Source organism: Schistocerca serialis, chromosome 8 (genome assembly GCF_023864345.2).
Source record: "Schistocerca serialis cubense isolate TAMUIC-IGC-003099 chromosome 8, iqSchSeri2.2, whole genome shotgun sequence".
NCBI lineage: Eukaryota > Metazoa > Arthropoda > Insecta > Orthoptera > Acrididae > Schistocerca > Schistocerca serialis.
The window spans coordinates 632,654,182-632,726,270 of record NC_064645.1 but is presented as its reverse complement, the minus strand read 5'-3'; positions in this window follow the sequence as shown (position 1 = coordinate 632,726,270).

Here is a 72,089-nt window from a genome sequence, read left to right as displayed (position 1 = left end):
AACGCGTGCAAAAAATCTGTCATCGTCCCGTAATATCTCTTGTGCTCAGTGGCAGGACTGTACACGACGTTCAAAGTCGTCGTCATGCAATTCCTGGTGCATATGTGCGGATTAGCCGCGACAGCAGCTAAAACACCTACTTGGGCATCGTAATTTGTTGCAGGTGGTGGTTGACATTTCACATGCGGCTAAACACTTCCTGTTTCCTTAAATAACGTAACTATCCGGCGAACAGTCCGGACACTTGCATGATGTCGTCCAGGATACCAAGCAGCAGACACAGCACACGCCCGTTGGGCATTTTGATCACAGTAGCCATACATAAACGCGATATCGACCTTTTCTGCAATTGGTAAACGGTCCATTTTAACACGGTAATGTATCACGAAGCAAATACCGTCCGCACTGGCGGAATGTTACGTGATACCACGTACTTATACGTGACTATTACAGCGCCATCTATCACAAAGCGAAAAAAGTAGTCCAATTAAAACATTCATATTTCTTTACGTACTACACGAATATGTAATAAAAAATGGGGGTTCCTATTTTAAAAAGAAACGCAGTTGATGTCCGTTTGACCTATGGCAGCGCCATCTATGGGGACAACCATAGCGCCATCTGGTTTCCCCCTTCAAGCTGGACGAGTTTCGTTCTTTGTAGTTTTTCGTTTGATGCTTATTTCGGTGTATATATATATATATATATATATATATATATATATATATATATATATATATATATATATATATATTGTTATTTTGTTGTTATTCTACCGTGAATGACACTATGAAACACGGTAAAATATTTAAAGTCTTCATTTTTGTCCTGTTCTGGATGTTTGATAGGCGTAGCTCATGTTTCATACGTCAATGCGCGGACATTGGCTTCCCCTGTCCCGCCCATCGTGTTCATGTGGTCTTGTCGTTCGCATCCGCTGTGAAAATTTGAGAAGCTTTTTTGTGTTCTGTAGTGCAAAATAGACGCGGAAAATTGTTTCGAAGCAGCGAGTAACAGATTGTGTTTAATGCCTTCGGGAAGTTTTCGAGGGAAAAAAAATCACCGCTACTAAAACTGCAGACTTAAGAAATAACCTCTGAGTTTCTGTGTCGAGTCTATTTATTTATTTATTTATCTACTTTTATTTATTGATTCATTTAGCCTGGCAAGCTGAGGACCTCCAGGCCCTCTCTTACGTCTAACGAACAGTGTGCAAATCTTAAGGACGAAAATAACTTTCACACGATGCGTCACTGCCAAGTAACACAGCCCGGTGAAACTTGGACCATACACAGAGAGAACTGCTGTTGCATAGTGCGGTACAGTGCAGTGTAGTGTAGTGTAGAAAGTAACTGAAGGAAATACGCAGCAAGATGAACAGAAATGATACTTTTATCCAAAGACAATAATTACACTGAAGTCACAACGATCCATGATGGTCCCGCCGGACATTATAAAAGGCGGGGGGACATAGTGCTTAATATCATGAGCGATCATTATGGATGGCAATGCCTTGCAAGGGGCTCCCATGCTGATCAGATGGTTGGTAAGGAGTACTTGTGGTAGGGTCCACTCCTCCAACTGCTAGATGGTCGTTGTGAGCGTGCAGTTATACATCTTCTCAATGCATCCGACACGAACTCGATGGGATTCAAGTAGGGAGGGTGGGCAGGCCGGTCCATTCGCCGAATATCTTGTCGTTCCAACAGCTCCTCCACCTGCGCTATTCGATGCGGTCGCGCGTTGTGATCCACAGGAATAAAGTCAGGGCCGAATGCACCCCCGAAAAGACACATACGGGAAAGAAGTACGCTACCACAATAACCTTGACCAGTGAGTGTACCGTGTTCAGAGAGACGGAGGTTCGTACGTCAATGCGACATCCAGCCTCCCCACACTATAGAGCCTGGACCGCCAAACGAAAATGTTCGACATTGCTGCTGAGTGCATTATGTATTCCCACCTCTCGGCGTGTGAGGGTACTTCCAGCACTGTCGGTTTGATGGTGCAGGTGTTACGGTGTGGCGAGGCATAACGTTTCATGGACGCACTGGCTTCCAAATCTTCGAACACAGTACACTCACTGGTCGTTACTGTGACGCTCAACACCTCCCGAAAATGTGTGTCTTCAGTGGCACATCTAGCTCCTACTTCATTTTTATGGATAACAATGTGCAACCGCATCGAATAGTGCAGGCGGAAGAGTTTCTGGAACCAGAGGATATTCAGTGAGTGGACTGCCCCCCCTATTCTCCCCAACTTAAATCCCATCGAGAACGTGCTGCATGCATTGGTGAGAAGTATTACAGCACGTTCACTGGTGCCAGCGACCATCCAGCGCTTATAGGCCGCGCTGGTGTAGGAATGAAACGCCCTACCACAGGGATTCCTTACTAACCTTGTGCCATCATGGGTGAATGTTGCAGAGCATGTAATGCTGTATTTGGTGACCACACACTCTATTAAGAATCATGTTCCGTCTTCTGTAATGTGTATGGGGCCATCACAATGCTCGGTAACTTCGTTTAGGTTGGATAAAAGTATCATTTCTGCTCGTCCTGTTGCGTACATCTTCCAGTTAATTTTGTACTCTACTTTACTATACTGTGGCAGTTGTTTCTATAAATGTTTCAAGTTCCATCGAGCTGTTACTTGGCAGTGACAAACGATGTGGAATATACTCTCATCCTTATGTTTTTCTGGCAACGGCCTTGCCGCGGTGGATACACCGGTTCCCGTCAGATCACCGAAGTTAAGCGCAGTCGGACGTGGCCGGCACTTGGATGAATGACCATCTGGACTGCCATAGGCTGTTGCCATTTTTCGGGGTGCACTCTGCCTCGTGATGCCAATTGAGGAGCTACTCTAAAGAATAGTCGCTACTCCGGTCAAAGAAAACCATCATAACGACCGGGAGAGCAGTGTGCTGATATCATGCCCCTCCTATCCACATCCACATCTGAGGATGACACGGCGGTCGAACGCTCCCGATGGGCCACTTGTAGCCTGAAGACGGAGTGCTTACGTTTTGCCCATCAGTGCTTTTTACATTACATATATTTCAGCAAGCATATCATACTACACTCCTGGAAATTGAAATAAGAACACCGTGAATTCATTGTCCCAGGAAGGGGAAACTTTATTGACACATTCCTGGGGTCAGATACATCACATGATCACACTGACAGAACCACAGGCACATAGACACAGGCAACAGAGCATGCACAATGTCGGCACTAGTACAGTGTATATCCACCTTTCGCAGCAATGCAGGCTGCTATTCTCCCATGGAGACGATCGTAGAGATGCTGGATGTAGTCCTGTGGAACGGCTTGCCATGCCATTTCCACCTGGCGCCTCAGTTGGACCAGCGTTCGTGCTGGACGTGCAGACCGCGTGAGACGACACTTCATCCAGTCCCAAACATGCTCAATGGGGGACAGATCCGGAGATCTTGCTGGCCAGGGTAGTTGACTTACACCTTCTAGAGCACGTTGGGTGGCACGGGATACATGCGGACGTGCATTGTCCTGTTGGAACAGCAAGTTCCCTTGCCGGTCTAGGAATGGTAGAACGATGGGTTCGATGACGGTTTGGATGTACCGTGCACTATTCAGTGTCCCCTGGACGATCACCAGTGGTGTACGGCCAGTGTAGGAGATCGCTCCCCACACCATGATGCCGGGTGTTGGCCCTGTGTGCCTCGGTCGTATGCAGTCCTGATTGTGGCGCTCACCTGCACGGCGCCAAACACGCATACGACCATCATTGGCACCAAGGCAGAAGCGACTCTCATCACTGAAGACGACACGTCTCCATTCGTCCCTCCATTCACGCCTGTCGCGACACCACTGGAGGCGGGCTGCACGATGTTGGGGCGTGAGCGGAAGACGGCCTAACGGTGTGCGGGACCGTAGCCCAGCTTCATGGAGACGGTTGCGAATGGTCCTCGCCGATACCCCAGGAGCAACAGTGTCCCTAATTTGCTGGGAAGTGGCGGTGCGGTCCCCTACGGCACTGCGTAGGATCCTACGGTCTTGGCATGCATCCGTGCGTCGCTGCGGTCCGGTCCCAGGTCGACGAGCACGTGCACCTTCCGCCGACCACTGGCGACAACATCGATGTACTGTGGAGACCTCACGCCCCACGTGTTGAGCAATTCGGCGGTACGTCCACCCGGCCTCCCGCATGCCCACTATACGCCCTCGCTCAAAGTCCGTCAACTGCACATACGGTTCACGTCCACGCTGTCGCGGCATGCTACCAGTGTTAAAGACTGCGATGGAGCTCCGTATGCCACGGCAAACTGGCTGACACTGACGGCGGCGGTGCACAAATGCTGCGCAGCTAGCGCCATTCGACGGCCAACACCGCGGTTCCTGGTGTGTCCGCTGTGCCGTGCGTGTGATCAATGCTTGTACAGCCCTCTCGCAGTGTCCGGAGCAAGTATGGTGGGTCTGACACACCGGTGTCTATGTGTTCTTTTTTCCATTTCCAGGAGTGTATATTTAGAAATTAAAAATTATAATATTGCAGACAAAAAAACACATGCGCACAATTTCTATTCATACAGTATAAGCACAGCAATAATAGAAATTACGCAAAGGTGGGTTATTAACTACGAGCTCCAGGAGCAATGGACATTGCAATCTTACTCTCCCACACATCACTATTAAATTTTTTTTAGTGTCTTCACCAGTTTCAAAAGCTCCGAGAGGTGTAAGATTTGCAGAAGGAAGAACCATTTAACTTATCTTCATTGTCTCTTCTTGTTCTTGGGTCCAACTCTTGAATGTAGGAGTACATTCTTGCAGCTGAAACTTTGATTTAACGTTGTGGGTTCCTGATGACTAAATAACTTTGCCTGTATATTTCTTGAACTTTATTCTTTGTCACATTTTTGAATATCACACCGTTTGTAAAATTTCCACTTAATATTCCAAATTACATTGTTAGTGTCGATCACTTAAATACGTCTGTCTCTGTCAGAGGCATGTCCACTACTATCTACATTCTGCAGTACTCACAATATTCCAAAGAGTTTACAAAGCAAAAGAGTTTACGAACTTTCCTGACAAAAGTAGAATCATCGCTAAAATACATCAATATTCTGTGAATGAGCCAGAACTAAATTTAATAATTAGCGTTAGACTGTGCAATCAATAATATGAATTTTAAGTATGCCAGAATTTCTAATTTCAAACGTTTCTAAAAAAGTAATTTTAACCATAAGCACATATCGATTGTAACGAATTAGTTTCTTTTTATACGTTTCAGTGTGAAATATAATACATTGTGTACAAAATCAAATGAAATTCTTTCAGTGAAATAGCCGAGAATGTTCACCTGTGCAACAATCGACGCTATACGTGGTATCGGTTATTTCTATGTAAAAAAAAGGTAGTGTTAGAGGAGAGTGTCCCATTCCAGCATGAAAGAAAAGTATGCAGAAGGGCGTGAAAGAAGAACGTGATAACACATAAGTTAAAGTATAATTGCTCATGTTGCCAAGGTTGTTTCGAGCACAGTACACAAGTTTTGTTGAGAAGCCCTCCTCCATACAGTCCCAATCCCTCCCCATGCGATTCCCATATTTTTGGAGCCCTGAAGGAAGACATTCGTGGCCGTCGATTTGCTTCAGGCGAAGAAGTGCACTCCTGCTAGAATCATGGTTTAGTAGCCAACCCCAAACCTTTTTTCTAGCCGTCTTATCTCAGAGTGGGGTACATGTATTAACAGTTATAGCGATTAGTTTTGAAACAATAAACAGTTTCTTACTTCCTTTCATCTGCCTCGTTTTCATATGTCTGTCCCTGACACGATAAAGAAGATAATTGTCGTGTCCCGCCCACTCGTCTAACATAGGGCGCCTAGGAAGCTGTTTTCTCGGATAGCCAGACAACAACTCAAGAAAATCATATTAATGGAGTTTACTACAGTCAACTGAATTGACAATACTTAACTTAGCGTATTTGCAATGAGGTGTCGCAAGCAAATAGCGACATGCAAATAATCAATGTCCTTCGATAGATACAATTACACTGCAAGCAAATAATACTGTTCACAAGTCACAGCTCGTCTTCTAGACAGACCGCGGCTAGCGCGGAGCGGCGCTTATATTCTCTTCGTATAGGGGCCGCTCCTGCCGTGGTGCGGTCCCAGTCAGCATACTATTTGCTGACGTCATCTCACACACAGCCTTCTCGACTGTTACGTTCCAGGCCAACTTGCCGGCGCTTGATGTTACGCCAGAACAATAAAGGCAATAAAATGTGATTAATAAAATGTGCAACATACATGCCACTTGTCACACAGACTACTCCATAAAATCTGGTATATGCTCTACCTGATCAGAAGTATCTGGACATTAATATGAAGTGTGTCCACCTTTCGCCTTCATGATGATTTGAATTCTGCTCGGGACACTTTCAGTGATGTGTCTTAATGTGTGTGGAGGAATGGCAGCCCATCCTTCCTCAAGATCGGAAACCAGACAAGGAAATGGTGTAGGAACGAAGTCGACGCTCTAGCTCACCTCAAAGGTGTTCCATTGGTTTCAGGTCGGGACTGTGGGCAAGCCAGCCCATTTAGGGAATGTTATGGTCCTCAAACCATTGCCTCAACGATGCTCTTTTATGAGAGGGTGCTTTGTCCTGATGATACAAACAATCATCGGCTCCGAACCATGCCTCTAACGTACGCAATACATAATACTGTAATATATACTGATATTCTGGTACCGCGCGCTGCGGAATTTGAATCCGCGCCAGACGTCACGGACGTCGAAAGCCCATAGAGGTCGCTGCACCATAAGCTGTGGCGGCGCGCGCCTCCTGGCCCGCTTTTACTGTGAGGGCCCACAGTAGAACACGTGGTCCCAGCGGCCAATAGCGGCGCCCCCGATAGCGTACTTAAGCGCCTGTCTCGCGCTCTGCCAGCCAGGCGATCATTGTAGGCAAAACCACCCCTCCCTTCCGCCTCCTCGATTTCTATCTAACCATCTATGGCCGTCCTATCGCCCTCACCCCCACCCTTAAGTACCTTGGCGTCACCCTCGACCGTCGCCTTTCCTGGACCCCCAATCTCCGGTCAATCCAAGCCAAGACACGCTCCCGACTCCGTCTCCTCAAGCTCCTTTCTGGCCGTACATGGGGTCTAGACCCCTCCACCATACTCCACACCTATAAATCCCTCATCTGCCCTATCCTTTGTTACGCCCATCCGGCCTGGATCTCCGCCCCCCGTACCTTTTATAAATCCCTCCAAATCCTTGAACGCCATGCTCTGCGCCTTGCCTGTCGCATCCGTCTCCCCTCCCCCACGCGAATCCTGTACGACCTCATTCTGTTCCCCCACCTCCTCCTTTTCCTTGAAAGGGTACGGACCCTGTACAACTCCTGTAAACTCGATCCTCCTCACCTGCTTGTCTCACCCATCCTCTCCCACCCCCGCCCGCCTCTGCGCCTGCATTCCCACGTCCCACCTGGTCTCCATCTCTCCACCCTCCTCACCCTCACCCAAGGTGGCTTCCGCCAGCTCCCCCTCTCTGATGATGTCCTCCTCCCCTCCATCTACCCCTCCTATCAACTTTGATCTTCCCCTCCCATATCCTGTGTATTTTCCTTTGGGCACCCTCCCTCCCTTCTCTCTCCTTTCCCCCCCTTCCTCCACCCCTCTTCCCCTGAGCTTCCCCTCCCCATTCCTCCCTCCCCCCTATCTCCCCAGCCCTTGGCATCTTTGCTCTCCCCGCTCCCTCTCCCACCCCCCCTCCTCCTCCCTTGGCAGGTCCCCAGACTTGTACACGCTTAGTGAACATTCGCGCGCCAGAGATCAACGCCTCGTGTTCCTGTGTGTGCCGTCGTTTGTGCTTAAGTGGTTCAGTGTTATTCGTTTTGTGCACCTACGTTCACGTGTGGCAATTTTCGTCTATGTGTCTGTCCAAGTATCTGAACAAATTTTATCTTGGACTCTATGCCCGTGAACGGCTCCATGTATTTTAAAAAGTGTTTGTCTCCGTTTATATGTCCACCATGTTTTTTTCTCTAATTGTCTTCATTTGTATCTTTTGTATTCCTTTGTGGCCAAAGAGCGGCGTAGTATGCTGCTGCTGGCCTGCTGTAAACAGGTTTAAAAATAACAATAAAGAAAAAAAAAAGCTCTGCCAGCAGTCTAACATCGCGTGCGTCTCAGGACATATCGCCTCAGACAGCGTATAGACTTTCGATTTCGTGTTTCTATTCCAGTGGACGTGGTTGTCTTGTTTGGTTCGTTACTCTGTTGTCTGTTCTTGTTGTGTTGTAACGTCTTCCGTTGGTCGTGTCCGTCCTCTCCCGTTGTGTTGTTGTTCATGGGTCCCACCGCGTTTCCGTCACTACTGCCCTGGGACCGTTCCGGTCGCCGTTACAACACATATCCTTCCAGAATTAGGAGTTTTCTCATGTGCAGTAAAGGGACCACACCCTAACCACAAAAAAAACCCAAATGATCCACCACCTCTTCCGTGCTTCGCATTATACGTGATGGCCAGTAACGTTTTCTAGGCGTTAGCCAAATGTAAACTCTTCCATCGGATTGCCGCAGAGTATAGCGTGAGTCATCACTCCAAATCACCCCACTGCAGTCATCGACCGTCCAGAGGCGTCGCTCTTTGCACTACGTCAAGCCTCGTTTAGAATTGGCTACAGAAATGTGTGGTTTATGAGCAACTGATCGACCACTGCACACGGTTCTTTTTAACTCCCCAAGCACAGTCATTGTGCTAGATGGGCTGCTGGCAGCACTCTTGAACTCACCAGTTATTCATTTAGCTAATTCCACGCAATTTGTTTTAAAAAACCAGTCCTCAATCCTCGGCGGTCACTGTCCGCCAGTATACAAAGTCTGCATGGTATTCGTTTAACCGTGGTTGTTCCTATGCATTTTCACTTCAGAATCACTCTACCAGCAATCGATTTGTGCAGCTATAGAAGGGTTGAAATACCCCTGATGGAGCTGTTACTCAAATGACGCCCAATGACTTGTTTACGTCCGGATTCGCTAAGCTCTCCTGACCAACCCATTCTGCTGTTACTGCTTCTCTACTGACAACACAATACGCCCTGCCACCTTCCATACTGGAGGAGCTTCCTCTCGTAACACCTAGTGGTCAATTCTGTATTACATAGGGGTGTCTGGATACTTTTCATCAGATAGTGTACTTTGTTAGAGGGCAGATAGCATGATCCCAAGTGAACTATTTTTATTCGTCCTCACAAATGCCTAAAGCAACAGTGATGCATCAGCCATTTGATTACAACTGGTGTGACTGTAAGCACGAGAATAATCAGCTCGTTCATATATTTTTAGTGTACCCAGCATAATAGACACATGTTCGCATTTGTTTACTTTCAAGGAAATTTATTGTCTTTCCTTTTTAATAAAAAGAAATACAAAGCTTGTGCTTCTCACTCCATCCCCGCCTGATGCATCTAATAAATTCATGATCTATTTCTCATTCCAAGTTTAACCTTTGAGTTTTTGGGCAACTGTTCACATTTATTTTCTTTCGGATTTTGCGCTGTGGTTCAAATGGTTCAAATGGCTCTGAGCACCATGGGACTTAACTTCGGAGGTCATCAGTCCCCTAGAGCTTAGAACTACTTAAACCTAACTAACCTAAGGACATCTCACACACCCATGCCCGAGGCAGGATTCGAACCTGCGACCGTAGCGGTCGCGCGGTTCCAGACTACAGCGCCTAGAACCGCTCGGTCACCCCGGCCGGCTTTGCGCTGTTGATCTCCTGGGTCAGAAGGATCTACAATGTCTGTATTCAGGCAGAACAGGATAACATCATATTGAACTGAATGGAAGGGCTATAAACGATGATTCGCAAGTAGAAAATATATTTAATAACCATTTCTTAAATACAGTAGAAATCTACGGAAAAACAGTTCAATAGAATAACCATAGCAGCATGCTGTAAAAGTAATTCTCACAAAACTCATTCATAAGGATGCATTACCAACTTCTCCTGAAATTAAGAAGATTATACTTTTTCTCAAGAATAAATGCTTGTTTGGTTTTCATGCTGTCTCAAATAGAGTGGTAAACGTTTGTTTCCCAGTCGTATATGAGATATATGTTGTGTCACTAACCCAAAGCAGTTTTCCAGAGAGACTGAAATATGCCGTTGTTAAACCCCTCGGTGAAAAAGATGAGTCGAGAGATGTCAATAACTACTGACCTGTTTCACTGCTGACATCCTTTTTTAAAATTTTTGAGAAGGTTATTTATTCTAGAATCCTATCCCACCTTAGCAACAATAATACTTAAGTAAATCACTGTTTGAGTTTCATAAAAGTCTCTCCACTGAGAATGCCATTTACATGTTAACTAGCCAAATTTTACATGCATTAAATAGCAAAATAGCGCCCGTTGGTATTTTCTGTGCACTATCTAAGGCATTTGACTATTTGAATCACTGTAGTATCCTAGATAAATTGAAGTTGCATGGGATTTATGGTACATCCAACTAATGGGTAATGTCACATTTAACCACAAAATACAGGGAGTTGTACTTAGTAATTCAACGAATATAGTTTGAAGACGTCATTCTGACTGGGATGAAATCACATATAGCGGTTCCCCAAGGCTCAATCTTACGTACACCATTTTGCCTCATTCTCATACAGTTAAACGATATACCATCTAATATACAACAACAAGAATTAGTTCTTTTTGCAAATAATACTAGTATTGTAATCGATGCAAGCTTACATACAAAAACGGAGTAAATGGTAAGCAATATTCTTAAAACTATCACTCACTTGTTTTCTGAGAAAGTCTCACCCACAATTTTAAAAAGACACATAATATTCAGTTCTGCATTTCTATAGGTACTACACCAATTATAAGTGGTGAGGATATAATAAATAGAATAGAAACTTCAAAATTCTAGGGTATCCAAACTAATGACAATGGAAAATGGAAAAAGTACACTTTGGAAGTACAAAAATAACTTAGTTCAGTCACATTGGCGCTTAGAATCATTGCAAATCTTCAAATATTTTGCAGAAATTCATCAATGTCCTATGCATATATGCAGAACATTGCCCAGAACCGAGCGAGGTGGCGCAGTGGTTAGCACACTGGACTCGCATTCGGGAGGACGACGGTTCAATCCCGTCTCCGGCCATCCTGATTTAGGTTTTCCGTGATTTCTCTAAATCGCTTCAGGCAAATGCCGGGATGGTTCCTTTGAAAGGGCGCGGCCGATTTCCTTCCCCATCCTTCCCTCACCCGAGCTTGCGCTCCGTCTCTAATGACCTCGTTGTCGACGGGACGTTAAACACTAATCTCCTCCTCCTCCTCCATTGCCCAGCACGAACCGCTAGGGATATATACTTGAAATTTGGAGAGGGTGTTGATCTTGTATTGTAGGTGTCATTTAACAGGTGATTTTTAAAAATTCCATTCCGAAGTGGATTAAATAGGGGATGAAAGATTTTCCAAAATATGTCGGAAATAGAGCTGTGAGGACGGGACGTCAGTCGTGCTTGGGTAGCTCAGACGGTAGAGCACTTTCCCGCGAAAGGCAAAGGTCCCGACTTCGAGTCTCGATCCGGCACACAGTTTTAATCTGTCAGGATGTTTCATGTCAGCGCACTCCGTTGCAGAGTGAAAATTTCATACTGGAAAAAAATACGTGTTCCACTGTTTTTGGAAATTCAGCCCCTAAGGAGGTACAGTAGGTTTAGTCTGATTCACTGACTCCTCGTCGCCTAGCCATAACTGCTAAGGATAGGCATCGTTTAAGAAGGGATTGCTCTAAATTCCACTCCTAAGAGGGTGAAACAGGGGGTGAAAGGCTTTCTGAAAATATGTCGCTATTAAGGAATTTTTCAAGCTAGAACTACGAAAATTGGTATTTCGTTTGTCAGTCAGAAATAAAAAAATCTGTTTCAGCGTTTTTGGTTATTCAACTGATAACGGATAAAATAGGGAGTGAAAGTTTTTTTGAAAGTAAATCATTATTAAGGAACTACTAAACTATTCTTAAAGCTACTTCTTTAAAAATTGGCATTTGACTTCTCGATAAGAAATAAAAAAACACGTGTTTCACTGTTTTTGGAAATTCAACCCACACGGGTGTGAAACAGAGGATAAAAATTCTTAAGAAAATTTTCGTTATACTAAAAAATTTTTGAAGCTACATCTATGAAAACTGATGTTTCACTTCACGGTTAGCTATCAAGAAATATATGTTAGGGTATGAAAGTTTCTTTGGAAATATCGCCATGATTAACAAAAAAACTTGAGATTCTAGTGACCAGAATCGCTTTTTGATAGGATGTACATTTGGAAAAGACTGTCTGTGAAAAGTTTAGAAAGTGTTGCAACCTGTGAACTAAACTAAAGAAAACTATTTGTCACCACGACAAAGTGGCTTGGTCAGAAATGCGTAGAAAAAGAAACGGCTCTGTAATACATTATTTTATTTAGTAGACATAATTCATATTTATAAAATTATTTTTATTGTAATTATTACGCAAACGCGAGCGAAGCTGCGAGCGCGAAGTTAGTACAAATTAATATTATTTGCACAAATCACTGAGGTACTAGGAACCTATCTCTCAACACCTGAAGCGACTTCGAGCCACGAGTTCAGTCATAGTGAAGTAGGCTGCAACCCCAACCAACTTACAACATATACACTAACGGCATTTAATTACTTTTAACTATACACATATCGCCTTTGGATTTTTTTTTTTTATTTGTAAAGGACTTGTGGTCCGGGATGATATGTTACAAAACAGCATCACCGGTCTATTGCGGTCTACCTGTGTTGGTGAGGCAGTAAATTTCCACAGAGCAGTGATTGCATCACTGCAATTCACTTTGGAGGTGTGGCGGTGGGACTTATAGTCCCGTACCGCCCTCTGACGGTGATAGTGCTACATGAGTCAGGCAGAAGATTTTGATTAACATGGGCAGGTGAATGTGTGGCGGTGGGACTTGTAGTCGCGCATTTGGATCGGACGCAATCTTATAAAACTCCAAAAATTCATTTTTCGTCTGCGAGAAAACAGAAATTTGCCTTTCTTGCGGCGTAATAATAAATATAAATCTTGCACCTTTAGTCCTTAATATGTGAGCATGATACTGATTCCAGCAAATGACGAGTAAGTGAAAGATGTTTTTTCAGTTGTCACCTGAATAAAATTACTGAACATTATTTTATATCTGTAGTCGATGTAAATGTTGTGCATAATGTTAAAAATATTCCTTCGCATAATGCTAAATACTAGCTGCCATCCACACTGGACTCGCATTCGGGAGGACGACGGTTCAATCCCGTCTCTGGCCATCCTGATTTAGGTTTTCCGTGATTTCCCTAAATCGTTTCAGGCGAATGCCGAGATGGTTCCTTTGAAAGGGCACGGCCGATTTCCTTCCCAATCCTTCCCTAACCAGAGCTTGCGCTCCGTCTCTAATGACCTCGTTGTCGACGGGACGTTAAACACTAACCACCACCACCACTAGCTGCCATCCACTTTACAGAGTATGTATGTAGAGATGCTGATGATGAAATAAATGATTAATGGTACCAGTAAGTTCGGCGTGCTTAGTATCAGGCTCATTGATACAGTAAGGCAACAACGTTTGCGCACATGTTTTACTGGAAGCTGGTTAGTATCCCATCATCATCATCATCATCATCATCAGTGTTCTGCCAAGCACTCCCTTCTCAATGAATGTCTCAACCAGTTATTTTTCCTTTCTCTTACAACCTTCGGGAGACATCTTCTCTCACCAACCCTTTCCAATACTTTTTCATTACTCACTCTTTCCATTCAGCTTATTCTCTCCATTCTCCTCCACATCTCAAATGCTTCTAACCTTTTTTCATCCTCTTGTCTCAGCGTCCATGTTTTTGCCCCATATAGTGCCACACTTCAGACAAAACATTTGCCAAGCCTTTTCTCTTTAGACCTTTATCTAATTTGCCACATAAGAGTCTCCTCTTTTGGTTGAATGGTTCCTTCGCAATTCCAGTTTTCACCTCCTGGTGACATCTCAAGTCTTCAGTTATTGTGATTCCAAGATATTTAAATGCAATTACTTGGCAAATCGTAGGTTATCATATTTTAATATTGGACAGTCTGCGTCTTGTACTGACGATCATACTCTTGTGTTTTTGCTGTGTTTATTTGCATCCCATATTCCACACAAGTTTCATTCAATCTTTCAGCATGTTATTCAATGTCCGCTCACTTTCTGCCACTAATACCACGTCATCAGCAGGTCTTATACATTCTGTTCTCTTTCCAGTATCTCGTATGGTCCAGGGTAGCTCATCTTTAAGAAAGAAAGTCTTCGTAGATCTAAAACGTGCTGTAAGAATAATACGTGGTGCTCATTTATGACCATCTTAAGGTATTGGACATTCTGATTACTGCTTCATAGCAAATTTATTCCCTCATGAAGTTTGTTGTGAATAATCCACTACGGTTCAAAAGGAACAATTATGCACATAAATACAATACCAGAAGTAAAAATGACATTCATTACTCCATATTAAAGGTGTGCACAATGCTGCAATAAAAATTTTTGATCGCTTACCCAAAAACATAAAATGTCTGACACACAGCAAAGTAAAATTTGAAAACAAACCGAAAAGTTTCTCCTAGACGACTCCTGTTCCGTAGAAGAATTTCTATTATATAGTCATGTCTAAAAGGTGAATTACTAACTCGCATCAGTATATTTTAAAAAAGAAACAGAAATTTTCATCAGGTAACCGTATTTGCAAATTAATTTGCGATGTGAACGTAAAATGACTCGTTCCACAACATTACGATTTATCAGTCAAAATGATTCATGGAACATAAGACTAACTAACTATCTTACATTCTCTACAGACTATTCTATCGCTGACACAGCCTGTGGCAATAACAACAAAAGCTGACAAGATAGCAGGCGGAAGTGCCGAAGCAGAGACGACACGAACTTCCTTTGATGGTTCGATAAAAGACCGACAACCAGCGGAACAAAAGCAAACACAAGCGAATATGAACCGGTTACGACCTAATGCCATTTGCTCGGTGCCCCTGGCTTTAACACCAAAGAGAATTCTCGTTCTCTGTTGTACGTTCGCTTGTGTTCGCTTCGGCATAATGGGGGCTCACCGAGTATAAGTCAATTCTCACTTGACGTCAATGCAACGTCACCCTCAAATGGCTGCGTGTTCATACTGGATAGAAAGGCAACGTAGCTTCACTTCATTTATCTAAGTACCGAAGTGTGAAACTGAGGTTATGAGATACCGTCCGTGATACAAAAAAATCTGAGTATAGCATCAAAATTAAGCAACCAGCAATGATAGCAGAGTTTATTAATAGCCAAAGAAAAATCCACAACGTACGTTCTTGACAAAGGTTGTATGATAGATTTTTCAACTCTGTTGAGAAGTGAAAGATTAGGAAAAGTATCATCCAAATATTCCTAAACATCAACATTTATTTGCGGGAGAAAACATATGCTTACAAATATATCAAACAATATTTAGAAGACAATACATAGAGCCTTTTTACTCTGTCTGTTCCCTTTTGTTTTCTTTCTAAGAAGCAGACAACGTCAAGAATATCTGCATTTTTGTCCTTCAGCTGAGTTGATTTATTCACTGTAATCAAAAGGTTTTCCAATTAAATTTGTTTTACCTATGTTCTTATTTATGCACAATGTAGGGTTTTTACTGTGTCCCGCTAAAGCAAAACGAAAACAGTTTCTCAGTTTCTGGTATATAGTCACTCTTGTTGAAAAACAATCACTGTAAAAATAGTATACCGATTAGATACAAAAGCACACAAGTAAGTAGGGTAGTATGAGTGATTGCGTCAGGGATAAGTTAACTTGCTAGACGTTAGCAGAAGACCCTTTTGTCACCCTCTTGCATCCCTCCCCCGCCCCCCCCCCCCCCAGACACACTCTACTCCACCTGTAACCTCCCCCTCACTTATCGACCTTAATGACAGTCAAAAATTAAACCGCATGTACCTAATGGAAATTTGGGAAACGCAATCGTCACCGAAGTTAATCTGTCGGTAAAGAGGGAGGAAAGAGTTACATCTAAATGAAAGGAAAAATGCAAATGAAACTGGTGGAAATTAATTTTGAAAAGGGGTAAAGTTAATAAAGAAAGTAAATGTGCGGCCGTTACGTTAACAATTAACTAGCAGTAATTAGATATTTGAGATTTGGGGGAAATTACGGTCGCCAGTCCTAAGGACAATTAGTATAGTAACTGAAAAAGAAAGGTTATTACACATATAATTAGCACTAGAAGTGTGGCAACTGAAGGTTGACACGTGTAGTGTGAAAACTGAAAGTTTGTCAGAAGTAATAAATCTCGCTACACTCTGACTTAATTTAGCAAAAGAATTAATAAAACCGGAAAGTCGAAAGTTAATTTAGTGACTGAAGTTAATAGTGAGCTTTCTTTCTGAAGTGCATCGAAATTCAGTAAAATACGGTTAGTCTTGGACTACCTCAACAATCATTTCAAAAGCAACTTGACTCTACGCAATTTAGAAATAAGAGATTTAACTTTGAACTTGAGTTAAATGATTCTGAACAATTAACAATAGTAAAATTTTGTACGTACCAAGCTGAGCTGCAGTCACAGGTAAGCTAAAATACGGTAACAAAGCTCGCACTCTTAATTTGTGCTCGTGTAATCTAAATATTGTAGCCAGCTATGAATACTTAAACTGAACTTTGAAATTAAAGCAGTGAAATTGAATGATGCTGCTTTAATGCTGGCGTTTGAATTTCAACGACACTCGGGTTCATTTCGGAAAAGGGAGGGTCCCTGCTTGGTAATGCAATTGGGACACTGAGCAACAAAGGTTCATGCTAACTTACTGTAATTTTGCGATTTGAACAGTTTGAAAAGCTGAAGTCTGCCATACAGTTCTGAAACTTTACGTGCTTTTAGTCTTCCTTGTTGGTTGATTGAAGGTTTGAAGTCGCCGATCGAGGAGGTGGCGACAGTCCCTCATTGTCGGCCGTCGCTGTTGCAGAAGCTGGATGCTGGCGCGCCTTCTTCTCGGCACGGTCACCAGGCGAAACGGGCTCTTGATGTGCGCCAGCTAATGCTTCCCGTCCGCGACACCGTGCTAGAAACTACCATGGCCAGTCGATCGCAATTACGTGCTGCCAAACCCCGAAAGCCCGGCAACTTGCGGGAGCGTCACACAACACACCTGCTCAATCGCACTACTCCCACCAGATTCCCCCTTGCTCTGCCCGCGCTCCACGCGGCAGAGTTAACCCTACCAAAGATCCTACACAATTTGATTCTTCACACGACCTATCGGTGTAATCGTTCGATAGCAGTTTTTCCTAGGCAAGACCCAGCGTAAAAATACAAATAATATTTACGAAACAAACCAATTATACATCGACATAAGTGCATGAATATATATATACAAACAGTAAAACAATTACAATATATAAAGAGACAGAAATGTCATATCTTGAGGTAACAAAACAAGGAAAAAAAACAATAGTACAATAGATGGAAATAGGAGGATATGCATTTCCGGCGTTACACACCCCATTCAGTCCACCACTTCCTTTCAATGTCAAAATTTCTTCCCGAGAATGCTAGACATTGATACTGCCATCTCTAACGTCCATTGTGAATCGACCTTAATTCTCCATCCTCGACAACAAGTCATTAACTGTAAACTTTGGTAAAATCAACCTTCGTGACACCACAGACGATTGTGTACTTTATTTTATTTTAAGGCAGTACCACCAACGTCGATGCAGCTGTCGGTTGTCTACTGTGAAATATAAACGTTTACAAACATGTGCCTCACACACGTTGCTCGTTGCAGACTTCGTACCGCCTGAAACATTCATCTGCGTATTTTAGAATACCCTGATCAGTGTAGTCTTCTGTCTGCATAATTTTGACTCTAAACGTTGGGGCATCCTGCATGTATGTGATCAGTCCGGAATATGTAAAGCACGAGTACCATTTAGAAGAGATAAATTTTACAAAAAATCAAAATACATGTTAATTTTCCTTTCATTTCCCATCATGTTTCTAGCTTAGTTCGTTAGCTTCCCTGACTGACTTACAGTTGCGTTTAGTTTTACGTTGCTCTGCTTATGCAGAACACAGTTTATGCTCATCACTCGTACAGGCAGTAACACAGAGACGAATGGAACAGATGAGTCCGAAACTGATGACGGCGAAGGTCACGAAATGAAAGGCTAACCAGAAACAAGTCCAGAGCGTGGCAAAGTCGTCTCTACCGTATACAACAGGCCAGCAAGCAATCCAAGTCAAGAAACGTAATACAGGATAGGCCAAAACTATAATGGCCAAGGGCGCGCCTCTGTGAAGTTAAAAACGAGACTTAGGCCTCGGCTACCATACTAGCGATGAGGAAAGGGGGGGGGGGGGGGGAGGGGGCGATAGAGCTATGGAGCAGCGCCGCTCATGTTTATGTTTACATTGAGTTCGATGTGAACATGGGGCGGCCGGCTATGATAAGCACTACCGGCAGGACGAAGCATGTTGCCGCTTGATCTCCACTGCTCACCCTAGACGTTGATTTTCTTTTACCGCTCAAATCCTTTTCCTGTTCTTTAGGAGCTCTCGTGCAATAAAGCTGACACAGAGGAAAAAATTCACAGACCCCCAGTGTGAGAGTTTGATCCCGGACGTTCAGTTTAGGCCATGTTTGTGGAATGACAAACACTTAATCTCAAAAACTATGTTGTGGCAAAGAAACTTTGGGAAGAAAAAGGAAGTAGAATAAATCTGTCAGGTAAGATCAAATTATTTTTTTTTACCTAATACCATAAAAATATATTCATTCTCTGATGAATAATTTTTATATTATTATGTCTCATAATTGGACAAGATATACTAATAACTAACAACTAATAAAACCATTATTTTAACGTCAAAATATGTCATCATAATGGCTGTCATAAATTGACTCCTTAGTTCTATTGCTTCTGTGATTGGCCCTCTATACTGATCTGGAACAGGATCCGATAAACTTCTTAATTCATTCGCAGTCTCGTCACGAAGAAATGATAAAGGGGGGGGGGGGGGGGGGAACCAAAAAAAACAGAATTTCTATTATAAAATCTTTCTTCATTGGCCTTCCTTCAGTCACCTCCAAAGTCTAAGTCTATGAGATACGATGCACTCTAGGCTTTTTCCCACTGTTTGAACCATGTCTGGAACAGTACAACTTTGATACTGTCCGGTGTCCTTTGCGAAGCTGTTTTTACCGGCTCCACATCACAACGCTTCCCTTTCAGCGCTTTTTTCATTCGTAGGAATAGGAAAAAGTCGCAAGGGTATGATAGGTCTGGCGAATACGGTGGGTGCGAAACGACAGACCGTCCCTGAAATGCCAAATAGTGGGTCACTCGTAATGTTGCGTCAGCAGGGCATTGTCGTGATGAATGAACCGGGCATTTGGCCTGCACATTCTCAAACAGGTATCTTAAAACGTTCAAATAAAGCTACTGGCTAACAGTCCAGGCAGGATATACGGATTCCTAATGCATAATTACACGAAAGTAATGGAAGACAATGATCATCACCCTGCCTTGCTTCTTTTGGTCTGAGAAAGTTGAGAGGTCTCCATCGGCTTGACATTTGCTTGTTTTCTGGATCTTACCTGTAACACCAACTCTCATCACTCCTAATGATTTTGTTCAAAAAGTTTGTAAGGTGGATATATCATTTTGATTTTTAGATGTTATCGATGTGCACGCCAGAGAGAGAGCAAGTTACGCTATTGTTACACAATCTTTGGTCTTGTCGCGGCACGGTCTTTGCCTTTGCACAGTCTGGTACATTCTTAGTTGAAGTGTGCTGGGTAATGGACTTACTCAGTGGCGCTGTGTTGACTTGTGAGTGTATCTTGTTAGATAAAGAAAGATTTATTGTGAAGGACAGCAAGGATGAACATGATGCATCTATTGGAAAGCGAAGAGAATATAAATTTTGAACAACGTTGCTATTTTTGAAAAGAAGAAGTTTGAGGTTATGCTGCAGCACTGCACAGCTAATTTATTAGAACAATTATTGTCAACTTGTTAACTTGCTCAGAGCTGAGAAAGAGACCACCCCACTTCCCTGTGTCGTGCAGTAAGATATCAACTAATTAAGATGTTTGGTTTTTTATAGAAATACTCTGTTAACATTGTACCCTTTTCAAATCATTGTTCACTTTGTTAAGTATAGTATTTTTCATTCCAAAATTATGAGTGAAGGTCACGCAAAAATTCTACTCTGTCCTTTTGAATTTATACTTCATTCTCAAATCGTAGTCTTGCACTATAGTTTCATAGGAACAGCTACTCTTTCCATCCCACTGTTTACAGGTTTATCGTTACGTATTACCTCGTTCCACCATGTGATATGCAACAGATTTAACCCTTCAAGTTTCTCAATAAAATGAGGAGAGTCTTTCATGTACGAGTAAGTTTTCCCAGTATATGGTTGTAAACGAGTTGCCAGATATCTTGCTATTTCACACGTGGGAGAATGGATGGCACTAACAAGTTTGAATATAGTTTGGAAATTTTATTTGAAAACAGTAATCAAACTTAGCCACTGCGTGCTTGCTGTTTGCTGTTGAGCTTTCGAGAAATCTGCAACAATGTTGTAATGACGCAAGGTAAATGGAAGTTTTGATTAGGGCCAGATAATTGTTTTACTTCAGTTGCACATTTAATATACAGACAAGTTGTATTCAGATCAGTTACAGTTCAAGTCAAATTAGTTTCTGTTTAGTCAAAAGTTGGCATACGAAGTTAGACAACAGTTTGTGGGTATATAATTTTGATAATATGTAGACTTTTTATAGAGTGGGAGGTAAAGCTGTGCTAATTTCATAAAGAAACACATACAGTGAGGAGGTTACAAGTTTGGATCATAGAATGAAGGCTTTCACGACCGGATGACATAGCTGCTGGTAGACCTTTCGGGATGTGAGAAATTTACGAAGGACCCTACAGCCAGCGTACTGAGGAAAACAAATAATCTCTGATAAAGTCGTCTACCTCTACTGAAAAAGAAGATAAAAGATCTTTGTTGAAGAGTGAAGCTATGTGCCCTAGAATATATGGTGTACTCAAAATTCATAAAATAGATTTTCCTTTGAGACCCGTAGTTAGTGCCATCCATTCTCCCACGTATGAAATAGCAAGATATCTGGCAACGCGTTTACGACCATATACTGGGAAAACTTACTCGTGTATAGAAGACTCGCGTCAATTTATTGAGAAACTTGAAGGGCTAAATCTGACTCCATAAGATATTCATGTAATCCTTATTCACTATGATTCCAGTTAACGAAGTTACGATGTTTATAACGGACATTTTTCCAGGAGATGTAACTGCTCTTTTTAGACATTGCCTTACTGCGAGTCAGTTCCAGAGGGACGATGAATTTTATGAGCAACTTGATGATGTAGCAATGGATAACCCATTAGGTCCTGCGATCGCTAACTCGTATATGGAGAAATTCGAACAATCGGCTCTGTACAAAGCAAATAAGAAACCATCTCGCTGGTACCGGTTTGTGGATGACACATTTGTGGTTTGGTCCCATGGTAGAATGGCTATGGACTAATTCTTTGATCATCTAAACAAAATTAATCCAAAAATCCTGTTCACCATAGAAATAGAAAATGATAACAGTACATATTTCTTGGATGTTTTAGTTATGAGACAGTCCGATGGAAGTTTGGAATGTAAAGTTTTTCGGAAAGTAACACATACCGACAGGTATTTGCATAAAAACTCCAATCACCATCCACAACAAAAGATAGGAGTCATTAAAAATCTTGTCTATAGAGCCGAACGGATATGCACACTGGAACACCTGGACGCTGGAATAAAACATCTGAAGAAAAATGGCTACCCAGGGAAACAGGTAAAGAGAATTTTGCGACATAACAGAAGACCGAAGAACAAGGATGAACCACAATGACGGGAAAATACAGTTTCTCTCCCTTTTATTAAAAAAGTAACGGACCGGATAGGTAAGATTTTACAGAAACATGACACCAAACCAGTCTTTAGACCAACAAAGAAAATAAGTCAAGTACTGCGATCTGTGAAGGATAAATGCCCTCCTCTGTCTACATGTGGTGTATACAAGACTCTGGGTACATGTGGTAAAGTTTATATTGGAACTACCAAGAGGAGCGTAAATATGCGACTAAAAGAGCACAAAAGTCTTTGCCGACTAGGAAAAACAGAGAAATCAGCTATTGCAGAGCATGCTTTTCAGTCAGGAAATCACAGAGTAAAGTTTTCTGAAACAGAAATTATATCTACATCATCAAATTACTATCCACGACTATGTAGAGAAGCCACTGAAATTTATAAGCAACAGGTTAATTTCAATAGGAAAGAGGAGGCAATGAAACTTAGCGACATGTGGACAGTAGCTCTGCAGAATTGCTAGACAGTTTTATCTTTGACAAGACGACAATCGATAGTTAAGTTTTATCTGTGCTCATCGCGTGTTACTTTGACCACGTCCTCTTTCCTACAGTATTTATGTCGCTTTCGGACGTCCGACCGATCAATCGGCAAGACTCTGAGATGTCCAACGCAGTCCTGAACGAAACGTCAGGAACGGAAAAGTTTCTTGGTCTACGACCTTACATCCCGAAAGTTTTACCAGCAACTTTCCTTCTCTGTTTTCAAGTCCTGGCACACTTTCATACACATGGTTTTTTGCTCCTGTGTGAGAAAGCGCGGAATAATTTTAGCGGCAACGTGTCTCATGTGTAAACCCTCATCCAAAATCCGCTGGCGCGAGCTCCAGCTCACACCTGTCTCTGTTAAAATTTGGTCGATCGTGGAACGACGAACCCCACCGATTTTTTTGGCGAATTTTTTCAATGTTTTACTCGTTTCGCGATGTTGCAGGGCGTCCAGAAAGAGGTTGGTCTTCAACACTCATTTTACCACGTTGAAAGGGCCCAAAGCAATGGAAAACTTGTGTGTGGCTCATAGCATCTTAGTGAAAAGTCTCTTGAAGCATTTAGTGAGCCTCTGTTGCCGATTTTTTAAGCAGGAAACAAAATTTCACACGCACTGTTTGTTCTTATAAAGTTACCATAACGACATCGCAATCGGAACACGCCAGCAATCAAAGAAACGCAACACAGCTCTCTCACGTTTATCTACACTCTGACGCCATGTGCGTAGTTGTTTCGTAAAGGCTTCTACGAAGTCTCTACTACGTCTGGTCCCGTCACCCCCTCCCCTCTTCCTGTTCCCGTGTCGTTAATGTCATCCCCGTGTCTCATAGCACTATGCGATACGGAAGCTTGTTTACTTTTGACACGTTTCGTACTTGTAAACATGTTCCTATAAATCACAATTTTGTCCATAAAATCCCAAAAGCACATTCAATGGTTTTTGTAGCTGTTGATAGATTAGTACTGAAGTTTTGTTAATATGCTGTTGTACGTTTTTCTGGAAATGGACGCAGAAGTTACGGTTTTAATGGGTTTTGTTCTGGCCCCTACATCAATAACCAAAAACCTTTATCAGCAACACCCATTAGAGATACAGAAGAGTATTTCAGATAGCTGAAATAATTCGATCGACTTGCGATGGGCATTCACAGGGTGTTTCAAAAATGACCGGTATATTTGAAACGGCAATAAAAACTAAACGAGCAGCGATAGAAATACACCGTTTGTTGCAATATGCTTGGGACAACAGTACATTTTCAGGCAGACAAACTTTCGAAATTACAGTAGTTACAATTTTCAACAACAGATGGCGCTGCGGTCTGGGAAACTCTATAGTACGATATTTTCCACATATCCACCATGCGTAGCAATAATATGGCGTAGTCTCTGAATGAAATTACCCGAAACCTTTGACAACGTGTCTGGCGGAATGGCTTCACATGCAGATGAGATGTACTGCTTCAGCTGTTCAATTGTTTCTGGATTCTGGCGGTACACCTGGTCTTTCAAGTGTCCCCACAGATAGAAGTCACAGGGGTTCATGTCTGGCGAATAGGGAGGCCAATCCACGCCGCCTCCTGTATGTTTCGGATAGCCCAAAGCAATCACACGATCATCGAAATATTCATTCATGAAATTAAAGACGTCGGCCGTGCGATGTGGCCGGGCACCATCTTGCATAAACCACGAGGTGTTCGCAGTGTCGTCTAAGGCAGTTTGTACCGCCACAAATTCACGAAGAGCGTCCAGATAGCGTGATGCAGTAATCGTTTCGGATCTGAAAAATGGGCCAATGATTCCTTTGGAAGAAATGGCGGCCCAGACCAGTACTTTTTGAGGATGCAGGGACGATGGGACTGCAACATGGGGCTTTTCGGTTCTCCATATGCGCCAGTTCTGTTTATTGACGAAGCTGTCCAGGTAAAAATAAGCTTCGTCAGTAAACCAAATGCTGCCCACATGCATATCGCCATCATCAATCCTGTGCACTATATCGTTAGCGAATGTCTCTCGTGCAGCAATGGTAGCGGCACTGAGGGGTTGCCGCGTTTGAATTTTGTACGGATAGAGGTGTAAACTCTGGCGCATGAGACGATACGTGGACGTTGGCGTCATTTGGACCGCAGCTGCAACACGGCGAACGGAAACCCGAGGGCGCTGTTGGATCACCTGCTGCACTAGCTGCGCGTTGCCCTCTGTGGTTGCCGTACGCGGTCGCCCTACCTTTCCAGCACGTTCATCCGTCACGTTCCCAGTCCGTTGAAATTTTTCAAACAGATCCTTTATTGTATCGCTTTTCGGTCCTTTGGTTACATTAAACCTCCGTTGAAAACTTCGTCTTGTTGCAACAACACAGTGTTCTAGGCGGTGGAATTCCAACACCAGAAAAATCCTCTGTTCTAAGGAATAAACCATGTTGTCTACAGCACACTTGCATGTTGTGAACAGCACACGCTTACAGCAGAAAGACGATGTACAGAATGGCGCACCCACAGACTGCGTTGTCTTCTATATCTTTCACATCACTTGCAGCGCCATCTGTTGTTGAAAATTGTAACTACTGTAATTTCGAAAGTTTGTCCGCCTGAAAATGTATTTTTGTCCCAAGCATATTGCAACAAACGATGTATTTCTATCGCTGCTCGTTTAGTTTTTATTGCCGTTTCAAATATACCGGTCATTTTTGAAACACCCTGTAAGTTCGAACGGCGTCTGTCTGTTGTTCCAGGACAATTCGGAAATTTCCATAACAGAAAATATTTTTCTGCTACATTCTTGAGGGTTTCTTCGGTGGGTGGCTGCGTTACTTCAGGTCCAAATTCTAACACAACAGCTGAACACGTGTCATAATCTATCAAGCTAACAGTATGTCTTCCAAGTCTAAATTCAAATTCTAGGTGTCTAAAAATGACTCCTGTTACCAAAAACCTGAAAGAAAAGAGAACAGAACGTTTTGGCATGAAACAATGTAAATAATACAGTGTAGTGAAACATATGTTCAATATTTTTAATTATAATGGAAATACGCAATTAAACAAGTTTGGCAACGATAGAGCCAATCCTGTTTATTTACACTTTTCATTATAAACAATTATAAATAGCAAAGTGCAGGTCGTTCACTTGGGAATAATTATCTTCAATAATAATATTAACAGAATCTTCCGTCGGTTCATGGTAGAACAACATTATAATAATAAATGAAAAGCACCAGTTTGCTTTTGTTCTACAATATATTGTAGAACAAAAGCAAACTGGTGCTTTTCATTTATTATTCAATAATAATTTTTTTGCTTTAACAAGATAAATTCTCTTTGTTCTATAGGACGAATATAGAAGGGAATCGAAAAACCTGGAATATAGATTCAGGAAAAATGAGCAAACTCTGCAGTCTAAATCTGGTTCTGCCGCCAGTGCTCCACTCAAGAACTGGAAGCTTGCAGCTCTCATAGAGTTCGCCAAGAACGTTGTTCTTACAATCACGATGGTAGAAAACTTAACACGTCCTTCAGTGGAAGAAGAAGAAGAAGAAGAAAAAGTTGCCATTGGCACAGATGGCGAAATCCCAGAGACCAATGTCATAGAACTAACAAGCAGAAGGGTACAATACCTCCCCGTTCTGAAGATGACGATAGGTTTTCCAGATCCTCCACCATCCCAAAAGAAGCATAAGGGGAAAAAAAACTGGAAAACCGAATGATCTAATGGGAGGAAAAACGAATGTTATTTTAAATGTGGGGGAACAAACGGATGATACGGGAAATGAGTATCAGTTCTTTCTGAGGTTACTTCCACACGTGAGTCGTTTGGACGATCTGCAACAAATCCAACTTTGCTCTAAAACTCAGGACTGTGTATTGGAAGTTGTGACTGCGAGAGAACATGAAATGAGGAAGGTGCATCAACAGTTTCCTCCACGCTATTAGTTATCGTCAACGAGCAGTAGTTTTATTGAACCAGAAAACATATCTTTCGGGAAGGACCGACCTACATATATATACACACATAGGGTCAACTCTTTGATAAATGAAAAATGATTAATATAAAGCTGAAACTAAAAAGAAATGCTTATTTTTTTAATTTTTCTTTTACTTTTTAAGTAAAGTGTCTATAATTTAGTATATGTCTTTTTTGCATACCTCAGTGTTACAAGACTCCTCTATTCTGGTGTCAGATGCAGTTGATGTCCTGGTGTTTTCTTTGTCAAGCGAGGAGCTGTTTCCTGGAGTATCTAATCGAACGTTCAGATAGATGTTCGTGTGTAAGCAAAAAAAATCTATATTAGACATTCCTAAAACCACGAAACAGATGATGATACTCTCCGTAAGCTATCCTAATCCTATTAATGGCATAAATTCCGTGATTCCTCCTGTCATTCGATGACTCACGTTTCCGAAAACAGCTGTTTTCACTCAAAATGAGGAGCTTAGCTAGTTCACATGATAATACCCTGACAGGCAGCGATGGAAAATACAGCTCTGCCGCTCTTCTCGTAACTGACGCCACTCGCCGTTGTACTGCACTGCCGCTCCACTGCCCGCCACTGACAGTTCCACCCCTCATACTGTAGCCGAGACCTCACAGCGCCAAAATGAAGCCAGACCACCGCCATATGGGGAGTCGGTGATCGCCAGAGACCCGCGTGGCCAGTAGACTCACATCGCCTCTGCAGCGACGCTGAGCCAGCCTGCAGGGAGTATTGCAGCCCGATTGCGACGACTGGGATACGGCCCTCTTCCAAACTATACACTAACACCACTGTTATCGCGAAATCAACAGGGGACGGCAGTATCTAAGGACACACAAATCACCTCGTCATCGTGAAACAAGTGGGGAATTAGGTGACACTGGGACTGTGCTGTTCAGGGCCGTACCTACGACGCAGACGCCCCTACCTTCGCCAGGACACGAGTAATGGCCTACCGCTTTAGCGTCCTTGCTCCGGGGGCAGTCTCACACTTTGCTGCTGACCTGAAAGTGCGACATTAGGGTCCAGCCATCTCTGCCCCCCATCGAGGTATCAACAGAACACCACTGCACTCTGGGCCCCAGAGCGTAATGCAGCCGCCGCAACCGGTCGCATTTACTTCAGCCAGGAAATATTGGAACTTGGTGATGTGGCATCTGCCACAGCAGCAGCAGTAGAACGCACAGTCAAGAGTTGGTGACCGCCAGACTGAGGAAATGTCACGATATTCTCCACGCCACCACTAAGCCATCCTAGACACACCGTTACAATTGGCTCGATAGATGTGCCCTCTGCCTCTACCAGTTTCAATTGGTGTAAGAACGACTGCTGAGGATAAAAATCAAGGCAGCCAGAAGACAGCGACTGGAACAATGTATTTTCTGCAGTAGGGGCTTCCTACGCAACAATACGAGTGAGTGCCAGTTTCAAAGTTTGGGCCTGTATAGTCGTTTCCCTATCCTTTCTTCTTCCCGTTTATTGTTGTTTGTTATACATTGCATATTTGAGTTGGTTGTAAATAGGCAACAGGAGAAGCAAGTTTCGGCTCAGGAAGCTATTCAGCAGCTAATAAATCAAGTAACACACTTGCAGACAGAGTTAGGGTAAATAATGGATGAAAGGAGGAAACGGTCATTTCCTAATCTACCAATCCTGGACACTAACACCGCCACATTGGTCACCCTTCTTCCAGGAAAATCACAGGAGGTTGTTTTTTCATTTTTCGATCATTTAGACACATCTGTTAGTTTGTAAGATTGGAATAACGAGCAATTGTTGAGTGCAGCCAGGCTAAAGCTAGCAGTGGGTGGTAGGACGTATGTTCCATAAAAAGTTGAGGGAAACGCAGTCGTTCGATGAATTCAGGAAACGGCAGGTATACTAATATAGGCGAAAATACTTCGGGAGAAAAAGTCTTTATTTAATATGAATGTTAAATATTTTACTCGGCCCAGTCACATTAATGGTATCACCACCCATGTTCGACGTCAAAGTGCAAGAACAACACACAGACAACAGCTGGCATCATTAGCAGTGGAGGGTATATAAAACGTGTTGGGGGCAGGGGTGGGGGGGGGGGGGACGTAGAAAACAGTGCAGTTGTCGCAATGCAGAAGCGGAGCATTTATCTGATGTCCAAAAGGGCTTCATCATTGGCTTTTGGGAGAGGGGTGGAAGCATTTCCGAAATAGCTAAGTCTGTAAACTGTTTGAGTGTCGTCGTGGTTGAAGTCTACCATACATGGTAGAATGGCTCAATCCAAAACTGGCACCGAGGCAACTGTGGTGTACCGTAGGTCATAGATGAAAGGTGTTAATGACAGCTGCAGAAATGTGTGCAGGTGAACAGACATGGAACTCTTGAGCAAGGGGCTGCTGGTTCAAATGGCTCTGAGCACTATGGGACTTAACGTCTGAGGTCATCAGTCCCCTAGAACTTAGAACTACTTAAACCTAACTAACTTAAGGACATCAGACACATCCATGCCCGAGGTAGGATTCGAACCTGCGACGGTAGCGGTCGCGCGGTTCCAGACAGTAGCGCCTAGAACCGCTCGGCCACACCGGCCTGCCAAGGGGCTACTGGTGTCTCGTCGATGACTGATCAGCGCACACTGCTGTTTATGGGCCCCTATGACAGGCACCTAGTTCATGCAGCCATACTAACGCGTTCATCTCGACAAAGGCTGGAATTCACATGCCAATACCGCAACTGGACATCCACTGAGTGGCGACAGGTGGCCTTTTCATATGAATCACGTTTTGTACCCCATTGGACAGATGACCCTTCACATTCAAGGCATGAAACGTTTGAAAGCAAACACTCTGCAACAATCGTTGGAAGGGCCTGGACCAGAGAGGGAGTGTTATAGAATGGAGAATATTTTCGAGGCATTTCCTGGGTGATCTTGTCTTTCTGGAAGACGCAATGGATCGACACAAATATGCATCTATCCTTCTGGGCCTCGTCCACACTTAATTGCAGTTTGCTGTTCCTCAGGACGATGGTATCAACCAGCAGGATAATGCAACGTTAAACAAAGCTCGCAGTGTATGTGCCTGGTTTGAAGAGGACCAGGATCAGTTGGCCACCAAATGCCCCGGGCTTAAACACAATCAGGAATCTATAGACCACCTCAGTTGAGTGTTCACACCATGGGTCCTCAACAGGATAATGCAACGTTAAACACACCTCACAATGTATGTGCCTGGTTTTAAGAGGACCAGGATCAGTTGGCCACCAAATGCCCCAGGCTTAAACACAATCAGGAATCTATAGACCACCTCAGTTGAGTGTTCACACCATGGGTCCTCAACAGGATAATGCAACGTTAAACACACCTCACAGTGTATGTGCCTGGTTTGAAGAGGACCAGGATCAGTTGGCCACCAAATGCCCCGGCCTTAAACACAATTAGGAATCTATAGACCACCTCAGTTGAGTGTTCACGCCATGGGTCCACAACAGAGAAATCTAGTGTAGTTGGCCATGGCACTGGAAGCATCATGGTTCCACATCCCTGTTGGTACCTTCCAGAACCTCACGGACTCTCTTCCTGCGTGTCTTGCAGTGGTCTATTCTGTGAAAGGTGCTTATTCAGCCCTTTGACAGGTGGTGACTGGACAGTGGTGTGGTCGTACATGGCACATGATGCATAATTGTAGAGAACAGCAGCGCTGTATATGCAAGCGTTTTACACATTCTGAGCGCAACTGCAAGAACAAAAACTCTCAGAGGTGTGGAAGACGATTACAGGTTGAACCTCTCACGCTGCAGTTAAATGTCCACTGAATACTACACTCCCAGTAAGAGTTACCACAAGTGCAAAATGAACATCAGACATTGTTTTGACCAGTTACTACGAGGAAAGTTGTCTAAATTTTATTTTGATACTGGATCTCAGGTATCTATAGCAAGTAAGGGTATACTTGCTAAAGTAAAAGTAAATCTGCCACACTGAGCATTAAGCAGCATAGTTGGGGGTCATGTATATACACCATCTACAATGGTAATAAGTTTCTTTGTGGGGCAAGGTAGCATCTGGGTTGACACAAAACTTCTTCCCATAGTTCGCAGTGGCTACAACATAATTTTCGGGTTAGATTTCCTGGTCGCACAGCACGCCAAATATTTTTTGGAACAGTGTGTACTAGAACTGGATAGAGCAGCGTTTCATCTTGGTTTTACGGCCAGAGGACCATTGTATTGGTTTCTATTGAACTGGGGACCTAGGAACGACTGAGAGACTTCGTCCCCGCCATAGCCCTCAGTGGTTCACAACCCCACAACAAGCTACAGCTGTCCACTCACCCCACCGCCGCCCCACACCGAAACCAGGGTTACAGTGCGGTTCGGCCCGCAGTGGAATGCCCCGAGAACGTCTCACACCAGACGACGAGTGTAACCCCAATGTTTGCGTGGTAGAGTACTTACGGTGGAGAAAGAGTTTGCGCAGAAATCGCCGATTTAGTGTAACTGAAGCGGAATAAGCGGAACCAGCCTGCATTCGCTGGGACAGATGGAAAACGGCCTTAAGAACCATCCACAGACTGGCCGGCACACCGGACCTCGACACTAACCCGCCGGGCGAATTCGTGCCGCAGACTGACACGCCTTCCCGCCCGGAAAAGCAGTGCATTAGACTGCACGGCTAACCAGGCGGACCCAGAGAACCATTACTGTCACGGTTCATACCCAGGCGGCGGCTGCCTAAACTGCATACAAGATCCCTAATGGGATATCATATCAAAAGGTACTGGAAAAATATTCTAGATTGATGAAGGAGCTGATCTGTTGGTGATTTCTTTGTGTATTGTTGAACCTTTGAAATCAAAAATCGGTAAAGTGAAATGTTTTGCATGGATTACTTTATCCTATGTGTGGGACTGAAGGACGCAAAGTAGTGCCTCTCGGTACTGATAACTTTAACCCCTGGGAAGTGCAGTTACCACGTGGTGCCGTGATTGATAATTTAGAAATACCAGATGAAGCCGAACTGGACAGGAATTTCATTAAGTTACTCAGCACTGGGACACTGTCATCTTGACCCCAATAAGAAACAAACCAGCACATCCAGTAAGACAGGGCAAGGTGGAATGGAAAAACATTTAGAAGAGTACATAGAGTTGTTTAACCCAAGTAGTAACAAAGCATAATGCACATCATGTAGATGAGGTCTCTGTGCTCGCCCTAAAAATATTTAAAAACAAAATTTGTTAATTGTTGTTGAGTTTAGTAACAACATACTTTTTAAAGAAGTACTGATGTGTAATCAGTATCCAGAACCTGGAAGTACCCTTTAATGCAAACATAGAACCAACACATTTTCAATAACGTCTACTACTGTATTTATGACCCCACAAAATAATGTAAAAAATGCAAATTTTGTTTCTTGTTGTTGACTTTTACTTTCAAAATATTTTTTAAAGAGAAACTGATGCGTAAGGCGCTGAACCTGGAAATACTGAACATGAACTTCACTGGGCAAAGTGACATCTACTGCTGAGTCTTTAAATTTATGGTTCAGTTTAACCAAAAATTTAAAACATATACGGAATCTGGTAGACAAACTCATTAAAACAACAAAGATTTTTTTCAAAATTGAAAATATAAAGAAACTGACACGTTTAAAATACTTTCATAAAGTTGCCATGAACTACCCCTCCCCCCCCCCCCCCCCCTCCCATTGCCTCCTACACCACTAGCTCGACATTATATTCTGACTGGAAATGAAGCTCCTGTTTATAAGAAACGATATTGAATATCTCAAAACCTACAGTCGGTAATGGAAGACTTTATTATTCTGGGATCACAGAAACAAGTAGTAGCCCTTGTTCAGCACCTGTTGTCATTGTACACAAAAAATCGTTGGCTGATAGCGTATCATATCAGTTCTGTGACAACTGCCACTACTTAAATCAGAAAACAGTATCAGACACTTACTCAATACCAAATACAATAGAAACCTTAGACAATCTGGGCCAATGTCAGTATTTCACATCTGTGCACCAATGAAATAGATACCCTGTGGACCTATGAAATAGATACCATCAATTAGTGATAGAACCTGAAGACCATCCAAAGATAGCATTCTCGACACCCTATGGTCTTTATCAATATCGCTGCATGCCTTCTGGGCTAGCTGCTTTCCAGTGATTATTTGATGATGTACTGTAAAGATTAAAACCAAAATAATATATGGTTCATTTATATGATATATTTGTGCTTTCCAAAGATATCTAGGAGCATATCCAGGTGAATTAATGTGAAGTTCTCGATCGTCCATGTGTAACATGGGATAAAGTTTCATTGGTCACTAGATTGTGAAGCAGCATTTCTAAAACTAAAAGATTTATTAACCTCACAGGGATGTAGGGAGCATATCCAGGTGCATTAATGTGAAGTTCTCGATCGTCCATGTGCAACATGGGATAAAGTTTCATTGGTCACTAGATTGTGAAGCAGCATTTCTAAAACTAAATGATTTATTAACCTCACAGGGATGTAGGGATGTTGTACAAAACGAGTACATCATGTGAAGGGTCAGGATGGCCCTGTATGTAATTCATATTTTTTAAGTAATTGTTGGCATTTTTAAAAAAGGATAGGAATTAAACTTATGAAATACTTATTAATTAAAGCATTTTCATAAAAAAGCCGATTAAGCAAACAAAAGTTTCATTATTTTAGGTACACATAAAATCTAAAAAAATAATCATCTTTAGCTTGATTTCATGTTCCATATTTTTAAAAACTAACAGTAACAATCATTTTGATCAGTAATTCGGATTTTTTGTACATACTCATGAAATCAATATTCTACAATCACAGAAACGGTAATGAATTCGTCTTATAAGTTACTAACCTTGACAGAGTGTAATATAGTGTTCTTGACAAATATATTTCTGACAATCTTCGCACACATGAGGTGTGTTACGATGTCTGGCATGGGGATACTCCTGGCACCTTTTCCGTACATTGGGGACTCCGCCATGCGATTCCTGTGAAGATTCTCCACTGAAATCTCTTATTCTTTTACGCAAATTGCTTAGTAATTGAGGTATTTCTTTTTGGCTAATAAAGTGTTCACTTGACAAGCATATGGCCAAGTGTTTTGAGTGATAATGTTATTTGATCAATGAAACGTATCATTGTTATGCCAGCCTTATTCAATATTGCTTAGAACAATGTCTGAAGCCACTGTTTTGAATTGCAGCTTACATCACATGTCAAAGAGAGCTCATCCGCAACGTCTGCTCCACCTTTCATTGAATAATAAAACGTGGTACATCCTTTTCTTTTTCTCTTCAGTCGATTCATCAATTTGAGCGTTGTGGTGAACACTAGACAAGACCAGAACGAGTCTGTTTTTGTTTGGTATAGCAGATATGAGTGGTAATATCCTTTTCGAAACCAAACTTGGATGAATACATTTCTGTACTATGACTTTTGCAAAATTCTGGAGATACATCATCTATATCCGCATCACACTCCACATGCCACCTAACGGTATGTGGTGGAGGACACTTCTGGTACCACTAACTGATTCCCCTACCCTGTTCCACTTGCAAATCGTGTGTGGGAAAAATGAGTGTCATGAGCCTCTTTTTATCTCTAATTTTTGGAATTTTCTTGTTTTGCTCATTGCATGAGATGTATGTGGGAGGAAGTTTTCCGACTCTTCCCAGAAAGCGCTCTCTAGAAATTTCAATAGCCAACCTCTGCATGACGCACAGTGCCACAGCTTGTCCCTTCTTGTGCTCTGTTCTCACAGAAGTCAGCTTGTATTCTTTGAGCAGATGTGACGCTGGTTTCTAGTTTGTGAGACAGTTATCGAATGTCACATTACAGCCAGTTTTTGAAATTGGCTGTACCACACAATTCACGACATCAAAACGTTTACTGCTCAATGAAACGATTCATCTGGCATAGAGGACATAAAAGTTCTTTGCGTCGACTAAGGCTAATATCCTCACCATATTAATGTCTAGTCCAGTTCTTATCTTTGCATATTACCAGAAACAGTTTATAATATCATGTGACTCTAGTAATTTCACATCAGATTGCGTTTTGAGTCAAGAAATAGATGGGCAGGAACACTCCATAGTGCGTGCATCCAGACAGCTTAATTGGACCGAAAAAATTATTTTCACAACTGAGAAGGAAAAGCTGGCATTAATATTTGTAGTTACTTATTTCTGATGTTATCTGTATGGTTAACATTTTAAAATAATAACCGATCATGCAGCTTCAAACGGCTGTTGTGACTTAAAAATCCACGTGAAATGGTTGATCTGCCTCAGGTGTCATTGTAACAAAATGCTTTGGTGGCTGGCCTCTGCCCTTTGTGCGTGTCTAATACAATTCTTGACGCACCAATCGACATCTTGTTGACTAGATGGCATTGCATCTCAGTATACACACATACATACATTAATCCACGTTCCATAGATCATGAATACGACATTTCGTAATTATGTGGAACTTGTCACTTTAACATAAGTTTTCTTTACACAAAATAATTAATTATTTTTTTACAGTTACTACTTCATATCTAAGAATTCATCTATTGAGTAGAAGGAGTTGTCATTCAGAAATTCTTTTAATTTGCTTTTAAACGTTGGTTGGCTATCTGTCAGATTTTTAATACTATTTGGCAAATGACCAAAGATATTTGTGGCAGCATAATTCACCCCTTTCTGTGCCAAAGTGAGATTTAATCCAGAATAGTGAATATCATCCTTTCTTCAAGTGTTGTAGCTATGCACTTTGCTGTTATTTTTTAATTGGGATGGGTTATCAATGACAAATTTCATAAGGGAATATATGTATTGCGAAGGTACTGTGAATATCCCAAGTTCCTTACATAAATGTCTGCAAACTGATCTTGGGTGGGCTCCAGCTATTATTCTGATTACACGCTTTTGTGCAATGAATACTTTCTCTCTTAATGACGCATTGCCCCAAAATAACCCTAATAGCATAAGTAGCTGAACCTAACCATTTCAGCAGATCATCGATGTGTTTCTTCCAATTCAATTCCTCATCAATGCACACACTCAGAAATTTTGAGTATTCTACCTTAGCAACAGACTTCCGTTCATAGTCTATATTTATCGATGGTGCTGTGCCATTTACTGTACAGAATTGTATTAACTGTGTTTTCTCAAAATTCAGTGAGAGGCCATTTGCAGAGAGCCACTTAATAATTTTCTGAAAGACATTATTTGCAATTTCCTCAGCTGATTCTTGCTTCTTATGTGTGATTACTATAGTTGTGTCATCAGCAAAAAGAACTAACTTTGCATTTTCATGAATATAGAGTGGCAAGTCGTTAATATATATTAAGAATAGTAAGGGACCCAAGACTGAACCCTGTGGGATACCATTCGTGATACCTAGAAATAACTTTGCATTTTCATGAATATAGAGTGGCAAGTCGTTAATATACATTAAGAATGGTAAGGGACCCAATGCTGAACCCTGTGGGACACCATTCTTGATACCTCCCCAGTTAGATGACTCTGCTGGTTTTTGTAGACTATCTGTACTGTTAATTTCAACCTTCTGCATTCTTCCAGTTAAGTATGAAGTAAACCATTTGTGAGTTGTCCCACTCATACCACAATACTTAAGCTTATCTAGAAGAATTTCATGACTCACACAATCAAAAGCCTTTGAGAGACCACAATATATACTAAAGGGTGATGTTCGTTTATTCATTGCATTTAATATTTGATCAGTGAAGGCATATATTGCATTTTCTGTTGAAAAGCCTTTCTGAAAACCAAATTGACCTTTTGTTAGTACTTCATTTTTACAGATATGTGATGCTACTCTTGGATACATTACTTTTTCAAAAATTTTGGATAAAGCTGTCAGAAGTGAGATTGGGCAGTAGTTGTTACACCAGATCTATCCCCTTTTTTATGCAGTGGTTTAACAATAGCATACTTCAGTTTATCTGGAAAAATTCCCTGTTTCAGTGAGCTACTACAGATGTGGCTGAGAATCCTACTTATTTGTTAGGAACAAACCATCAATTCCATATGAGCTTTTACTTTCGAGTGTATTTATTATTTTCCTAATTTCAGTAGGTGAGGTGGGTTGAATTCCAATTTTATCAAATTGCTTAGGTACTGCCTCTTTCATATAATGCCTTGCATTTTGTAATGAATAGTTGGAACCTATTTTCTCTACAACACTTAAAAAATGATTATTAAAAATGTTTTCTACTTTTGACTCCTTGTTAACGAACTTTTCATTGTGTTTAATAGAAATACAGCCTTCCTGTGCTCTCAGTTGCCCTGTTTCCCTTTTCACAATATTCCAAATTGTTTTAATTTTATTATCAGATGTGCTAATCTCAGACGTAATGCACATACTTCTGGACTTTTTAATAACTTTTCTTAATACAGTGCAGTAGTTTTTATAATGTTTCGTTGTTTTGGGATCGTTGCTCCTCCTAGCTATAAGATACATTTCCCTTTTCTGTTTACGAGATGTTTTTATCGCTTTAGTAAGCCATGGCTTTTTACATGGTTTCTTAACATTATATTTCACTGTTTTTTAGGGAAATTGTTTTCAAATATACTCATAAAGGTATCATGTAACAGGTTAAATTTTAAATTAGCATCGTGTTCCCTGTACACCTCATCCCAGTCTAACTGTTGCAAGCTTTCACTAAAATTTTGAAGTGTTTAATCGTTAATGGAACACACTATTTTGGAGGACTGTTTTGCGTTGCTGTATGGAGATATATCATATACTGTAACTAGCTGTGCATCATGATCAGACAGACCATTCTTAACAGGAATAAGTTTTTACTTGATTAAATTTATCTTGGTCTATGAAGACGTCATCTATCATGGGCTGCTTTCCTGTACCACCGTAGTAGGAAAAGCAATAATTGATGACAAATTGAAAGAGCCAAGTAATACTTCAATGTAAAGCTTTCTATCTGACTCTTTCAGAAAATCTACCTTGAAATCCCCACAAACAATAATTTGCTTTCCTTTGTCTGACAGGTAGCACAACAAAGAATCCAAGTTTTTCAAAAATATTTGCAAATTTCTCGTTGGGGACCAATACACGGCTACAATTATAAAAGTGCCTTTATTTTGTTTAAGCTCACATGCACATGCTTCTATGTGTTGCTCTATCCAAAAATTTTTTAGTTTCGAAATTTTTCACAGTATGACTAATTTTAACATATATGGCAACTCCTCTTCTCTCCATAGTGTCTGTACTTACATCTGCTGAAAGCTTATATCCACCTATATTTACCATTTCCATACCTGTGACTATATGGTGTTCAGACAGGTGTAGTACATCTATTCCACCCTCAGTTTCTAAATCTTCTACACAAACAAGAAGCTCATCTACTTTGTTTTTTAATCCTCTGATATTCTGATGCAATATATTTATATTATTTTTTACTGCGCTTTTATGTGAATCTTATGACATACTAACATTATTTTTCATTGTACTCATATGAGAATCTTGTGATCTTTTCACATCTCTAGTACCTGCCTGTCTGAACTTTTCATTAAGCTTAATTTCAATCAATGTAGGATGATTGGATACTGATCTTACCCTAAAAAAGTACTCTCATGAGTTTCAGTGCTCCCGCTTAAAGATTTTACTGTCATCCCAGCCAGTTTACCCTTCCCTTTCCTATTGAGATGCAGGCCATGTCTTGTGAAGTCCCACCTACCAATACCATCAATAGGAACCAAACATACGCTAGACAAAGTAGCCGCCCGAAGCATCTGATCAGGCTCCATATTGACCCTCCTGACAGAGATGTTCAATTGGGTCCGGCCATACCGCATAAAAGCAAGAACCAAGCCAACATTTGTATGGTTTGTTGCAGATGCTATTTTTACCAGGTCACACTCAAGATTGTAGCCCTGATCCCTATCAATACTGTTTCCTGCTCCACAACATGGCCCTGCTTTGTAAAACCTTTGCACAATGATTCTTGACTTCAATGTAATATGTCATCCAGGAAAGTCAAATGCACATGCAAACAGTTTGAGTTGCAAAGTATGTACTGTGTAATGTGCTGGCACAGACAAGGATGAATGGAAGGAAGCACAAAACAATTACCTAGACTGTCAATGTTTTTCACCAGACAGCCACATTTTGACATGGAGGATGAACTGTTGTGCAGGAACACAATATTGCAGGACACATTGGTTGTAGGACAATGGAACACAGAGTAGGGCAAATTACTGGTGGTTAAACACAGACAAGATGTTGATCGGCATGTCAAGAATTGTATTACATATGTGCAAAGGGCAGAGGTCAGTCACAAAAGCATTTTGTTACAATGATATCTGAGGCAAATGAGCCATTTAAAGTGATTGGGTGGATATTCTCAAGCCATTTGTGAAACACCAGCAGGAAATTTATGCGTTATAATCGATCATTTTTCACATTTCTATTCTGTGCAATAAGAAGTCAGCAGGCTGAAACAGTAGCATATGCAATGGGGAACGAAAAGATACTAAAATTCGGAGTGCCTGAAACAATTATAACTGAACAAGGAACAAATTTTATGCCCACTTTAATGAATCAGTTGAGCCAGTTACTGCACACTAAGAAACTTTGGACCAGTCTTTTCTGTCCACAAACAAACAGTTGAACAAAGATGGTTCATTGGATGATTACAAAGATATTAAGCAACTACATTATCTCGCAGAATAATAACTTGATAATTATATGCATCTGTCACAGCAGCTTATAATTCGAAAATCCACAAGAGCACATGGTTATCTCCATATGAAGCTATTTTTAGCCAGAAGATACCTTCCCTTTTGAGTTTTGTAGGCTTCCCCCAGGAGGTGAAGTGACATTTCATCAGTGAAAAATTTCTCTAAAATGATAAAAATTATTTGTCGACAGGTGAAAAAGACGAACACCAAAGCCTTGGAAAGACAAGACAGAACCCACAATAAGAAAGCAGTGTTACCTACGTATCACAAAGGTCTGTAGACTGTGTTGACCAACCCATATATACCAAAAGGAAAAAACTAAGAAATTTGTGCCACATTACACTGTGCAACAATGAAAATGTAAATGGAATGAAAATAGTCAATTCCTATCTGTTCTAATGCGCTAATCGCGAATATCCCAAAGACTATTCAAAATTATCTCTGGTTTTCATTTTATACTGTTTTATTACATTGAGATAATTATATATGTATTTTTATGTTAAGTTTAAAATCAAATATTATATTGGTTTGTCAAAGTCATAATAACTAGTTACAGTAGATTATATTATTGACCCTGGTCTTATCTGTGTGCAATATTTTGGAAATAACCATTTTGATACCAGTTTTAGTGATCTTTTTATCTCCCTCCTCTTCAACTTCAGTGACTTTATTAATGCATGTAAAATTATTTGCACATTTGTTTCCAGATTAACTACCAGTTGTTCAAGTTGACTGCTACTGAAGTGAGCAAAAATGCCCTGAGTTTGTGTTAACAGTGCTCACAGAATTTGCCATGTGTGTGAAAAAGTGACTTTTTATTCATAAATACAACAAATATATCCATCGAATAAAAAAGCTTACAGTTGCTATTTTGGGTGTAAAATAGGTGATCAGGATAAACCCTGGGATCCACATGTGATCTGCAACACTTGTGCCAGCATCCTCAGGAACTGAATGCATGGGAAAGGACGTTCAATGCCGTTTGCAGTGCCCATGGTCTGGCGTGAACTAACTAACCGTGTCAGTGACTGTTGCTTTTGTATGGTTCCTCCTATCAAGAAAGGAATGTCTAAGAAGAAGAAGCGGACAGTGATTCAGCCTAACATTTCATCTGCCATATGACGAGTTCTACATGAGGAAGGATTACCAGTACCTGAACCACTGACAGGTTACGAGACAACTTCTGATGGGGATTCTGAATGTCCTGAACCACGTACATCTCAAGATCCAGAGTTTCTTCCAAATACTCGTATATCATCAACTGATAATCCACAAAAAATTGTCTCAAAATGAGTTAAGTGATCTCATTAGATATTTGGAGCTCTCTAAAGCTAAGGCTGATATTGTAGCATCAAGATTGCAGCAACGCAATTTTCTGGAAAGCAATGTAAATGTTTCTTTCTACTACACGAGAGAGCAACAATTCACTCATTTCTTTAACATGCAATATAGTCTTGTTGCATGTGTAGACATAGATGCTCTAATGAAGGCTCTCAGAATTAATTACAACCCTGATGAGTGGAGACTCTTTATTGATTCATCAAAGTTGATGAATCATATTGGTAATGAGCTTCCTTCTATTCCAGTTGGGCATAGTGTGCATATGAAAGAGTCATACCAAAACATGAAAATTTTACTAAGAGCCATCAAGTATAATGATTAATAATGGTAGATTTGTGGTGACTTGAAAGTGGTTGCACTGCTATTAGGTATGCAGTTAGGGTATACTAAATATTCCTGCTTTCTCTAGGACGTTCTAGTCTTACGTTAAATCAGTAAGTGGATCAAAACACCATATCCAGATTCTCTGGGATGATGATGGCATTGAAACAGAGGATGACACGCGTAAAGCTGAAATACTAAATACCTTCTTCCAAAGCTGTTTCACAGAGGAAGACCGCACTGCAGCTCCTTCTCTAAATCCTCGCACAAACGGAAAAATGGCTGACATCGAAATAAGTGTCCAAGGAATAGAAAAGCAACTGAAGTCACTCAACAGAGGAAAGTCCACTGGACCTGACGGGATACCAATTCGATTCCACACAGACTACGCGAAAGAACGTGCCCCCCCCCCCTTCTAACAGCCGTGTACCGCAAGTCTCTACAGGAACGGAAGGTTCCAAATGATTGGAAAAGAGCACAGGTAGTCCCAGTCTTCAAGAAGGGTCGTCGAGCAGATGCGCAAAACTATAGAACTATATCTCTGACATCGTTCTGTTGTAGAATTTTAGAAAATGTTTTTGCTCGCGTATCTTGTCATTTCTGGAAATCCAGAATTTACTCTGTGGGAATCAACATGGATTCCGGAAACAGCCATCGTGTGAGACCCAACTCGCTTTATTTGTTCCTGAAACCCAGAAAATATTAGATACAGGTTCCCAGGTAGATGCCATTTTCCTTGATTTCCGGAAGGCGTTCGATACAGTTCCGCACTGTCGCCTGATAAACAAAGTAAGAGCCTACGGAATATCAGACCAGCTGTGTGGCTGGATTGAAGAGTTTTTAGCAAACAGAACACAGCATGTTGTTCTCAATTGAGAGACGTCTACAGACGTTAAAGTAACCTCTGGAGTGCCACAGGGGAGTGTTATGGGACCATTGCTTTTCGCAATATATATAAATGACCTAGTAGATAACGTTGGAAGTTCCATGCGGCTCTTCACGGATGATGCTGTAGTATACAGAGATTTTGCAGCATTAGAAAATTGCAGCGAAATGCAGGAAGATCTGCAGTGGATAGGCACTTGGTGCATGGAGTGGCAACTGACCCTTAACATAGACAAATGTAATGTTTTGCGAATACATAGAAAGAAGGATCCTTTATGATATGATTATATGATAGCGGAACAAACACTGGTAGCAGTTACTTCTGTAAATCATCTGGGAGTACGCGTGCGGAACGATTTGAAGTGGAATGATCATATACACTCAATTATTGGTAAGGCGGGTGCCACGTTGAGATTCATTCGGAGGGTCCTTAGAAAATGTAGTCCATCAACAAAGGAGGTGGCTTACAAAACACTCGTTCGACTTATATTTGAGTATCGCTCATCATTGTGGGATCCGTACCAGGTACGGTTCACAGAGGAGATAGAGAAGATCCAAAGAAGAGCGGTGCGTTTCGTCACAGGGTTATTTGGTAACCGTGATAGCGTTACGGAGATGTTTAGCAAACTCAAGTGGCAGACTCTGCAAGAGAGGCGCTCTGCATCGCGTTGTAGCTTGCTCGCCAGGTTTCGAGAGGGTGCGCTTCTGGATGAGGTATCGAATATATTGCTTCCCCCTACTTATACCTCCGTAGGATATCACGAATGCAAAATTAGAGAAATTCGAGCGCGCACGGAGGCTTTCCGGCAGTCGTTCTTCCCGCGAACCATACGCGACTGGAACAGGAAACGGAGGAAATGACAGTGGCACGTAAAGTGCCCTCAGCCACACACCATTGGGTGGCTTGCGGAGTATAAATGTAGATGTAGATGAAACCATACTTTTGATGGAATCATACAAGGTGACGAGAAGCATGTATGGGAATGTTTTAAGGTAGTCTGTTTACATACTTAGGGAACAAACGAACAATATACTACAAGGATGTTGTAGATAGCATGTTGTCATCTTATGACAAATTTGGTTGCAACACGTCATTGAAAATGCATTTCTTGCATAGTCATCTTTACTTCTTCCCCAAAGATTGTGGTGCAGTAAGTTATGAACATGGGGAGCGATTTCATCAAGATATTGCCACATTTGAGAAGAGGTATGCCGGAAAGTGGAGCCCTACTATTTTAGCAGATTACTGCTGGACTCTCATAAGGGATGTTCCGGAGTATGTGTATAAACGTCAAGCCAAGCGAAAACGGTAATCTTCTGAATTTTTCTCTGAACAAAATACACTCCTGGAAATTGAAATAAGAATACCGTGAATTCATTGTCCCAGGAAGGGGAAACTTTATTGACACATTCCTGGGGTCAGATACATCACATGATCACACTGACAGAACCACAGGCACATAGACACAGGCAACAGAGCATGCACAATGTCGGCACTAGTACGGTGTATATCCACCATTCGCAGCAATGCAGGCTGCTATTCTCCCATGGAGACGATCGTAGAGATGCTGGATGTAGTACTGTGGAACGGCTTGCCATGCCATTTCCACCTGGCGCCTCAGTTGGACCAGCGTTCGTGCTGGACGTGCAGACCGCGTGAGACGACGCTTCATCCAGTCCCAAACATGCTCAATGGGGGACAGATCCGGAGATCTTGCTGGCCAGGGTAGTTGACTTACACCTTCTAGAGCACGTTGGGTGGCACGGGATACATGCGGACGTGCATTGTCCTGTTGGAACAGCAAGTTCCCTTGCCGGTCTAGGAATGGTAGAACGATGGGTTCGATGACGGTTTGGATGTACCGTGCACTATTCAGTGTCCCCTCGACGATCACCAGTGGTGTACGGCCAGTGTAGGAGATCGCTCCCCACACCATGATGCTGGGTGTTGGCCCTGTGTGCCTCGGTCGTATGCAGTCCTGATTGTGACGCTCACCTGCACGGCGCCAAACACGCATACGACCATCATTGGCACCAAGGCAGAAGCGACTCTCATCGCTGAAGACGACACGTCTCCATTCGTCCCTCCATTCACGCCTGTCGCGACACCACTGGAGGCGGGCTGCACGATGTTGGGGCGTGAGCGGAAGACGGCCTAACAGTGTGCGGGACCGTAGCCCAGCTTCATGGAGACGGTTGCGAATGGTCCTCGCCGATACCCCAGGAGCAACAGTGTCCCTAATTTGCTGGGAAGTGGCGGTGCGGTCCCCTACGGCACTGCGTAGGATCCTACGGTCTTGGCGTGCATCCGTGCGTCGCTGCGGTCCGGTCCCAGGTCGACGGGCACGTGCACCTTCCGCCGACCACTGGCGACAACATCGATGTACTGTGGAGACCTCACGCCCCACGTGTTGAGCAATTCGGCGGTACGTCCACCCGGCCTCCCGCATACCCACTATACGCCCTCGCTCAAAGTCCGTCAACTGCACATACGGTTCACGTCCACGCTGTCGCGGCATGCTACCAGTGTTAAAGACTGCGATGGAGCTCCGTATGCCACGGCAAACTGGCTGACACTGACGGCGGCGGTGCACAAATGCTGCGCAGCTAGCGCCATTCGACGGCCAACACTGCGGTTCCTGCTGTGTCCGCTGTGCCGTGCGTGTGATCATTGCTCGTACAGCCCTCTCGCAGTGTCCGGAGCAAGTATGGTGGGTCTGACACACCAGTGTCAATGTGTTCTTTTTTCCATTTCCAGGAGTGTATATAGCTGTATATACTGTACGGTCATACTCAAAAGTATCCGAACGGCCTGAATTGCATTTCGCCTGATTCGCATGCAACCGGCATAACGCGGCTGTCTAGCAGGTCCTCTAATCGCTCCTTGGTACAGTCGTTTGACTGTTGAAAATGGTTCCAACATGTCACCACTAGAAAACACTGCTCTGTCTCGCAGTAACTCATGATGTAAAGTAACACCACGATACTGCAAATATCAGGGAACACGTTTTCACAGATAAGAGTGTTGTTAAGGCTTGTAAGCTCACATTTATTTACAATAAATGACATACCTGAAATGTTACCACTCTCATTATTACGTCAGATAGGTAATGTACGTGATAAGTTCGTCGTATTCATGATTTCCTCTGCAAAGTAACATACCGTACATATTATTTAACACAAAATGACATTAAAAATTTAAGTTATTCACGAGCTGCTAGTTGAGAATACGTATAAATTTCAAATGACACAACGAACCGTCTCGTTCTGCATATGGATTCAAACCTACGTCATGCACACTAAGAAAAGATTTCGTGACTGACGCAAACTAACAGTCATTCCTGATTGGGCATACAGAGAGTGATATACATCGATTTTAGACAGTATCAGTTAGGAAATATCAACTTTAAATTACATAACGCAAACATTTTTAACGGACGCGAATTCCTCCCCAGCATCTCTTGTCCCTGTTAACGAACTACGAGAGATGTTAAATATTGCTTTTTCACAAGTAACTTACTTGAAATGCCGTGAGGTACAGCTTTGTGTTGGACAGGGATTTGAACCCAGAACCTAATCGGATTGCTATCGAAGCACAAACAACTGTGACATATCGGATTTTCTCGGCAGTATCTAGATGTTTTAACTGAAATGACGAGACGAAACATTAATTTTTTCCTTCCCAGGACTCCAACCCGGCACCTATCGCTGTTATATTCTAGAGAAAACGAACGTTAAATATGGGTTTGTTGCACCAGCAGCGACATGTGAGCATGTTTGAACTAAAAATAATATGACGAAGAGTTCAGTGCTCACTGGGAATAGAGCCCCACGCATATCGTTGTCGACTACACACAAAGAGACGTCAGCTACCGAATTTTTCTCCACCAGCAGCTCGGAATAACATCTTGAACTTACAGTGATCTCGCAATTAGTTCTGTGTCCCACTGGGAGTCAAAAACGTCAGATATCGTTAGTGTTGACAACGAATGAAAAAACATTAAAAATCAACATTATTATCCACCAGCGGATAGGTGTTCTCATGCTAGAGCTTGATAATACATAATGAAATCTTTACTGCCGGGCCAGGATTCGAACCCATTCACACGTAATATGTGAAGATGTTGAGGAATCTGCAGTTTTGAACAAACAACAAATTGTAGCCGAGCTGTATTGCCACGAAGGGATCAAATTCGGCGTTAACGGCGGTCTGAGTTGCATTCTCAGCTCAGAACCAATTTTATCGACATACAGAAGCTCAGATAAAAGATGGAATAAGTGTCTTGTGACCCTACATAGCGTTTGTTTCGTCACTAGAAATAAATAACTAGTATAAGAAAGGTTACTGGTGATAGAGTTTCTACATGTCGCCACTCCAGACTTTATTGTGGTTCAACCTAACGTCTACTTGGCAGAGAAGGAATACCATCTTTAATGTGAATTTCAGACCACACTGCCATTATATCTTCTTCACTTGGTGTAGTCAGAAGAGAATGGAATCTGTCTCTCCCTATCTAAAATCATTGAAAGAAGTGGGAATCGAACACAGACCATAGGTATAGGAACCTACCACAAGTCCAACAGACCACCAAACCCTGTTTTCTGTGACACATTTTTTTATCGCAACGCCGTTGCGACACACAGGCTCCCTGTAGTAAATTTCAGCATGTTCAGTAATTTCATTTACTTGGTTGACCGAATCACCATGAACTAGCTGCCTCGACTACCCAGTGCATACATGCGACTCTATTTTGTAATCACCGAAATAAAATCACGTAACTGACACCTACACAGAACTGCCAACAGTGTAGGATGCAGAAATTTTAATAGGAAATGTTCCTTTCCACTTGAGCTATTCTATTGCGCTATCTGTTTGTAAAAAACGTCGTGCAGCGCAAAAGAAAAGCTGTAACTGTTTCTCTCAGCAGTCTAGACCCGGCCATTTGCATTATCTCGCAGCGCTGTGGTATGCAGAAGTTCTGGAGGACTTGTTGTTCAGCTGTGGAGCTGTTGGAGCTATGTGTCAGCTAGTAGCGTAATGGTAATTGTCGTGCACCATAGACAAGGTGTCGCGAGTTCGAATACATTTACCACTAAATTTTTTTTAAACGCAATTCTGCTGTCTGCTGAAGTTACCAATCTAATGGAACTTTGAACATAATTCCCTTCACTTCTCAACCCAAAATAGTCGCATGTGGAAAAAGGGCTAACTTCTGTGACATTTTGTTCTTTTCAGGTTTAATTGACAGACAGGCAGCAGATGCATCTCGAAGCTTTTGTATTATGTATGGGGAGAGCGCATCGTGCCCAAATACATCAGAAAAGTACTTTCTACATCAGCTATCGTGTAATAGTGGCATTTTATTCTTCTTCAAACATTGTTTAACAGCTTTAACTCAGAACAATTTTTCTACATGCATGTTATCAATAAACTGCATGTGCATCGTCAGACTGTTATAGATAACATCAGACAATTCGCATATATCGTTGATGATTAATTTCGCTCTCATGTTTACTATTGTTTCAACAACACTAAAAGAAACCTTACGAAAATCGTGCAGTGTATTATAAGAAATGAAATAAAACTACCCACGATAACCTTACGACGAAAGTCTGTTTTAATAAAACTGAGTATCTGTACACAAGGATGCCTCTATCGGCACGAATTAGAAAATACTACTCACTTAGATTTTGTTTGGGTCTATGTTTAATTGGTATGTTGTGTCATACTCAAAAGGTATGCAAATGTGGCATTTCATAAATATAGTTATATATTTCTAGAAACCCAAAATTTGCTTGTCAGCAGCGGAAAGAGGCGTTACCTGTTGTGCAGCATTGCAAGTTTTTCACCATTGCACTATGAGCCCAAATTATTTTCTTGCGATTTCCTTATTGATGTTTGATCTGACTGCTTGTAGCTCTTTCACAGAAGCGGTAAAAGCGTTGAAGTCAGTGAGACTGGAAATGTGAACCATAACAGACGCTTTTGCACAGGTCAGCACGTTACCACAGAGCTGGCGAACAGGTATGTGTGTGAGCTTCCTCTTACGAGGCCAATAGTGGCTAGAACTCATAAACCGCTATTTAATGGACGAGATTAGTTGCGATTTCCACCTGCAACGACTTTCCTGGGCTGATAACCGTAAGATTACAATCTTTTGTTACACCTCAAGCGATAATATCTGAGATTATTCGATGGAAATGACAGGTAAAATCCGTGCACACAAGGAAGTAACTCGTCGATCACAGAGCTGCCAAAGATACGTTGCCTTGTTGCCAAATCTCAGTTACAGTACCAGCAGGAAGAAGACGAACCGATGTGATCCTACAGCGGGCAGGGAAGTGACCACAGCTGGTGTCTCCAAATCGCAGCTGCTATGGTTTGGAATACGTAATGCGACTGATTCACATTTCTGTAACTAGGTTTAGGGACTGGAGCATAGTTACTAAAAATACTCAGAATTGACTGCAGACTAAGCATCATAAATCAGTAACTCTCATAGTTGTTCTTATATTTCTTTCGCAAGTGCACTCAAAACTAAGAAACTCATTCACAGGCGTTTTCGTGCCTCGCCGATAGTCGAGCACAACAAACAAATAAAAAAAAAATTATGTGTGCGTGTGTGTGTGTATGTGTGACAGAGAGAGAGAGAGAGAGAGAGAGAGAGAGAGAGAGAGAGATAGAGAGAGAGAAATAAAAAAGAATGAGAGAGAGAGAGAGAGAGAGAGAGAGAGAGAGAGGGAGAGGGTAAAAAATTATTGCAAAGATATTGAATCATGGTATGTAAAGAAATCTTTCATTTAAAATGACACATTCCACATCATTACGAAATGTCATATTCATGATCTATGGAACAAGAATTAATCTAATCTAATCTAATCACATCATATTGATGACTAGCCATGAAGAGTCATGAATTACCGAAATTTTTGCCAATACCAGTAACCAAAGCTAAACTTGAAAATAAAAGACGACAATTTTTGTAATAAACCGGGACCCCTATCAAGACCCTTTCGTCCCTGTTAGCTAATCACGAAAGATGTCTGATATACCTCCATTCTGAAGTAACGAAGTGTGCATGCATTTAAAGATGAAGTGCAAGATGTGAGGTTCTGTGACGGAGGTACGAACCCAACACGTAATCGGATTGTTAACTAAGAAAAATCAAATGTTACGTATCGGTTACACCTACCGCGCATCCACGAAGATAGCTTAAGTATCAGTTGCTTACTCACCAATAGTAAGATGTGTGCGAGTTTGACCAGAAATAACGACAACTATTGCGATTGTTGGCAACACATGAACAGACACAAAAAATACACGTTAATTTTCACTAGCAGGTGGGTGTGCACTTGATAGGGCTTGAGATGAAATTATGAATATTTTTGTACTGGATCCTTTGGAGGAGACCTAGAGAGGATTGCAGTCTTGGGAAATGGAACGAAATGATTGAACTATACTGTTGTGAGAGATTCAGGTTCTCGAAAGAGGAGATACGAATTCGAATCACAGTCCAGCACCAAATTTTTCAACGGCTCTAGTTCAATCAAGTACAAGTAAAATAAGAGACTTGTTCCTTTAAATGGCTATCGGTTCATGAAATAAAATAAAATTTTCTAATGTAAGTGAGTTTACTGGCGACTGTATTTCTGTTTACCATGACTTCCGCTGTGTCATTTCCCAACGTAAACCGGCTCTGCCCAGTTGGCAATGAAGGAACGTGATGTTTAATGCGGATTATGGATTATAACGTCTTTCTCTTGAGGTTACCAAAGGTAAAATAAATCTGTTTCTGCCTCTTAAAAGTAAATTCCTGAATCCACGCAGTGCACCTGTGATAATTCGTTCCACCAGACCATTGTGGCCACATTTCCCAGCCTCAAGAGTGTGCTGAAACAGATGATGTGCTTAGCTTAAAAAATTAGTCACGGTAGAAAAATGCGAGTCTATTAAATGGTTAAGTAGAAGTAAGCTTCTGACGCCGAGATTACGCTATTCTCATGTCAACAGGACGTAAAGACTCTTCTAGGCATCATAGGCTCGAAGTAAAGCCATTTTGAATTTTCGCAAATTGAGCAAATTTCTTAGTTCGAGAAACTCCACTGTGAAGTGTGAAGTTACCGGATAATTCGATTACTATCCTTTTATTCATACCGCTGCTGGAACACACGTGCTTGAAGATCATTTAATGCCTTTTGGTCACAATAGAAGTAGTTTCCCAAGCACAGGTTCTTTCCCTGTCTACGGAATCCTTTTCATGTTAATATCAAACATCAGCAGTTACTCGTAGAGTACATTAAAACTAAAGTAACTGATGAAGACGCTACTTGATAACAAAAACGCGCTGCCTTTCTTCATTTACTTGCGCCTAGAAATGGCTGTCGAGTACAGCCAAATCAAAAGGCAAGAGATCTTACTGCCTTCCGATATACGTCGCTGTCAGTTCTTCCATACCTGCTAGTGAAAATTAACGTGTATTTTTTGTGTCTGTTCATGTGTTGCCAACAATCGCAATAGGTGTCGTTATTTCTGGTCAAACTCGCACACATCTTACTATTGGTGAGTAAGCAACTGATACTTAAGCTATCTTCGTGGATGCGCGGTAGGTGTAACCGATACGTAACATTTGATTTTTCTTAGTTAACAATCCGATTACGTGTTGGGTTCGTACCTCCGTCACAGAACCTCACATCTTGCACTTCATCTTTAAATGCATGCACACTTCGTTACTTCAGAATGGAGGTATATCAGACATCTTTCGTGATTAGCTAACAGGGACGAAAGGGTCTTGATAGGGGTCCCGGTTTATTACAAAAATTGTCGTCTTTTATTTTCAAGTTTAGCTTTGGTTACTGGTATTGGCAAAAATTTCGGTAATTCATGACTCTTCATGGCTAGTCATCAATATGATGTGATTAGATTAGATTAGATTAATTCTTGTTCCATAGATCATGAATATGACATTTCGTAATGATGTGGAATGTGTCATTTTAAATGAAAGATTTCTTTACATACCATGATTCAATATCTTTGCAATAATTTTTTACCCTCTCCCTCTCTCTCTCTCTCTCTCTCTCTCTCTCTCTCTCTCTCTCATTCTTTTTTATTTCTCTCTCTCTATCTCTCTCTCTCTCTCTCTCTCTCTCTCTCTCTCTGTCACACATACACACACACACGCACACATAATTTTTTTTTTATTTGTTTGTTGTGCTCGACTATCGGCGAGGCACGAAAACGCCTGTGAATGAGTTTCTTAGTTTTGAGTGCACTTGCGAAAGAAATATAAGAACAACTATGAGAGTTACTGATTTATGATGCTTAGTCTGCAGTCAATTCTGAGTATTTTTAGTAACTATGCTCCAGTCCCTAAACCTAGTTACAGAAATGTGAATCAGTCGCATTACGTATTCCAAACCATAGCAGCTGCGATTTGGAGACACCAGCTGTGGTCACTTCCCTGCCCGCTGTAGGATCACATCGGTTCGTCTTCTTCCTGCTGGTACTGTAACTGAGATTTGGCAACAAGGCAACGTATCTTTGGCAGCTCTGTGATCGACGAGTTACTTCCTTGTGTGCACGGATTTTACCTGTCATTTCCATCGAATAATCTCAGATATTATCGCTTGAGGTGTAACAAAAGATTGTAATCTTACGGTTATCAGCCCAGGAAAGTCGTTGCAGGTGGAAATCGCAACTAATCTCGTCCATTAAATAGCGGTTTATGAGTTCTAGCCACTATTGGCCTCGTAAGAGGAAGCTCACACACATACCTGTTCGCCAGCTCTGTGGTAACGTGCTGACCTGTGCAAAAGCGTCTGTTATGGTTCACATTTCCAGTCTCACTGACTTCAACGCTTTTACCGCTTCTGTGAAAGAGCTACAAGCAGTCAGATCAAACATCAATAAGGAAATCGCAAGAAAATAATTTGGGCTCATAGTGCAATGGTGAAAAACTTGCAATGCTGCACAACAGGTAACGCCTCTTTCCGCTGCTGACAAGCAAATTTTGGGTTTCTAGAAATATATAACTATATTTATGAAATGCCACATTTGCATACCTTTTGAGTATGACACAACATACCAATTAAACATAGACCCAAACAAAATCTAAGTGAGTAGTATTTTCTAATTCGTGCCGATAGAGGCATCCTTGTGTACAGATACTCAGTTTTATTAAAACAGACTTTCGTCGTAAGGTTATCGTGGGTAGTTTTATTTCATTTCTTATAATACACTGCACGATTTTCGTAAGGTTTCTTTTAGTGTTGTTGAAACAATAGTAAACATGAGAGCGAAATTAATCATCAACGATATATGCGAATTGTCTGATGTTATCTATAACAGTCTGACGATGCACATGCAGTTTATTGATAACATGCATGTAGAAAACTTGTTCTGAGTTAAAGCTGTTAAACAATGTTTGAAGAAGAATAAAATGCCACTACCACACGATAGCTGATGTAGAAAATACTTTTCTGACGTATTTGGGCACGATGCGCTCTCCCCATACATAATACAAAAGCTTCGAGATGCATCTGCTGCCTGTCTGTCAATTAAACCTGAAAAGAACAAAATGTCACAGAAGTTAGCCCTTTTTCCACATGCGACTATTTTGGGTTGAGAAGTGAAGGGAATTATGTTCAAAGTTCCATTAGATTGGTAACTTCAGCAGACAGCAGAATTGCGTTTAAAAAAAATTTAGTGGTAAATGTATTCGAACTCGCGACACCTTGTCTATGGTGCACGACAATTACCATTACGCTACTAGCTGACACATAGCTCCAACAGCTCCACAGCTGAACAACAAGTCCTCCAGAACTTCTGCATACCACAGCGCTGCGAGATAATGCAAATGGCCGGGTCTAGACTGCTGAGAGAAACAGTTACAGCTTTTCTTTTGCGCTGCACGACGTTTTTTACAAACAGATAGCGCAATAGAATAGCTCAAGTGGAAAGGAACATTTCCTATTAAAATTTCTGCATCCTACACTGTTGGCAGTTCTGTGTAGGTGTCAGTTACGTGATTTTATTTCGGTGATTACAAAATAGAGTCGCGTGTATGCACTGGGTAGTCGAGGCAGCTAGTTCATGGTGATTCGGTCAACCAAGTAAATGAAATTACTGAACATGCTGAAATTTACTACAGGGAGCCTGTGTGTCGCAACGGCGTTGCGATAAAAAAATGTGTCACAGAAAACAGGGTTTGGTGGTCTGTTGGACTTGTGGTAGGTTCCTATACCTATGGTCTGTGTTCGATTCCCACTTCTTTCAATGATTTTAGATAGGGAGAGACAGATTCCATTCTCTTCTGACTACACCAAGTGAAGAAGATATAATGGCAGTGTGGTCTGAAATTCACATTAAAGATGGTATTCCTTCTCTGCCAAGTAGACGTTAGGTTGAACCACAATAAAGTCTGGAGTGGCGACATGTAGAAACTCTATCACCAGTAACCTTTCTTATACTAGTTATTTATTTCTAGTGACGAAACAAACGCTATGTAGGGTCACAAGACACTTATTCCATCTTTTATCTGAGCTTCTGTATGTCGATAAAATTGGTTCTGAGCTGAGAATGCAACTCAGACCGCCGTTAACGCCGAATTTGATCCCTTCGTGGCAATACAGCTCGGCTACAATTTGTTGTTTGTTCAAAACTGCAGATTCCTCAACATCTTCACATATTACGTGTGAATGGGTTCGAATCCTGGCCCGGCAGTAAAGATTTCATTATGTATTATCAAGCTCTAGCATGAGAACACCTATCCGCTGGTGGATAATAATGTTGATTTTTAATGTTTTTTCATTCGTTGTCAACACTAACGATATCTGACGTTTTTGACTCCCAGTGGGACACAGAACTAATTGCGAGATCACTGTAAGTTCAAGATGTTATTCCGAGCTGCTGGTGGAGAAAAATTCGGTAGCTGACGTCTCTTTGTGTGTAGTCGACAACGATATGCGTGGGGCTCTATTCCCAGTGAGCACTGAACTCTTCGTCATATTATTTTTAGTTCAAACATGCTCACATGTCGCTGCTGGTGCAACAAACCCATATTTAACGTTCGTTTTCTCTAGAATATAACAGCGATAGGTGCCGGGTTGGAGTCCTGGGAAGGAAAAAAATAATGTTTCGTCTCGTCATTTCAGTTAAAACATCTAGATACTGCCGAGAAAATCCGATATGTCACAGTTGTTTGTGCTTCGATAGCAATCCGATTAGGTTCTGGGTTCAAATCCCTGTCCAACACAAAGCTGTACCTCACGGCATTTCAAGTAAGTTACTTGTGAAAAAGCAATATTTAACATCTCTCGTAGTTCGTTAACAGGGACAAGAGATGCTGGGGAGGAATTCGCGTCCGTTAAAAATGTTTGCGTTATGTAATTTAAAGTTGATATTTCCTAACTGATACTGTCTAAAATCGATGTATATCACTCTCTGTATGCCCAATCAGGAATGACTGTTAGTTTGCGTCAGTCACGAAATCTTTTCTTAGTGTGCATGACGTAGGTTTGAATCCATATGCAGAACGAGACGGTTCGTTGTGTCATTTGAAATTTATACGTATTCTCAACTAGCAGCTCGTGAATAACTTAAATTTTTAATGTCATTTTGTGTTAAATAATATGTACGGTATGTTACTTTGCAGAGGAAATCATGAATACGACGAACTTATCACGTACATTACCTATCTGACGTAATAATGAGAGTGGTAACATTTCAGGTATGTCATTTATTGTAAATAAATGTGAGCTTACAAGCCTTAACAACACTCTTATCTGTGATAACGTGTTCCCTGATATTTGCAGTATCGTGGTGTTACTTTACATCATGAGTTATTGCGAGACAGAGCAGTGTTTTCTAGTGGTGACATGTTGGAACCATTTTCAACAGTCAAACGACTGTACCAAGGAGCGATTAGAGGACCTGCTAGACAGCCGCGTTATGCCGGTTGCATGCGAATCAGGCGAAATGCAATTCAGGCCGTTCGGATACTTTTGAGTATGACTGTACATATGGACATTTGACATTTGTAATCCTTTATATAAATTTGTGACCAGTTAATTTATATATTTTCTTTTGCGCTTTACATAGTTCAGGTACAAAGTAGACTTGCAAAGTATTTTCATTTGTCTAATATTATCTTCATTTTTTCTTAATATTATACTTTTGTACTTCAAGAATGACACTGAAATTTATCAGTGCATAGAACACAATATAATTCAAGTAATTATTCACTTAAAATTTGTTATGCATGAAGGCATATTTAGTTAGTGAGTATTACAAAAATGTAGATTAATTTTTTAAATAAACTAGAGTAAATATTTATGAAGATGATGATTCTGAATCATTTTATACTGAAATAAACATAACTAACTCAAAATCATGCAATTTACACACTTTAATTTCAAATTTGTTGTTCAGTGTTATCAGGAGCTCAGTTAGGTGGTAGAAGTGAGGTTTCCTGTTAACGTTGAGCTACAACTCCCAACTCGTCCCATGATAGTTCAAGTCAGTCGAATTCATCCTTGTAACGGAACCATAGAGGTGGTCCTCCACCGTTGGCAGTGTCTTCAACAGAGAGGAGGGGACAATCTGGGCAAAAGGTTAGGCAAGAATAGCCAGGCGGTTTTACATCTACATGGCCACTCTGCAAATCACACTTAAGCGCCTGGCAGAGGATTCATCAGACCATCTTCACACTAATTCTCTATTATTCGATTCTCGAACAGCGCACTGAAAAAACCAACACCTGTACCTTTCTGTGGGAGCTCTGATTTCCCTTATTTTATTACGATGATAGTTTCTCGAAATGTAGGTCGACGTTACCAAACTATCTTCGCATTCGGAGGAGAAAGTTGGTGATTTCAATTTCGTGCGAGGATTCTGCCATAACGAAATACATCTTCTTGTTTCAACGATTTCCACCCCTAACCCTCTATCCTGTCATTGACACTGTCTCCCCTGTTTATCGATAATACAAAACGTAGTTCTCTTCTTTGAACTTTATTGGTGTATTCCGTTAACCCTATCTGCTAAAGATCCCACACCGTAGTGTAGGCAGTCTCTTTAGTAGATCCGTTGCGTCTTCTACCGTTCTGCCAATAAAAGGCAGTTTTTCTGTGTGTTCTTTTATTTTTATATTTTCTATGTGTTCTTTCCTATTCAAATTGTTTGTAATTGTAATTCCTAGGTGTTAAGTTGAATTTACGGCCTCAGATTTGATTGATTTATGGTAAAACTGAAATTTTACGGGTTCCTTGCAGCACTTAGATATCTTATCTAAATCGTTTTCAATTGATTTTGGTCGTCTGATGACTTTGCTAGATAACAAACGACAGCATCATCTGCAAACAACCTAAGACAGCTGTTCAAATTGTCACCTAAATCGTTTATATACACAACGAACAGGAGAGGGCCTATAACAGTACCTTGGGGAACGCCAGAAATCATTTCTGTTTTACTTTATCACTTTCCGTCAGTTACTACGAACTATGACATCTCTGACAGCAAATCACGAATCCAGTCGCATTACTGAGATGGTATTCCATAAGCATGCAATTTGATAACAAGCAGCTTGTGAGATACATTATAAAAAGCCTTCTAAAATTCTAGAAATATGGAGTCAATTTGAAACCCCTCGTCAATAGCACTCAACGCTTCGCGTGAGTAAAGAGCTAGTTGTGTTTCACAAGGAAGATGTTTCTAAATCCGTGTTAACTGTGTGCGAATAGTCCGTTTTCTCCAAGGTAATTCATAATTTTCGAACACAAAATATGTTCTAAAATCCTGCTGCATATAGACTTTAATGATATCGTCCTATAATTTAGTGGATAGTCCTAAGGCCTTTCTTGAATTTTGGTGTGACTTACGAAACTGTCCAGTCTTTGGGGACGGATCTTCCGTCGAGTAACCGGTTGTATATGATTGCTAAGAATGGAGCTATTGCATCAGCATGCTCTGAAATGAACCTAATTGGTATTCAATCTGGGCCAGAAAACTTGCTTTTGCTACGCAGTTTAAGCTGCTTCACTACTCCGAGTAAAATTTGGAAATTTGTGGTGAGGTCTTATGGGACCATACTTCTGAGGTCATCGGTCCCTAATCTTACACACTATTTAATCTAACTTAAACTAACTTACTCTAAGGACGACACACACGCCCATGCCCGAGGGAAGACTCGAACCTTCGACGGGAGGAGCCGCGCGAACCGTGACAAGACGCCTCAAACCGCGCGGCTACCCAGCGTGACCTACTCTGAGTATATCTACTTCTCAGTTACTCATGTTGGCAGCAGTTCTTGATTCGAATTCTGGAATATCTACTTCGCCCGTTTAGGTGAAGAAATTTCGGAAGGCTGTGTTTAGTAACTCTGCTTTAACAGCACTGTCATCGATAGTGTTCCCATTGCTATCGCGCTGAGAAGCTATTGATTGCGTCTTGCCACTAGCACACTTCACATACGACAGGATCTCTTTGGATTTTCTGCCAGGCTTCCAGACAAAGTTTCGTGGTGGAAACTATTACAACCATCTCGCATTAGGGTCCGCGCTAAATTTCCAGCTTACGTCGATTTAAATTTGGCAAGCCTTTTATGTTGCTTCTGCAACAGTATTCTGGCCTGTTTGTGTACCATGGGGCATCAGTTTCGTCGTTCGTTAAATTTATTTGGTATAACTCTCAATTTCTATCAATACTATTTCTTTGAATTCAAGTGACATCTGAACTCTTCCATTATTAATTTGTTCTGTAGTAACCCCGGCACATCACTATGCACTTACACCAGCAGCCACAGTTATAAACTACCATCAGAGTCTATTCCAGGTGAGAAGAAGCAGTTTCAAGATCAAGCATTGGGCTTGGGACCAAAGGGGAAAGGAACACGAGAAGCTTCGTGTGCTGTTGTAGGGTGACAGGAGCCCTCTAGGACATCCTCTAACAGGTGGTGTCCTGTTTCCAAAACAAACGAATGTGATTACGTCAAGTCATTAGTGGATCCTAAGATTAGACTGCAACATTTGTGCACTACGGAACGAAATGCGAAGGTTAGAAGACACGTTCGGCAAATTAAAGCTCAAGATAATTAACCAAACGAGGTTCAGCGATACGCAGGGAGAGTATCAGTTGTTGTGGTCAGTTTTTACACGACTACAGGCACAGGCATGGCAGACTGTGGAGTTACTCCCATGAACGCGACGAAAAAGAAGATTGTTAGACGCGGACGGTCGAATTTTGAGAACGGTTTCAGAACAGTCGACGCAGAGGACCCAGAAAATATTAATAAGGTGTTACAACAAATAGAGGAGGAGGCAAAAGGCAACCACGAAACAGAGACTTGCACATTATCCTGCTCATCTGACTGAAAAATGACATTACAAACAATACGAGGCAGCTGCACACTTTGGCTGCATCGTTAATGTCCCACATTCAGGCAACAGCCGATTTTGTTTTTGGTATGGTCATTGCGGACGTCACATGGCATCCGTTCTAGCTCGTTTGTTGATCCTTCCACTCAGTTTTTTTTATTACAGAGGCCTACCAGCGCTCTGACCGCACATGCTGAGCTACCGTGCCGGCGTACCACTAGTCACGATCTGGATGTTCTTAGGGACCTCCTGGATGACATAGACACCCTTAGCGAAATTACTCTGCAATCTTGTCGGTAGTTCTGTATTCCGATATAATTGCCGTAAAGGAGTGTGACTATAAGTTATATGTTTATTTGACACTACAACAGTGAAGCCGTAGTCACAGTAATCGAAATTTTTCTTTAAAAACAGAAAAGAAAACGGGAGCTCACATTACCGGTTTCAATGAAACTACGTCGTCATTTTCGACTGATGTTCTACATCTGGAAATAACAGCGTAGTTCGTTGAAACCGATAATGTAACACTTTTTTTTTAAAATTATGTACTGTGACTATGGCTTCAGTACTGTAGTGTCAAATAAACATTTAACCTGCCGGTATTGTCACTGACGCACGCATTGAGACAACGGAACTACAGAAAGCCTTGTTTCGTGTTGTTCGGAGGCTTTTAACACCAATATAGCTACCACTGGATTAATTGCTGGAAGGGCTGCGGAAAATCCAAACCGAATTACCTACACCATTAACATCACCAATAGCAGTAATGGAAGAATTCCTGTAACTATACAGCCACATGAACACCATTACAAGTAAGCAAATGGGCACCCATTTGGATATTCATATTCAGATACGTGTAAAGCCTATATACGAGGGCTATTCGGAAAGTAAGGGACGATAGGTCGCGCAATGGAAACCACGGTGAAAATCAAAACTGTTTTATTTGCAACAGTTACCTATAACTTCCAGCTACTTATTTCCATAGTCGCCGATCCGACTTAGACGTTTGTTGTAGCGTTCTACCAACTTTTAATACCCTCGTTATAGAAGACAGCCGCCAGTGCTTTCCGCCAATCCTCTACACTGGCCTACAGCTCGTTGTCTGCGCCAAAATGTTGTCTTCTTAGCCAGCAGTTCATGTGAGCAGAGATGAAACTCAGAGGGAGCCAATTGCGGGATGTGTTGTGGGTAATCAAACCTTTCCAATTGAAAACGATGCAGTAGCATCTTCATTGACCCTGCAGAATGCGGATGAGAATTGGCTTGAAGAGAAAACGCATGACAGTTATGTAATGTTGGCTGCATAGCTTCAGGCGAAATTTCTCACCAGGCCCTCATACTTGGTGGGAGACACTATTGTTTGGGGTACCTTTATGTGCTCCCTGTGTGCTCAGAACCAAAAAGAACGACGTGACGCGATCGACAGGCATACTAGAGACACTGTCCAACACACTTGTGCAAAACTTCATCGGATTTTCACTGTGGTTTCCATTTCGCGACCGATCGTTCCTTACTTTCCGACTAACCATCGTGTTTCAATCTTACACTCTTCATTCATACCTTATGAGGTGGAAAATCCTACAAAAATTTGAACAGTTGAAAGCATACGAGATACTACTGGTGGCACCTAACAGACAATTCTTTGTCCTGCTCTCCACGCAGGAATTACTAAACTGCCAAACCGGGCCAGTAACCACTTGCCCTACAAAACATGTACAAGCCATTTCGAGGTGATGTGAGATACCATTGTTCCACTCCCAGAATTCTTCTACAGATTGTCTGAAAGAAATAATGTCGAAGAGAATAGAGTTTTTCCAAAGAGTGGGTCTACACTGGTTACTGTAAGAAAAGAAATAGACGTTATCCGTAGGTATTATGAGCAAAACAGGCGTTATCTGTACTAATTATGAGCAAGGTCGACAAAGAGGTACACAGTAGAACTAAAAGGCTGTTGATCAATTGTACCCTATGTGGCATATCCAGACTGACCTTCTCAGGTCTGCCCCCAGTAGCTGAGTGGTGACCACCTCCGTACCGCAGTGGTAGCGTTACCGCCTACCACGCAAGGGGCCCAGGTTCGATTCCCGGCAGGGGACTGGGTGGTGTGTGTCCTTCATCATCACTGACTCGCAAGCCTCCCGGCCAACAATGCCACACGATCATTTCATTTAAATCTCGGCACGCGAGCTCAGCCGAGCTCAGCGTATTCGGTCAGAGGGTTAGCTGTCCTCTGTAATAAAAAAAAACTCCGCTAACAGATCAACGACGAACTTAAACGGGCGTCTTACGACGTCCACCCCGAGCAGATGCAACGAAGGAAGGCGAACAAAATGAGGTTAAACAAAACAGTAATTAAAAAAGTGGTCAGCATGATGGAATGTCAGTCCTCAGGGCCCGGGTTCGATTCCCGGCCGGGTAGGAGATTTTCTCCGCTCAGGGCCTGGGTGTTCTAATCATCATCATTTCATCACCACCGACGCGCAAGTCGCCGAAGTGGCGTCAAATCGAAGGACTTGCACCCGGTGAACCGTCTACCCGACTGGAGTCACATGACTTTTTTTTTACCCTCTCATTATCCGCCTACATGGCAGGAAGCCTGGATATAAACCACACATTGATGTGCTTATCCAGTCCACCCGTTGAAAGTTTGTCCACAGAAAATCTAACCTTCCCATAAAAACACATGAGACCTGACCTGCTCGCCTCCCTAGGTCGAATGTTAGCCACGCAGTGTGGTCGCTCCTCAAAGCATACGAGATACTACTGGTGGCACCTAACAGACAATTATTTGTCCTGCTCTCCACGGAGGAATAACTAAACTGCCAAGCCGGGCCAGTAACCATTTGCCCTACAATACACGTATAAGCCATTTCGCGGTGATGTGAGTTACCATTGTTCCACTTCCAGAATTCTTCCACAGATTGTCTGAAAGAAATAATGTCGTAGAGAATAGAGTTTTTCCAAAGAGTGGGTCTACACTGGTTACTGTAAGAAAAGAAATAGACGTTACCCGTAGGTATTATGAGCAAAACAGGCGTTATCTGTACTAATTATGAGCAAGGTCGACAAAGAGGTACACAGTAGAACTAAAAGGCTGTTGATCAATTATACCCTATGTGACATATCCAGACTGACCTTCTCAGGTCTGCCCCCAGTAGCTGAGTGGTGTCCGCCTCCGTACCGTAGTGGTAGCATTACCGCCTAACACGCAGGGAGCCCAGGTTCGATTCCCGGCAGGGGACTGGGTGTTGTGTGTCCTTCACCATCACTGACTCGCAAGCCTCCCGGCCAACAATGCCACACGATCATTTCATTTAAATCCCTGTACGCGAGCTCAGCGTATTCGGTCAGAGGGTTAGCTGTCCTCTGTAATAAAAAAAAAACTCCGCTAACAGATCAACGACGAACTTAAACGGGTGTCTTACGACGTCCACCCCGGGCAGATGCAACGAAGGAAGGTGAACAAAATGAGGTTAAAAAAAACAGTAATTAAAAAAGTGGTCAGCACGACGGAATTCCAGTCCTCAGGGCCCGGGTTCGATTCCCGGCCGGGTAGGAGATTTTCTCCGCTCAGGGCCTGGGTGTTCTAATCATCATCATTTCATCCCCATTGACGCGCAAGTCGCCGAAGTGGCGTCAAATCGAAGGACTTGCACCCGGTGAACCGTCTACCCGACTGGAGGGCCTAGTCACACGACTTTTTTTTTTACCTTCTCATTATCCGCCTACATGGCAGGAAGCCTGGATATAAACCAGGCGTTGATGTACTTATCCAATCCACCCGCTGAATGTGTGGTGTCACCGCCAGACACCACACTTGCTAGGTGGTAGCTTTAAATCGGCCGCGGTCCATTAGTACATGTCGGACCCGCGTGTCGCCACTGTGTGATCGCAGACCGAGCGCCACCACAAGGCAGGTCTCGAGATACGGACTAGCACTCGCCCCAGTTGTACGGACGACGTAGCTAGCGATGCACACTGACGAAGCCTCGCTCATTTGCAGAGCAGATAGTTAGAATAGCCTTCAGCTAAGTCAATGGCTACGACCTAGCAAGGCGCCATTAGTAACATTGCATGTATCTAAAGAGTCTCAATTGTATCGCCACAATCTCCAGATGTACCACAAGGATGGATTAAAGTTAAGTATTCCAGAAGCTACGTACTTTTCTTTATAGCATTCATTACGTATCCAGTTTCAGACCTCACGCACCCTGCTTTGGCTTAGCGCGTGCCTTTCGGCTTCCTCTCATTGTGTCTAGGCTGTCTTGTCTAGACACAACAATTTTTGGCGACGAGTCAACGGAAAGGGTCTTGTTCTTTCTAATTGCTTACATTTACTTGTGTCATGGCTTCGCCAGATGTACTGTCCGAATTTTATCGCTTGCAGAATCAGCAGACGCAGGCGTTATTGGATGCCCTTGGACAGCTCGTCCAGGGTCAACGTGCACTGCAAAACGATGCGGCCGCCGCCGCTTCACCGCTACCGCAGCCACAACATGCAGTTGCACCCCCATTTCGTCCCTACGAACCAGCTAATGAAACATGGACGGAGTGGTCACGCCAGTTTGGATTTCATCTCGCCGCCTACAGAATTCAAGGTAACGAGCGGCAGCCTCATTTATTGTCGTGTGTAGGGGTGCAAATGTACTGTGTGATAGTGAAATTGTTTCCCCGACGCGACGTAGCAACTCTGTCCTATGAAGAAATTTTGTCTGCTTTAGATGCCTATTTCAAGGAAACAGTTAATGTAATTGCAAAAAGGTATACTTTCTTTCGTACAAAACGTACGGCCGGTCAAACTAATAGGGAGTGGGTTGCAACATTGCAAGGCCTTACAAGGGATTGTGCTTTTGAGTGTGAATGTGGACTCCCTTATTCAGATACTATGGTACGTGATGCAATAGCACAGAACGTTTCTGATGTTCGTATACGGGAACAGATTTTGAAACTCGTCAATCCCTCCCTTCAACAAGTGATAGACATATTGGATAGACAAGACACACTTGACTTCGCTCAGGAAGCATTTGCAACTTCGCCAGCCGTGTGTAACATTAACCGGCCCACCAGGCGCGCTGCACGGCCCGGTACACTGCCCTCGCGCACGTCTGCGCAGCTGCCGCCACGCTCTAAACCAGTTGTGCCGCGTCAGCATACAACTGCAGTGAAATCATGCCCGCGGTGTGCTACTAGACATTCGTGTGAAAATTGCCCGTCACGCCAAACTATTTGCTTTTTCTGTAATAAGAAAGGACATGTTCAAAGTGTTTGCCAGAAAAAGCTCAGATCAGACAATCACAATCATTCCAGGCCCTTTGCTTCACGCCGGAATCGAACCAAGGACACTCAGGCTCGTGGACCTTCGCCCATGGACATTCATGTAGTTAATTCCACCTCGTCCAGTGCCACTTTCTCAGACAGTGACAGTGTTCGTCCCACACAAAGTGTGCGTCGACGTCGCCGGAAATCCCGTCAAGTCGCAAGTGCTTCTGTACCAGTGTCCGTTCAAATTGCACGCGAAAGTCGCTCTTGTCCTCGGCAGGACAATAAACTTTTTGTAGATTTGGACTTTAATGGCAAGGTCATACCATTCCAGCTCGATACCGGAGCTGCAGTTTCATTGCTCAATCATGACACGTACAAACAACTGGGCAAACCTCCGTTGCGTGCCGCAAATGTTAAGTTAAATAGTTATTCAGGTCATAATATCCCTGTGTTAGGACAGTGCACTCTTCTTGCAACATACAAGGGACAAATAAAACTTGTGTCATTTTACATTCTTCGTTCTTCTACTGCAGTGAACTTGTTTGGTTTAGATTTATTTCAATTGTTTAACATGTCTATAGTAAATCAGGTCCTATCAGTGAATCAGACTGTGCCTTCAGACAGTGTTTCTCGTCTGTGTGAAGAATTTGCAGACATTTTTGCACTGGGCTTAGGTTGCGCTCAGAACTATGAAGCACTTTTGGAACTGAAAGTCAATGCGCAACCGAAATTTTTCAGAGCGCGCAATGTTCCTCACGCATTGCGTGATGAGGTCGCAAGAACATTACGCGATTTAGAATCACAAGGTGTAATTGAACGTGTGCAAGCTTCTCTCTGGGCCTCACCCTTAGTAATTTTGCCAAAACCTTCCGGAAAACTGAGACTTTGTGTGGACTTCAAGGCAACAGTGAATCCACAACTCGTGATTGCAACTTTTCCCTTACCCCGCCCGGAAGATCTTTTTGAAAAACTGTGCCCGGGTAAATACTTTTCGAAGTTGGACCTAGCAGATGCGTACTTGCAAATCCCAGTGGACGCCGAATCCCAGCGCGTCTTGGTGGTTAACACGCATCTTGGTTTGTACCGATTCAAAAGACTGCCATTCGGGTGTGCATCCGCCCCTGCATTGTTTCAGCAATATTTACAAACTGTTTGTGCGTCGGTCCCTACTGCTGCGAACTATCTGGACGATATTGTGATCTCCGGAAAGACAGCAGACGAGCATTTAGCACACCTACGAACATTATTTCAGGTATTGCGACAAAATGGTCTTCGCTTGCGGAAGGACCAATGTGTGTTTTTTGCTCGTGACTTACCATATCTGGGACATGTCATAAATGCACAAGGCATACATCCCAGTCCAGAACACCTCCGTGCCATACAAGACTTGCCTTCGCCGCAGAATTTGAAGCAGCTACAGAGTGTGTTGGGTAAAATTAACTATTATCATCGCTTTCTGCGCAATGCCTCTTCCATTTCAGCTCCGCTTCATAGCTTACGCCGTAAGGGTGTTCCGTTCGTCTGGACGACGGAATGCGAACGCGCCTTTCGCCAGTTGAAATCGGCGTTGCTTTCTAATACTTGCCTTACGCCATTCGATCCCCAGAAACGCCTTTTGTTGATGGTAGATGCATCGGATTTCGGGATCGGTGCTGTGCTTGCGCACAAAGATGGGTCGCATGATCGCCCTATTGCCTTTGCGTATAAATTGCTCTCGTCTGCGCAAAGAAATTATTCACAGATAGAGAAAGAAGCTTTGGCTCTCGTGTTTGGTGTTACTAAGTTCCATGATTTCTTGTATGGTCGTCACTTTACCATCATCACAGACCACAAACCTTTGACGTCGCTTTTTCATCCGAACAAGCCTGTACCTCCGCGCATAGCGCAGAAATTCATTCGCTGGTCTATTTTCCTCTCGCAGTACCGCTACGATATCTTGTATCGGTCCATTGCTAAGCACGGAAACGCCGATGCGTTGTCCCGTTTGCCTGTTGCTGAGGATAGAGCATTCGATTCTTCCGAACTTGCTTGCCTGTTCATTGATTCGGAAACCGATGACGTGGTCGGATCGTTTCCGATTGATTTTCGTCGTGTAGCTACAGCCGCAGCTGCTGACCCGGTCCTTGCTACCGTTTTGCGTTTTGTTGCTACGCAATGGCCTTTGTCAAAGTCTCGGATCGAGGATCCGTTGGTTCGCCGATTTTTTGCTCACAAGGAGAGACTTTTTGTTCAACGTGGTGTTTTGTTGTTGCGTTCTGATAATGATCAGTCCAGAGTCGTGGTCCCGCGTTCGCTACAGTCCTCTGTTTTACGGCTTCTTCACCAAGGCCTTTGGGATATAGTGCGAACGAAACAACTTGCTCATCAGCACTGTACTTGGTTCTGAATCGATGCTGCGATTACGAATATGTGTTCTTCTTGCATGGCGTGTGCCGAACAACAATCCGCACCGCCGCGGAAAGTCTTTACATGGCCAAAAGCCACTTCCCCTTGGCAACGCTTGCACATCGATTTTGCTGGTCCATTCTGGAATGCTCGATGGTTGGTTCTGGTAGATGTCTTCAGTAATTTTCCTTTTGTTGTCCGGATGTCTTCCACAACGTCAACTGCCACCATCCAAGCGTTGTCTGCTATCTTTTGCATTGAAGGTCTTCCGCAGACTATTGTTTCCGACAATGGCCCACAATTCATGTCCGCCGAATTTCAGTCATTCTGCACGGCCAATGGTATTCAACATCTGACATCCGCGCCGTTTTCGCCTCAGTCAAACGGTGCCGCTGAACGATTGGTCCGCACTTTCAAGTCACAGATGTTGAAGTTGAAAGAGTCGCATTCTCGGGAGGACGCATTGTTGCTCTTTTTGTCTTCGTATCGCTCTCAGCCCCGAGATGGTCGCTCGCCGGCTGAGTTGCTCCACGGTCGTCCTCATCGAACCTTGATGTCTTTGCTGCATCCGCCGCATCAGGTTCCAGTGCAGCGGCAGATTTCTGCTTTTGCTCCAGGCGACGTTGTATTCTATCACCACTATCGGGGTTCACGGCGTTGGCTCGCAGGGCGCATTCTTCGCTGCCTCGGCCGCGCGATGTATTTGGTTTTGGGGGCCTCTGGTGAGGTGCGTCGGCATCTCAATCAGCTGCGCCTCTGTCGTCGCACGGGTTCTGCCGCTCCCCGTCTGCTTTCAGCGACGGTGCCGTCCGGTCAGCGCCCTGGGGACCCATCTACTGGCTCGCCTCATCCCCAGGTGTTACCGACGATGCCTTCCATTTTGCCCCATGGCGACGCGCCGCTGCCGCCTCCGCTGCCGCCGCCGCCTGTCCTCCAGCCGGCGCCGCCCGCAGTGGACGCTTCGCTGCAGCCGCCAAGCGCCTCCCTGGGTCACGCGCCGCCGATCGCTTCCCGTGACCAGCTGTCCTCCGCCATGGAACTCTTGCCCGCTCCGGACCACATGACGTCATCGCGCGTCGGATACCCCGACGCAATGGAGGTCGCCCCTTCGGCCCCTCCTGTCTCTTTACGGGCGCATACACCGCATGTTGACGTGCACCCTGGACTAGGTTTTCAGGCGTTTCCTAGCTCCCCTCGGACCGAATGGCCGGGTGCGGGTGGCACAGCCTCGCCTGTTGTTAGGCTCCCCACCTCATCGCATACGTCAACATGGGGTCCTCCCCACGGCGGGCGGAAGCCTTATAACACGACCGTTCGCCGATTTGCGGGGGAGGAATGTGGTGTCACCGCCAGACACCACACTTGCTAGGTGGTATCTTTAAATCGGCCGCGGTCCATTAGTACATGTCGGACCCGCGTGTCGCCACTGTGTGATCGCAAACCGAGCGCCACCACAAGGCAGGTCTCGAGATACGGACTAGCACTCGCCCCAGTTGTACGGACGATGTAGCTAGCGATGCACACTGACGAAGCCTCGCTCATTTGCAGAGCAGATAGTTAGAATAGCCTTCAGCTAAGTCAATGGCTACGACCTAGCAAGGCGCCATTAGTAACATTGCATGTATCTAAAGAGTCTCAATTGTATCGCCACAATCTCCAGATGTACCACAAGGATGGATTAAAGTTAAGTATTCCAGAAGCTACGTACTTTTCTTTATAGCATTCATTACGTATCCAGTTTCAGACCTCATGCACCCTGCTTTGGCTTAGCGCGTGCCTTTCGGCTTCCTCTCATTGTGTCTAGGTTGTCTTGTCTAGACACAACAGAAAGTTTGTCCACAGAAAATCTAACCTTCCCAAAAAAACACATGAGACCTGACCTGCTCGCCTCCCTAGGTCGAATGTTAGCCACGCAGCGTGGTCGCTCCTCAACAAAACATCTTTTAGAGCACGTAAAAACAGTACTGGAATGAACATCAGCAGCGACAAGTACTCATAGGCTTCTCAGCCTCATCGGACTGCATGATTTCCGCCGTAATAGAGATCGTATACTGTATAACCATTCAAGCAAAAGGTAGCCCAAATCCTATCCCTGCCGAACTTCAATCTTCAGCTTCGAATTGGTCACACCGGCACCAACCAGAAGGAACTTTATGAAGGACAAGGTGAACGATGAACAAAGACAGTGAATAAAGAGCTATGCGCTATTGAACTCGGACAGATAATGTAAATAATGCCAAAAGACAAAGTGTTACCATGAGTGGACGTAGAAACGTGAAATGTAAGTGATTGTAAACAAACCAATGGCACTGTTTCGGCAAAATTCGACGACGAATATTCTTTATGAACGGGTGGAAATGTAAACGGTTACGTTATAAACGAGCAGCAGTGCAGCACCAGTACGAAATCAGGCCACCGCCAAATTCGGTCGGTGGTCGCTAGTGGACTGCTGGTCAGCAGCTTCGCAATGCCTCTGCGACGAAAGACTACACGTGTCCGTGCGGGGACAGCCAGCAGGGAGTACTGCAACCCGAATATGACAACTAGTGGGTTGTCGCTCTGTTCCAGACTGCTCACCACGACACACTAACACCACTGTTATTGTGAAATCAGAAGGGAGCAGCAGTATTTAAGGACGTGGGAACAAGTTCGTCGTCGTCAAACAAATGGGCAGTTATGTGACGTCGGACCTGTGCTACTCAGCACCACGCCGAAGATGCAGTCGCCTCTACCTATACTGCCACACGAGCACTGCCTACTGCCTACGCATGTTGGCGCTGGGCAGCCCCACACTTTGCACCGTCCCGAGAGCACGATGTGAGGGTCCAGCCATCTATGCCCTCGCTGGGGTATCTAGAAAAGGCCATTGCACTGTGGACCCTGGAGCGTGACATGACGTCCTCGTAGCCACCATTGCCGGCTAAACCTACTACAACTGGGGAATACGGGAACCTGCAGACGCAGCAGCAGCAGAATGCGCCGTTAGCAGCCAGAGGCAGCAGCACCGGGGAAGTGCCATGGTATTCTCCGTGCCGTCAGCGAATGATTCTAAACGAGCCTCGATAAAGAAGCCACTATAACCATCAACGGCCCTTCTTCAGCTGCACCACATACCCTTCCTCACAGAAAATCCTAGCCCACACTAACCCATCCTAGACGCAACGTTACAATTGCCTCAAGTATCGTGTGCTCTGCCCCTGCCCAGTTACACTTCGGACTGGGTGTTAAGGGTCGGGTCACGGTCTTTTACAGGCAGTCTCGTATCAGAGGACGGCTCCACATGACATGCTTGCTGCGGCGGTGCAAGCTGCAGCTGAAGTATGTGGGCCGAGCACCTCTGGCCCATTGTCCATATCGATACTCAGGCTGAGCAGGGAATCTGAATCTCTATCGGACGCTAAAATGTTAGCTTAAGAACTATACAGGGTGTTTATGAACTGGTGTCCATAAATGTAGGGATGTGCCCTGAAAGCGAACATTACAAAGTCAGTATGGAAATGGGTCCTGGCTGTTGTGACCTCTTGTAACGCAACGCATGTCAGACACGCATTTTTAGTTGCATTCTTCTTTCCATTTGGCTTTGTTACTCTGTATTTTGTTCAGCATCAACTTACGGGGTGGATTCATTCGTGATCATCTTATTGATCCTGTTTCTCCTAAGACGTCTTTGTAGACAAACGCACCTACGATTTTTCATGAGTGAGGTACTTCATTTCTTTGGTGATGTACCTCTAGAGGTCAACCAACAGATGTGGTTTATGTGTGATAGTGCTCCGCCTCATTTTACTCTAAACTCTCGCCTGTACCGCGATAGCCAGTTCCCAAACTGATACACTAGTCGAGGGATATCCATTGCATGGACTGCCCTATCACTAACTTTGTATCTAATGTATTTTTACATCTCGAGACATTTAAAGTACTTGAGGTATTCTATTCCTGTATTTAATATTGACATTCAAATTGACATTCTCCAAAATTGATTCGACCAAATACAGAGCACTCCAGGAAATTTCAACAGAATACGGAAATGTATTGAAAGTAGGCAAAGGGCACACGTTCAAGAAGGAGCAGCTCACTTTGAACTCTTTTTGTAAACGCATGTAGTTAAATACATCAGACGTAACATTGGCAATAAACACATCTATACGGGGCAGTCAAATGAAAACCGAACATCCGCTACACCAGGACCATGGAATGGTTCCATTTAAAAGTAACCATCACGTGTGTTAAGACCTTTATCCCACTGGAGGACGAGACGATGAACTTCTGTTTTGTAGAAGGCGGTCGCCCCTTGATGGATCCACAACCACAGCTCTTGCACTCCTCATCCGACTGAAACCGACGTCCATGCATGTCTTTCTCCAGGTAGCCACACGTGAAGATCACACGCTGAACGATCCGGGCTGTACAGAGTATGTTGCAGTGTTTCCCAACCAAACCGCTGTAGCCTTTGTCTGATTGACAGTGCGGGAGTAAACATTATAATGCACCAGGATGATTCCGTCCGACAGCATTCCTGGACGTTCTGACTTTTGGTACATCACCGTTTCCGCTAAGTGCCTTCATAATGCTGCACACTGACTCTGGTTCGACGCGTGAGGAACTCGGCGAGCACAGGGCCCGCGCAGTCGAAGTTCCACGACAACGCCCCCCCCCCCCCCACAAACACTGTCAAACAGACGAGGGCTACACTTCAGCGGTATGGTTGGGACACACTGCAACATCTTCCATACTGCATACATTGTTCACCGTGTGATCTCCACATCGTTGACGACCTGACGGCAGACACGCGTGAACGGTAGGTTCCAGTAGAACCATTCCACGGTCCCGTTGTGGCAGGTCGTTCAGTTTTCATTTGACTGCTTCTCGTAACTCCCAACGAATGATTTTTGGACCCATGTTCACTTGGATTTTCTGTAATGTTTTGATGTCAGGAACACATCCCTACAGTAATTAACACTAATTTATAAATACTCTGTCTTCCTGGACTCATCATCAGTTATCTGCTATATTAGCAGGTCCTTTGCCTCTCCATTTTCTGCGATCCATTGCTTCCTTATTAAGGCTGCTGTATGTTGTACCGTTCATCATGTCATCCAGTATCTGGAATCTCTTCCTTCCTCGCTTCCTGGACTACCGACTAGTAAACCTGTAGCCCCAACAAGGATAGTAATCAACAAAATTTAGTACGTATAGTGCGTATTTAGTGTAGTAGGAAAATTACAATACTAAATTTGCGGGTAATTTTGGAGTGTGCGTGATGGGAAATTCATTCGTACAGCTGCCATGTCTCACAACAACAATGGTTCTAATCCAGATGGGTACTGAGTCGAACTAAGTTTGAAAGACAGATAAGTGTAACTCATTCCATGCTGCTTCATAGTTCATCAGTCGTTCTGACTAACGAGAGGAGGTGTGTCAGTCACTCGGCAACCTCATGACCATACGATATAAACTGGAGAGAGATCTGGAGAACATGCTGGTGATTGGTTCAGACACCATCTGTAGGGAATAGGTCAAGACAGCGCGGCAGCATGTTGCCTGGCGTCATCTTGTTCAAGCTCTCCCCCACCTCATATTTAAAAACAAGGAATGTTTTACCTGGATCACCAATGCAAATATAAGTTTCGCGTTCATATGTAAATGATGAGAGTGCATCTGTGAATGTATGATCTGAAAATGCGGCTTTACGTGGCTGCAATCATATTCATTCTTTTTTTCTCTTTTTTTGCCTCATCTAAACTCGAACTTCAGAACTAAAAACCTGTTCATATTGACGCGTTCTTTTTACGGACAAAATATTTTTATTAATATTTTTGCTCGTAAGATTTACTTACTACGAATGAAGCTTAAAGCTTAAATAATACGTACTTTCTTGCTACTGTGATAGCATGGTTCTGGATAGGAATTTTGCATCTATTGAGAAGAAGAAAAGAAAGATGGAGAGTGTGTTACGCCCATGTTCCCATATGGTTGACGCAACAAGAGTCAAGAAACATTTCAGTATCAATAATACGAGTATAAAAAAAAAGAAACTTCTTGGATGTTCAAAAAGTTATTGGTCCATGGAAACAAAAAGAACTATGTTGGTTGTATTCCTCTGCATTTAAGTAAGTTTACATCCATCACTGAGGTACGTAATAAGCTTCATGTAATCTTCTGTTTAGATTATTCTGAGAATGAAACTGAAACACTCCTTTCATCCGTGCCTCGGAGCTTTCGTGCCCTTCCGTGAAATCACACTCGTGGCCGCACCCGAATTCGATCCCATGATGATGTGCTGCGAATGACACAAATTACGCAACTGACTGTTCCAGAGA